Here is a 58,781-nt window from a genome sequence, read left to right on the forward strand (position 1 = left end):
ATAACGATTCAACAGTCGACTCTTTGCCGGTCGGATCTCGTTTCTCAGTCTAGGTTGATCGATTCGAGGGTAAAAGAGGATCCCCGAAAACGGACATGGTCGAAAAAAAATGTGTCAAAAAGCGGGAACCAGATGTGTCACCGACACATGTTCGGGAGCGAAGGCCCTGGGGCCATTTTTGCTACTCTCCCCGCGAGCATTGGTCTTCTTACCGTCGCACAGTGCAGCATCCTTCTGGACGATGCGGACGAAAATCGGTAAAAGACACTTAACTTTAAATACCTAATGAAGATAGTAGCACTGACAGGGCACTATCATAATAAGAAAATGTTATATCTCAGGATTTTTTTTTGCATATTTCACGAGAAAAGTTCATTTGAAGTTGGCAACCTCGAATTGGATTACATTTTTCAAAAAGGAGCCACAATCTTTGGCTCTCCCATAAAAGCACGTATCTGCATAGGGAAACCAATGGCAAATATGTTGTTTCTAAAATGGGCCAGAAATAGTGGTTCCTTAATGCAAAATGTAATTAAATTAGCCCTATGTTAAAAATGTAAAAGCAACGTGAAACACCGAAACTTTAACTTCAAATATCTCTGATACTCGCAAACATTCGCAAGATCTATTTGGTAGAATTGAAGTTGGATATCTGAGGGTTAAGAAAATGTCAACCATCCAGAGCATTTTGCATTTCAAGCGAGAAATCTTCATTCGAAGTTGACATATTTTCTCCGTGTATTTCCTATGGATCAGTGATTCTCGACCCATTTTCCGCCCACTTTCTACCCAAAGAAGTAGTTTTAAGCGCAAAATTTGAAAATGAACCATCACTGTGAGTCAAAAATATCTTTAAGATGACAAACTCAAAAAAAATTATTCAGATGTCGAGTTGTGAATTTTGTATTTTTGTCCACACAGGGCCGCACTCGCACTGTGCGTCGTCCTCGATGAAGGAATTGCGACCTGTGGCGAGGCATGAGAGATCGATTATCGTCATTTCCCCTTTTGAAGCTGTGGTAAAGAATCGATTATTAAAGTGTTCGTTGCGAACAGCCTGTCTATCGATCTTTTTCGATAGGTTTAATTGGCAGAAAATTCGATGTATCGCAAAGCACGTGCCACTGATCGCGAAGAGCTGGCATTCGAGATCGGAAGGGAGGAAGAGGAAAGGAAAACACATGGCCCATCTATCTGGACCACATAACATGCGATTTTTTACGCCGTCTTGGACTGTCTCGAAATGCATCTATGCTATTTGTAGAGTGACTTATTGCTGTGAAAATGTTCTCTCATTCCATATAAGATATCCGATTCCTCTCTTTCCCACCTTAAGTTATCGGTGAGATGTACTGCCGTGCTAAGGAAAAATGCCGTATGAGCCTCCAGGCGCTGCCAAATTTCCTTCGGTAAATCACGAATTTCTGGTAAAATGTACATATTTTTCTTCCAAGTTTTCGGATAGTTTTGTTCGCAATTTCACCTAAAAGTTCCTGAAAATTTTAAGGGAAAATATCCATAGCTTTCCCTAAAAATACGCATTTTATCAAAAGTTATTTGGCAACCCTCGAACGTTCATACGGCGTTCTTCCTTAGCATGGTAGCGTAAGGATTGAGTTTCGCTCCCTTGAGAAAATAGGGCAAACTAAAATTAATAATCAACATCCATCTCCGAATTAAGTTACCGTTACTGTGAATATTTTTGGGTTAGTGAGGAAAATTCACAGAATTTTTTTTTAAAGAAAATCAGTTTAATAGTTTTCTTTTTGAATAATAGAATCCGAGCGAAAATCTACAATTTTAATGAGCGGACACGATCCAAGTCATCTGTAATATTTTTTATTTTTAAAAACTGTGTCAGATAAAATATATATTCAAAATCGCTATGAACGAAGTTTGATTATTTTGAGCTTCTGATGATTTCCATCAATTCGATTCAGCACTTATTCTAATTCAAATAATTATCCATTTGTTTTTACGGTGACAAGAGTGAATTCCTACTATTGCTGTTGAAGATACTAGTGTGCAACTCCAAACTAGAAACTTCGGAGTGGGTAGTCTAACTACTCAATTTTTATTTCACAAAAATGATCCAATCCATATTTAAAAACGAATAGGTTACCAAATATGTCACAAAATTATTTCCAAATCGAAACCGGCATTCAGAGCGCGCAAATTTTATGCATCGTATCATAATACCAATATTTTGGATATTTTGACCACAAATTTCGTTAGCTTTATCGTACATTTTTTGTACCCGCTTTCAAAGGCTCCATTTTTTACTTTCGAAAGTCGAACCATGACCTTTATAGCACGCAGCACGGAGAAAAAAAATTCGATTTGTATGAAACATCCAAGTTCTCGATTCAAGTAACCAATCTTCGGTTTAGGAAACCGAAGTTTATGTTAACCACAGCTAAGATTTTAAACTTTAGTTTTTCACCGCAGGCTTCGGTAATTCAATCGGATTTTAGTTCTTGAGAATGAAAATTTCGGGTACACGCACCGACAACTTTGGTATACCGAGGTTCTGTCCTGGTGACTCAAGTTTTTTTCTGAAAACCTTGTAAAACCATACAAATGGTGATAACTTTGTACGGTTTTGATGGTTAACTACATTCTTCCCATGAAAGCCTTACCGCTTGAAATTAAGGGTTGTCTCCTCTCATTCAAACTTCATCTTGCTTGAAGGGCTCTCCGAGATTAAGGATATAAGCCCTTCAAAAAAGAGGAACGGATTATTATGTCAGTGTAGCCCACAGTCAAAGGGGTGAGCTCCGAGCACCAGACACGAATTTGTCGGCCCATTACGTGGAATTGACGGAAGGAATAAACTACGCCCTCAAATAAGATAATGAATTAATTATTCAGCTAAGTGAGAAGGGGCGGTTTTTTCTCCTTTTTTTCCCTTGAAAATATTGCACAAGATGCTCGACCTCCCGACCTACTGACGGATATACGAGGCCTCATAAATACCCGGCAGCCGACACGTAAAACCTCTAAGAGCTCAGCGTTCAACACGTGTGTGACTTGGTCTAGGGGTGACTTTTGAGGGGTTCTTAGTTCAAACAAAGCGATGCGTGTGAGAGAATAACACCCGCAGAGAAGGGGGAGGGGGCTGTAAGTTGCGGGTGATGAAGAGGGGGTGGGGTAGGGGGCTAGACAAGGAGAAGCGAAAGGAGTCCTACACACGACCACATTCCGGTGATAATGACCGTGTTGTCGGAGGAAGTGGCTGTTCAGCGATCCGGAGTTTTTTTGGTAATTTTTGTGCCCTCCAGACTGACGGGGGTTGTTGAGTTCCAGACGCGGGGTTGACCTTTGCTCTCGGTCCTGACTGCAGAGGGGTTTTCCCCTTTGCACTATTGCCTGTCAACCGTTTCCTTGAGGTATTTTGTAAAAGTTGGCCCGGAGTAGTGATCTGACCAAAAATCCCAAGATTTCGCTAAAAATTCCTTAATCCCCAGATTTGCTCAAATGTCCACAAAAATCCCTGAATTTTGAGAAACCAGCCATTCTTAAACGCAGAATTATGATGTTATTTGATGTATCGATTTGAACTTTTCAAATGCGAGTGGCTCGTTTGAATTTTGCCGCTCTTTGAAAGCAGTGCTAAAACAGACCAATAAAATGAAAGAATAATACAGGATCGTCGAGGATTTTTTTTTTTTTTTTTTTTTTTTTTTTTTTTTTAAATTGTTGAACTATCAAGTATATTGAGTGACGCATTGTTTATGTTCTGGCTTATTTACGGGAAAAATAGTGTTGCCAGTTATACCTATACAAAATGTAGATGAAAAAATTTGTCTACTGATTTGAAGCTAAAATTGAGGATAAAATAGTCGATTTTTATTTACACCTTTACCCCATCAAAAAAATTCCCTAGGTTGTCTGGAGAATCCCTAGATACCTAGGTCTATAGGAATAAAGCCGTAGACATCGAATCACTGGCCCAGAAAGTTAGTATAAGAGACGTATCTATACCAACAGGCTAAAAAGTATGACAGATGATGTGAATCGAAAGGAACGAACTGTGTTTATAGGTTTTGCATGCCTTATGACTCCTTATGCTTTAATTATTAATCTGAAGACGGATCTTTTTACCATAAATACTCCAAATTTTGTTCAGTGCGGGCCCCTGGTGACTCCCTCGTGGAGTTGGTCATACTATACCTGGAGACTTGAACGCAAGGTTAAGAGGAAAAACTCGCTTGCTATCCGAGAGATGGATGGTTCATTAATGCTATGATACGTAAAGAAACACTCTTATTTGGACCGCGTTTAGTATAGAAAGGAACCAAGCCACGTCAGCCGTTGCCAAATTTAATCGAGCAATTTGATTTTTAAAATGAAAACGATCGTGCGGTTTTTCTCGCAAACAGCGAATTTTCTCCATTGTCCTCAGGAAAGAGAAGCAAATTCCTCAAAATTGTCAAAGGAATCCGTCCAGACGTTCTCTTGTGAAAAATTAAATTGCCGGTTAAATTTGGCAATAGCCAATGTTGCTTGATTCCTTTCTGCCAAACGAGGTCCATTTTAAATGTGTAGAGTAGCGCATTTTGCTTGTTATTAATAGATAATTAAAATAAAAAGTCTTGCCTTACAAGCTTGTTGATTATTTTATATTATTGTAATCTAGTGGATATACATTTCGAACCAAACGAGTCCATCCACAGCATTTTCATCACAAAAACTCACAAAAAGTTCACTAAATGTCATAGTATGACAATGCGTTTGGGCTGTTACGCGCAAGAAAAAGGAAAGAGAACAATCATATGTATACAAATTTTAAGAGAAAGTTGAAAGTGCACTTGTTAAAAATCGTCAAAGTGCGTAATTAAAACGTTAGAAATCTTTGTTCACCTGAACGGATTACATCAAGTGCAACCCGATGGATGATGACACTCATACGAACTAGTGGTGAACTTTTTGTGAGTTTTTGTGATAAAAGTGCCGAGGATGGACTCGTGTGGTCCGAATTGTACACCCTGTATGACTGCAGTAATATAAAGAAATCGACAAGCGTGTAAAGCAAGACTTTTCATTTTAATTAGCTCTAATTTTCTTGTGAAAAAAGAAAATAGCGTTCGTAATGACACCGAAGTCATCAATAATTTTATCTTATGATATAAAAAGCGAACATTTAAGGATATATGGTCATGCGGGAAAATGGACAAAAGTCCACGGTGATAAACTTCACAGAGGAGCGATTTTTTTTTCCAGTTGAGATGGAAAGTGCCCATTTTTGCGCCAAGAAAGAGTGTGATGAGTATTTTTACTTAAAAATGTTACGTTCCATTTACACCTCAAATCGCTGCCTCTCGATACTAAGCACGTTTTTTGAACTGCGAATTTCGAAGTATCATGCAACTGCAAATGTACATTTTTTGTAAGCATGACGAAAATGTTCATAAAACTTAATATCTCAACGACTCTGAGTTCTTTTGGATAGGGTCACAAGGGACCTCTTCCTTTGAACAATCTGCATAAAGGGAAAAGGAATAGCTTTGATTCTAAGTACAAAATATACGTTTTACGAGTCTTGAAAAATTTTAATAAAGCCCATCGCGATAAAACAATTTATTCATAATACTCTGCCTTTATGAAGAGATTGTAGTTCTTGTTTAAAGAAATTATTTCACATTATTAGATGAAATTTTAAAGACGAAACAAGAACAAATGAATGAACAGAGAAAACGGAAGCAAATTTTAATTAAGAAACAAAGCTGTCCGTAGACTCTACGGCGTAGAGTCCGTGGACACTGTGTTTAGCCACAAAGCCACATAACTCGGTTAATGGACCCTCTAGGACTGTTGGCAGAAACTTGAAACCGCCGCCCTTTTCATAGATTCGACTGGATTGTCCAGTTAAATACGGGGAAAAGGTCCGGCCAGTTATGTCACCTCTCTGGTCATTTTTAAAAATGGAGAGAAAAGAAGATGTATAGCAGTAATTGAATGATACCTAATCAGTCACCTTTAAAGATCCAATGGAACCGATTAAGTCTCAATCCACGGGAGTACCAACATTTTGTGAGCCTCAAGTTCCTTACAAGCAGAGGGCTTAGCGGCTCAAGAGATTTTGGTACTTGCACGGAATGGGGGCTGAATTGTTCATTGGGTCCAACTCAAACCTGCAGGGGTCAATCTTGTATGAAAGAGGTGGGCATATTGAATGTGTGCGTGGACATGGCTATAAAAACACGGAACGCCACAACTAGTGGTGAGGCGTGAACGACGGACTATCGATATTTTCTCATTTGACTCTATGGCAAAGAATCGATTAATGACGTATACCTTGATAATCGATCCTTTTCTATGCGTTTAAATGTCATATCAATCGATTCATCGCTAAGCACGTCAAAACTCTCACCCCTTGGTGCGGTCAACAATATCTCAAATCGGTGGGAAACGTCTACTTACCCCTACAATGACCCCATCGAGGACAATCAGCCCTTTCTTTAAGTGGGGTTTGTGGAGGAATTTGACCAACAAAACAAGCAGATGTTCGCAGAAAGTCAAAACAAACTTGTGAAACTGTCTCACGGGGTGCGCTGGACCACGCGCACCGATGTCAAACCAGCCGTTCTGTCAATCCTCATCTGTAGGAACGATACTGGTTTCATCGTTAAACTCGGCAATCCTGAATGGCTGTGGTCTGAGGACCCAAAGAAATATATCAAAGTCGAATTATAGGTGAACCTAACTATTGTCCGTGGTTTCGGTTCACGGGTGGGTGATCTGATTGTCCAGGGGTTTTATGGGTTCTGGCTCCCCTCGACTGTTCCAGCCTTCCGCTTTCCAAGGTTTTGAGCGAGTCGAGGTTACTAAGTGATGACCTAATTGTAAGTGTCCGAACATCTCGGACCCTTGGCGTGTCCCTCAGGACTCATTGTATTGGAAGGAGCTTGCCATATCAGGGACAGCTTTGTGAAGCATTTCGTCGCTTGGCTAACATGAGGGCGTAACTCACGAAAAAATTAAATTGCTGATTTAACGATTAAATTGCTGAAAAAAGTGGCTGCAATATTTCAAAGTAGATTTCACAACACAAAAATGCTACTTTAACCACCCCCGTTGTTAAATTAGCTTACAATAGTGGTTAAAGTAGCCTTTTTGTGTTGTGAAATCTACGTTGAAATATTGCAGTCACTTTTTTTTAGCAATTTAATTGTTAAATCAGCAATTTAATTCTTTCCGTGTGCACATTAAATGTGCCCGGGAAAGCATTGAAATGTATGGAAGACTGGGCTCATTGAAGAGTGTGGCTACGCCCTTATGTCAAGTAGGCGACGATTTAATCGTGCTGGCACCCCATTTGTCAATCGGGAAGTTTTACATTGGTTAATGAAAAAGCTGATTGTCATGGCGGGAATGAAATAATTTTCGGTGAAAAACTGATTCTCAGGGACTTATTAGCGAATCTTTTTAAGATGTTCGAGTTCTGGGAGTGGAAACGAGCCTTTTCTCCGCTCCTACTTTCTTTTTCTCCGAAAGCTGAATGAAACCTAAAACTATGAGTTTTCTGAATTTTTGTGAACGCTGTTAGTGCAGATTTGTAAAAAAGTATAAAAGTAAACGTGGCGTTGCGTTGTGCGTGCAAATGCTAAATTGCTAACAGTATGAAACTGAAGGGGACCGACTTTAATTTCTGAAAACTGTGTTATTTGCCCATTGAATGGTCCAAACAGAAAATAAGTATTATTGAACTTATATCTTTCAGAGATAAACGCATTACGTATATTTTCAAACGGATTTCAATTATTTTGTTAAATTATAAGTATGGTTAGATTCTTGAAATTATCACGCTTTGATATTTCCATTAAAAAAGATAAAAGTGTCTTATTTACAACGGATAGAAATAAGAAACAGTAATGCAAGTCACCAAACTCGTATTGATGCAGCGCCTGGATATAACTACACGTGCCTAACAACCGACCGTATTGCATATAGGGATAAAATGAAGGTGCATCTAAGATTTGAGGGAATTTATTGTAAGTTTTTTGCCAAAAACCAGAGAACTTTAATGATAAAACTACGCTTCAAACAATGAATCAAACAAGTGATAAGATGATACGTGAAAACACCTAATCTTAAAATAATTTAAAATTATTACAAATTAATAAATAATAATCATGAATATAATGTACATTTACCCGTTATAAAAAATTTCCCCTCTCCTTAATATAAAACATTTACTGGAAGTTTCTCACAGGAACATCTTGATCGATAAAAACCATTTCATATTAAAATTTTTGAACGGAATGGCAAATCTTTCAAAATTACAACAAACTAAAATTTACAAAATATCACGTAATTTGCAACAACTGCAATGGAAAAATGGAAGGAAAACAAACTTGAAGCCCTCAACTCTTGATGAAAATCTCTTCAGGAAAATCTTGATCGATAAGAACCATTTCATATTCCAAAATTTTGAACGGTAAGGCAAATCCTTTAGATTACAATAAACTAATATTTACAGAAGATCACGTAATTCGCAGAAACCGCAATAGAAAAATTAAAGACTAACAAACTTGAAGCCAGTTTAAGATATTGGCAATGGTTCACCATTCCACTCTTTCAAGCACTCGAACAAAGGGTCTATCAGCGCCCCCGAGCACAACGAGCCGAAAACCTTATCAATATCCTCCCCCGGCGCCACATCCCTCTCAGCAGTTAGAAAACTCGTGCCTAGAACTTCCCGCACGAATTTATACAACGGGTAAGACCTACATTCCACTATCCTGTTAGGAATCTTCGGCTTCCCACTTTCGAATTCTATCCTAGTGTTCTCGACCTCTCTCGGCAAAACCGACTTCATCACCTCTTCAAAAGCCCCGATCTGTTGGAAAATAGAATTCGTCACGTCACTCTTCAAGGCGTGGTCCACCAACGTCTGCCGCAAGCGTTGCATCAGCGGGTAGTGCGGGTTGCAGGGTTCGTCTATGTAGGCGTAAACATACTCGCGATCGACCACCTTCAGTAGATCCTCGACGCAGGAATCAACCCAGCGCGCCTCACCATTCAACCCTACTTTTAATACTTTCGCCGCCACACGATCGATCGTCTTCTTCACGGTGTGTTTGAAATTGTCCTCCAAATGTCGCAAGTCTACAGCTTGGCACAAAGCGATCAGGAAGGTCGCGGACATGATTTTCAAGATCTCGAGGGCCTCGTCCGTTTTTCTGGCCGAAACCAGGCCGAGGGAGTTGACGTCTTGGTTATGTTGCTCGGCGCTCTGGACGTGAGTCGTGACGGGGTTCCCCATGAACTGGAGTTCGGAGCAGTAGGAGGCCATGGCCGTCTCGGCCCCTTTGAGGCCGAAGTCCAGGCAGGGGTTGCGCCCGCCGCAAAGGTTAGAGGGCAGACCGTTGTTGTAGTAGTTGTTGACGAGCTCGGAGAACTGGGCGAACATGAGTCTGCCGATGGCGGCGATGGCGAGACGAGCGTTGTCCATGGAGACCCCGATCGGTGTGCCTTGGAAGTTCCCGCCGTGCACTGCCTTGTCCCGCGTGACGTCGATCAACGGATTGTCGCTCACCGAGTTGATCTCTCGTTCGATCATCGTCGTCGCCGCCCTAATCACCTCCATCTGCGGTCCCAGCCACTGAGGGGATGTTCGCAGAGCGTACCTGTCTTGTTTTTGTTTTTGGTCGGGGTCCAAGGCGTGGAGCTCCTCAGCTACCTTCATGAAGGAGCTACCTACGAAGCGAAAAGAAAAACAATTACTAGGAGGCTGAAAGGGGGGGGGGGGAACTGGAAGACACCCCACCAGCTGATGAAAATGATAGACAAAGCTGTGGACAAAGAAAACAAAAGAGGGATCCTATTGGTGGAAACGGGTGGTTGCAATGGACAAAGAGGGTAGGTGATAGACTGACTAACGGAACGGCAACCTACGCGAGAGACCCTTTAGATAGTCCCCCTTAGTCTATGGGAACCATCCACTTCTATCATTAGGATCGCTCCATACGTCCTGTGTCTTCTTTGTCTATCGATTTGTCTATAAGTTTCAATGATCAGCCCGCTGGGAAGATCTGTGGGATTTCCCTAGCTCCAAAGGATGGTTCAGGGGAGTTGCTTTGACTCAAAGGAGAGGTGTGGGCTCCCTTATTGAATTTTGAAAATTTGAAATGTATAAGGAGCAAGTTTGAGCTGTTCTCGCCGAAAAATTGTTCGAAAAACAATTTTGAAGATGAAAGAAGTCGTCGGTTCCCTCGCGAAAGAGGGTAACTATATTTCAATATTGCCAAATTTCCCCATGCAAATTGCATTTTTACCAGGAACGTTTTGGGCATTTCTAACTTGGAATGTAACAATTTTTTTTCTTATCTCATGCGAAAATCAGAACAACCGTCCCTCCTTCCGCCCGTCCTTTTTCCGTTCCTTCGTCCGCAAAACGGCGCGATACGTCAGGCACTTACTTCGCAAAATTAGTTGCATTTCTTGAGAGGGGCCACGTAAATTTCTTGGGGACAGCCACCCCCCCCCCCCTCCGGCGCCCAGTGGATCGAGTTAGTAGGAGAGGTCAGACAACATTTCGAAACATTAAAAGCTTATAACTCCGTTCATACAATATTTTGATATTCTAAAAGTGGTTCCATTGATTTCCTTGTGAATTTTTTTCATAGCAGTACCAGTTCAAATTTAAAATGTGACGAAATAAACATAAAATTTTACAGTTCAGCGAAATTTTCATAACTGACTTCTCTATTTGACTCAATCCTCTGTGCGGCGGTCTAAGCTCTGTTCATTTTTCTCATTTTGGTGGAAAATTCAAAAAAAAAAAAAAAAAAAATGCAAAAATACCGTCCAAAATGTGTTCCATGATGGCTGCAGCCTCGATTTGCCCGGGATGGTGCTTGAGTTTGTGCGTCAAGTGATCGGTGAATTCCGACTTGCCGTGCATAACCTCGGCGAAGATGGCCGAAAGAACGACAGACAGAAGCGCGAGTAGGTTCGCCTCGTAGAGGACCGACGCGGCCAGGCCGGCCCCGACTGCTGTCCCGTTGACCAGGGCCAACCCTTCTTTCAGCTGCAACTGCACCGGCCTCTCAATCCCGGCTCGGTTTAGGGCTTCGCTGGGTCCCAACACCTCATTGTCAGGTCCGAGAGCTTTCGCATTGTACCTATAACAATATGTCGAATCAATCTATTAATTTATTCCCATAGTTCATTTTCTTAAAATTTCTTCACTCTGTTATTTTATTGCCTCCTTTATATTTGCGTTTCAATCATCTTCTTGATTTTACTTTTTTCAGTATTATTTAAAATTTATTTTTATGTTTTATAATTTTTTCTCTCCTCCTTTTTACTTTATCCTACTCACTTCTTCTCACTTAATGCAGAAACAAACACGCGGCTTGGCGACGCACCTTAGTTAAAAAATATTAATACGTAGTAATTTTAATTTAAAATTACTACTCCCCTGTTAACGTATTTCCTCCCTATCTTTGCACAGAGAGTTTGCCTTGATATACAGGTAGACTCTCAGAGTATAGCGCGGGATCTACCGTCCATTACGATCTCAACTTTGAGAGCTTTTTTTGAGCTTTGGGGTTGATTTCAGAGAAAACCAGTGGCATCATCGTATTACTCGCGAAATTTTATACAGGAATCTGTACTTACATCGCAACTTTCTGCATGCAAGAGCTCCATTCTGCCGTGGTAGGGAAAAACGCTGGATGACTACTCGAAAGTTGCCAAATTCCCCCGTATCAAAATTACACTTTAAAGGAAAATTTTTTCATATTTTTCCTTGAAATTTTCAGATATTTCAGATCTAATTTTTTAAGAAAATGTCTGAAAAATTTGAAGCAAAATATTCAAAAATTTTTCCAGCAAATTCGTTTTTTATTGAAGGCAATCTGGCAACGTCTAAAAGCTTGTGCGGCCTTCTTCCTTAGCACGGCAGAATTAGTTCTGGACCTCAGCAGGGAGGATCCCAGCAGGGTCGCAACCCTGCAGATCTAGTCGAAAAAGTTGTCCGAATAAACCAGAGAAAAGTAACCCTCCATTAGTATCTTGGCCATGGTGGAAGCTTTTACTTTCGGAAATTCACTACATGGTTAATGTTCAACAACGTGCTGGCAGTTTTGTTTTGCAAACAAGCCGAAGATGGCCGAAATTAGAGAAACTTGTTTGGCTCATCACGTCACCCGAAGCTCATCAGTCATCATCCAGCATGTAGGTGGGCCAACAGCCAAAATTAGGGTTATGACTGTTGCTCCCTTATAATTGTCCATAAGGAATTGTTGAATCCCCGAAAGTAAAAGCTCCAACGTGTCGCCAAGAGGCCAGTGGAGGGTCTCGTCTCTGGTTCTGGACCTCAGCAGGGAGGGTCCCAACCCTGCGGATCTAGTGGAAAAAATGTCCGAATAAACGTGCGGAAATTTGCCCATAAGTACTCTAAATTTCCAGTCTTACCTGCCAATGAGAAGGCCTGTGATGTAGGAAAGCGGCATGAGATCGCCGGACGCCGTCACGGAGCCCCTCAGCGGGACGCAGGGCGTGACGTTGGTGTTGAGGAGCTTGGCGAGGGCTTCGATGATCTCGAACCTGACGCCGGAGTAGCCTCGCAAGAGAGTGTTGGCCCTCACGAGCATGGCCGCCCTCGTCGCCTTCCGTGGTAGCGAGTGACAATACTCCGATCCCGGCCCGAAGACACCTGCGTTCAAGTGCCTGTTCAATTCGTTTCATTCACCAACAAATAAAGTTAGAGGCGTAATGGAGATGTTGCATGTGTGAGGAATTTGCGATTTGACCATTGATGGTCATGTAAAAGTTCGCGAGAAACACGATGGTGCCACTAGTTTTCTCTGAAATGAACTTCCAAGCGCAAAAAAAGCTCTCAAGTTGAGGCCAAAATGGAGGGGATATCCCACGCTATCCTGAGAGTCCACCTTTACATCAGGACAAACTCTCCATGCAAAGATAGGGAGCAAATATATTAGCAGGGCTGTCGTGTTTTCAGTTTCAGAGTCCCCAAATAAAGTGGCAGCCCTGTCAATGTATTTGCTCCCTATCGTTGCATGGAGAGTTTGTCTTGATGTAGACGTGTGCTCTCAGGATAGCGTGGGATATCCCCTCCGTTTTGGCCTCAACTTGAGAGTTTTTTTGAGCATGGGAGTTAATTTCAGAGAAAACCAGTGGCACCATCGTGTTTCTCACGAACTTTTACATAAGAATCAACAGTCAAATCGCAAATTCCTCACACATGCAACATCTCCATTGAATTGGTGTACTGTCGTGCTAAGGAAGAACGCCGTATGAACAATCGAGAGCTGCCAAATTGCCCCGTATAAAACATTTATTTTTAAGAACAGTTATGCGTATTTTTCCTTGGTATGTTCAGACATTTTAGACGAAATTGCGAACAAAATTGTCTGGAAATATTGAAGAAAAAATTTCAAGATTTTTCCAGTAAATTAAGGTTTTATTGAGGGAAATTTGGGCAGCGTCTGAAGTTTCATACGGCGTTCTTCCTTAGCACGACAGTGTAATTATGTGGGATGCTGAATCTAGGACTCGCTGAAATGACGAGGAGGGCTTGGATAGGATTTCTAGACCCGAGATACTCAGGAGAAGGCTTGAAAATCAAGTTTTTCCCTGTTAAAAATATAGCTTTAGGATCTGTGTTCGAAAATACCATAAGAATTCTAATATCCGCCTGTAGACTGTAGAAGGCGATAGAAAAGCATATACCTGACTATATTATAATCAATCATATAAATGGCGTTTCTCTTTAGCACGGCAGTACCATTAGATCTAAAATTTTTGAATCAAATTGAAACTAATGGATCTTTTTTGGCTTTGCTTCCCCTGCAGAATAGTGTAGCCCCCTTTTTATTCTACCACCTTGCCCTATCAATGAATCGGAACGCGTTAATACCTCGGAATAATTACCTTATCGCCTCCTTCTGGAGAGCGTCTCCTTTCTCCGTCCTCCTGTGCGAGGTCGCGCCGAACCCGGTGGTGACCCCATAGGTGTCCGTGCCCTTGTTCGTCGCCTGCACGACCCACTCTCTGCTGGCTTCGACCGCGGGTCGAGCGGCGTCAGAGAGCTCCACCGTGACGTCATTGGAACACGCGACGGCGGCCACCTGCGCCACGGTCAAGTTTTCCCCGCGGAGATGGACGATCGGCCTTCGGTACTCTCGCACCATCCGCCTGACGTCATCCAGGTGACTGCCTCTCAAGGAGTCCACCGACGACCCCCAGTTCAAGGGGTCTCTCGGCTGGGATGTTGGCGAGCGGTTGATGCGCTGCGTCTCCGTTGGTGAGTGGCATGGGTCGAAGCAGATAGACATGTTCTCCCGTTCTGATCCTATGGGTGGTGGCATGCTGTTGCTGCTGCCATTAATAGTTGGACGGCATCTAAAACAAAAATAACGTTGTCGCTTGTTCAACATGCCGATGTTTAGTATTCAGGTGCTAAAGCTCCCCCCCCCCCCATAGACGTTCGTAGGGCGTTTTGCTAGGGGGGCCTGCCCCGGAAAATTTTTAAATTTTAAATCTATGTATTTGGACGCATTTTGAGGCATCCATGACGCCAGGGTCGGACTGGCTTGCATCTGAAAACGTAATCCCATAGCTGGATAAGGGGGCGTAATGTGATATTTCCTGTTAGGGCATCCCCTACGTAGAGAGGGGTTCTGAAAATCTTCGTAAAGCAGCACAAGTTTACGCTATTTTCAGGCTCAAAGTTTATTATTCGTACAGAGTACAAATTGCAAAATAACGTACTGAAGTAACCGACCGACTTTTGAAATTAAAGGAAACATAAACAATTAAAGCTGCTAGAAACTAGACGCGCATCCAAGCACCATTATCTTCAAAATAACCGAGCCAGTGCTGCGGTTTACACGAGCTTTCAACACAGCCGGAGACAGAAAAAACGTATTATTCGGACCTCTTTTTTAACTTTTCTCCCGAATCTGAGCGACACCTCATTGGTAGCATATAGCAGAGCATTGAGAGCTCACGATTCGCGTCAGCGCGCCTCCAATTTTTCAGATGCAGCACGGACGTCCATCAAGTACGAATAGTTGTATCTCTGCGCCGTCGTAAACGCGCATCCTTTCCCTCCCTCTATTTCCATACTGTGTTTGTTTCCGTTTGTCTAATTCGTAATGGTGCTTCAAGCACTACGTGAGTAATACAGCCGAGGGCAAGAGAGATGTGTTCGGGCCTCTTTTTTAACTTTCCTCCCGAATCTGAGTGACACCTCATTGACAGCATATGGCAGAGCATTGCGAGCTCACGCTTTGTGTCATCGCGCCTTCAATTTTTCAGATGCAGCACGGACGACCATCAAGTACGAATAGTTGTATCTCTGCCCCGTCGTAAACGAGCATCCTTTCCTTCTCTCTATTTCCATATTGAGTTTGTTTGCTTTTGTCTTATTTGTAATGGTGCTTCAAACTAGTATCATAGAGTATAACATTGCGAGTTCACGACTCACATCATCGCGTCTTACATTTTTCATATGCAATGTGTACATCCATCTTGCGCCAATAGTTGTATCGTGTTTACACTTTAGATGCTCTTATTTTTGAATTTCGAGATAAATTTAAGTTAAATTTGCCCGAGATATGCTATGGTATGTCCAAATCAATAGTCATTTTGAAAAGGAAGAATTATGTTTAAAGGTCTCTCAAGAGGTCTACAAAGGGTGCGTCGTCTAAAAATCGAACCGACCATCGCTTCTAAGGGAGTTACACATAGCGAATGAAGGAGGGGGATGATGAAGCGCCTGTATGTATGTCAAAATAAAGGTGATAATTTCACAGAAAAGTGTATACGCTTCAGAAAGTAGTTCTTGGACCTCGGTTCACCACTATCATGCGTAAAAGTACCTTTCTTTACTCCTAACTCCTTCTTCTTCAGTTCATTTAAGGCATTTTCCGCATATATTCTCGGTCGTAATTTTTTTTTCTCTTCTTATTTTGCTATCAGTCAGAGGGGCGCGTTTTCGGCGCGCCAAGGGGGCGTATCTGCCAATGGCAGATTTGACCGTATGGCCAGTCCGAGTCTGCGTGACGCAGATTTTCCATTCATTTCTGCAGAAAAATTATGCTTTCTTTACTCTCAGCTAAGAAAACGTTCGAATTGTCGCAATCAACACATCTAGAAAATGTTTGAAATTTTTAATTCTAGTCTAACGCATTTTGAGGCTTCTATGATGAAAATTTTAGAAGATGCTAATTGAAGAAATACAGCGTGTTTTCGATTTAAGACGCTACATTAAAAGAGATAATCATCCTCGACTAAAGTTTCTTCGCACTATCCAGAATTTCTGGGGGGGGGGGGGCAGCTGATACTATTCCCAATTCTGGGGGGCGAGGCCCCCCTGGACCGCCCCCCTCGTACTCGTTAAAAATGAGTCAATCCGACGTCAAACTGACTCGACCAGTCTTAGTGCTTTGACCTCATACCGAGAGCAAATACTGCAATGGAATTGGTTTGATATCAGATTCATGCTGACGTTAAATACAGTTCATAAATGCAATCAATCAATCGAAAAAATAGAAATTATCCATGACACTAATCATGAAATCATACCCATTCGACTCGCGCAAACGGCCTCAGGTTATAAACCTATCATTCAAAATTAAGGAGGAGTTTTACATAATGAGTAAAAGTAAAATTCCATCAGATGAAATTCATAGACGGGTTCTGTCTAAAAAAAATAAATACCGATCTTTCCAAACTCCAATTCTGCCAGACAGCCGCGAATTTTTACCAGCCTAAATGAATTATCTGGCATTAGTATGGAAAGTCACGCGCTGTGAGGCTGTGACAAATATACGGCGAGAGAAGATGACGCCTTGCCAATTTTGGTATGACATTTTCGAAGCTTATAAGTTTTATCTAGAATTTTGCCATTTCAGGCAGGAAAAAAATGAACTAGCTTTTCATTCATTTAAGGACCCAAGAGTTTGCGTGGAAAATTCTTTTTTTTCCCATACGTTTTTTAGGGGGAAAAAAGAAGGAGGAAAAAATTTGATTTTTAATTCAGAAACTAAAACAAGAAGAAACATCCAACATGAATATGTTGGAAAAGCGTGCCGAAGAACTGAAATCTAGTGTGTGCACTATTTCCATTTCAACGAGATGTGTATAAATTAGTACTCTCTGCAAATTGGGGAGGAATTATTGATTTGATACCGTTGAATGTAAATACATTTTATTGAATAAAGAAAGTAACATAATTATATTGGATGAACAAAGAAAATAACATCATAAATCATTTAACTGAATTGGTTCATTCAGAATTTCAAATTAAAGTTTGGAAATTGTTCAGTTTGTTGCGTCATGTTGGAGATTGCTCAGTTTGCAGCAGCAGAGTATGGAGTTTACTCTGTTTAATGAGTCAAACTTTGTCTTTTCTCTTTTCTTCGATTGATTTGTATTAAAATGAGACTTTAAGGTATCTTTTCTGGAAATAAAAAAAAAAAACGTGACACCAAAAAAAAAAAAAAAAAAAAAAAAAAAAAAAAAAAAAAAAAAAAAAAAAAAAAAAATGCAACTTACACTCAGAGAATCAACAAGGGAACCTAACCTCCAAAACTCTGCCTTCCAATTGGTCGAATTGGAGATTGCTCACTTCGCTGCAGTTGTAACTATGGAGATGCAGCCAACTTGGGTTTAACCGCTTTTGAAAAGACGCTGATTCGCTAAATAGTTATGGCGGCATTTAAACTTCTAATTTAAATCCTCCGAGCGTAGAAAAGCTTATTTGACGTACCTATGAAAGAAAATAATACGGTTTCCACGGGAAAATGTTCTCAAGGGTTTCCAGTAACAGGATAATTCGGTTTCTCGATGAATGACCTTCAGGGCTTGACACTATAACGGTTCAAAAACGGAAGAACGGATCCGACGGAAAAAAAATTCGGACCGCCCCTTGAAAAGCATTGGTCGATCGGTGTGCTGTACTACAGTACATCCGAGTGATTTCAAAAAGCGAGCCCTATAGGCACGCTTAAAAATGCGAATTCTTCATTTAGAAACTTCGGGTATGCAGGCAAGGAGTGAAACATTAAAGTTACACATAGAAAAAAATTGATTGTGGTGCGTTCTTGCTGAAATTGAACAGGTGCACTCTCTCATTTGGATTTGAGCGGGTGTTGACGACGGTCTCTCATTTGCGCTTAATCGTTCAAACCGTCATAGTAGGTATATTGAGAGGATATTTTGCGATAAATTAATGACTAAAGTGGCAACAATTTAAGGATGGAAAATTTCCGCCTAACCCCGTCACCCATGTGCCGAGTTCTGATGCCCAACGGGAAATTTCACCATTCTTATGTTATCATCGTTCAACGGAAAGATATTACGAATCGATCACAAATGGAGTCATTAGTTTTTTTTGACTGCCGCGAAGTTTTAAAATTCTTTGGACGTATACGCGTTTAAAAATCCCTCTCCTTAGAAATAATTAAATTACTTTAAAAAGGTTAACTTTGGCAAATAAAAGGATAAGAATTACTCATTAATTTTGGAGATCAATCGATATTTAACATTCTGTAGAAACCGCAGATGCTATAACATTGAAGCCATTGGCTTTTGAATTCTTTGAAAACATTTAATTTCAGGACGAAAAAACACCACGCTGACTTTCTGCCGCGCTAAGGGAGAACGCCGTATGAGCATTCGAGAGTTGCCAAATTTCCTCTGATTAAATGTTTATTTTTGAGGAAAATTATCAATATTTTTCCTTGGAATTTGCAGACTTAAGATCAAACTGCAAGCAAAATTACCTGAGAAATTGGGAGAGAGATATCCACAAATTTTCTTGAAAATTAGTGATTTTTCAAAGGAAATCTTGCAACTCCTGAAGGCTCATACGACGTTCCTCCTTAGCATGGAAGCTTTGCGGAAGGGTGGATAATTCTATAAAAATCAGCACCAAGTGGCAATGAAACGTATCGGTGAGCTATGCAATAAAGTCACAAGAATCGCGTTGATTATAATGCCCGGCGGATGAACTCATTAAAACGAGTGAGCAAATGTAACTCGTATAAGCGCAATATAAACAAGAGTTTTCCATCCAATTAATGCCTCAATAAAAATAAAACAAGTGCAGTTGCTGGTCTCCGGATTCCTCTCTAATCTTTTCATCAAACTCCAAGCCTGACTCGACGGCGGATATGCTCTTCTTTGTACTATCCACACGGTGTTTCATCCGATGGGGTTAAAAAGAAACTAGACTTTCAAAGTATCTCATCGTGATGTCTCGTAATAATCGCAAAATCCACGGAAATAGCCACATCGTCATTTCGAATGCACTTTTGTAAGATGGCTTCAAATCATCCAATGAAAAATTACCTATGAATTGTAAAAGTAAACACCTCTGGCTAGCCATTTTCACAGATATTTTCAAGGATTTGTGTTCGTTTCCATTCAAAGAAATAAAATATAAAAATATAACCAACAGTGCTTTTATGTGGTTCTAATTGGACTACGTTAAGCAAAAAGGAACCAAGCCATATCAGATATTGCCAAATTTAACTAGGCAATTCAATTTTTTATATGAAAACGGTTGTGCGGATTTTTTTTGCGAATTTCAATGAATTTTCTGCATAGTGCAAAGCAAATTCCTGAACATTTTCAAGAAAAACCATAAGAACGTTTTCTTGTAATTAAACAAATTGCCCCGTTAAATTTGGCAATGGCTGATGTGGCTTGGTTCCTTTCTGCTGAATGCGGTCCAATTCAATCGCGGTTGTTCATCTTTGAATTTTTTGTTCGTTTTATTCGAGCCTTTGTCTTATCCTCTTTGTTAGATAACTATTGATTCTCGCGAATTTTAGACTATTTATGTTGTATACGATTATGTTATTATTACAATTTTTAAACGTTGGAGATGCGCATGTTTACTTCGACCGCCAATTTAAGGAGCGCGTGACCACGGCTTAAGATGCTTATAATTCTGATCGTGCTTTAGCTCGCGTGGCAGCGGCAGCATTGGAGTGCGAGTCTCGTGTAGATACGATTCGCACGTGTTTTTCTCGCCGGTCTCTATGCGAGTTTTCCCGCTTTTCCGGAGTGAATCACTCGCGTGCACGACGACACGAAAAGCGACTACGTCGATCGGCAAAAGCGTGATTCCGGCCGCGCGATACGTCGCAACGCGTCGCGTCGCGTCGTCGGTAGACGTCTGCCCGCCGCGCCAGACGCTAACGCAATTTCCCTGTTCTGCGGTGCCGGGGAGAAACGCCGTATGAGCATTCGAATGTTGCCAAATTTCCTCTCAATAAGTTTTTTTTTGGAAGAAAGTTATGCATATTTGTCTTAGGATTTTAAGATATTTGGACTGCATTTTGCAATATGTGACTATAAATTCTGGCTCACCTGAAAGAAAAACACTTATGTACATAGGGAAACTAATAGCATATACGTTGTTTTTCAATCGGGCCGGAATTTATAGTTCCTAATTGCAAAATGCAGTCCATTTTAGAAGATCAAATTACGAAAAAAATTCTATAAAAAATCGTATAATAAGTATGAATGGGTCAGTTGCGCTGTTCACAAAATCTTGCTTTGATGCTTAATTCTTGTACATTAGCTGAAAATAATAAGATCTGTCCAAACCGCATGTTTCGACGTTTAATATTAATCGAGATATCGCCCATTGAAAAGTCGGGTTTTTCACGTCATCCACCACGGTAGTGACATCCTTGGCTCCTTCTACCTTGTTTTATCCAAGTTTCACGTTAAGCAATCAGTAGGTCACTGACTGATGAAAGCAAGGTGGAAGAAACCACGGGTGTTACTACCGCGGTGAATGACATCAAAAACCCGACTTTTCAATGAGCGATATCTCGGTCAATATTGAACGTAGAGAGTAGCAGTTTAGCCAGATCTCATAATTTTTGGCTAATATGCAAGAATCAAGCATTAAAACAAGATTCTGTGACCAGCGCAACTGACCCATTTCCCTTAAAATTCATGATTTTTCAGTGAATATTTGGCAACATCTAAAGTTCATTCGGCGTTCTTCCTCAGCACGGCAGTGTTGCTCCCCGGATCCGAAGAGAACCTGGATTGCCGGGGATTCCTCCTGTCGACGGTGAAACTACCAAACCACGTATCTCGGTTTGCAACGTCGCAGACTTCCTGTCATACTTTATTTTTTAAATGAAAAACTACTTAACGTCCAGTCTTGAAAATTTCTGTGATTTTTCCTCTTTGTGCGGAGAAAATTTCGTGAAAATTTCAAGGAATGATATTGATTTGGTCTACTTCAAAAAAATAAAATGTGAACGTAGATTTTTAAACACCGCAAACGAGATACGTGGTTTGGTAGTTTCACCGTCGCTGTGCGCTTCCTGGATCTGAGAACAACGACCTGTTCATGATCATTTAATTTGTCTCCTGTCTGCCGCCAATATTAGGCACGCTTGACGCAGAGGCAGGGAGAGACGAGAGACTAACCCCTCGACGACAGGTGAAAACTTTTACTTTCGAGGGATTCAATAAGACTAATTTTCCGTTCCGACGAGAATTCCGCTTTTTATGGCCGGAGTAGCGAAGAAACACGTTATAATTGGTGGTATTTGGACTTTTCTGGCAAATGCACAGGGTGGATTTGGTGGGAAACATCAAACTCGGAGTCAGCGCTAAATTATATTGAAATCACTGACTGATTGTGAATGGCTTCTTTTGGCTCCCTCCTTGAATCCTGAGTTTTCGGCGAACAAGGTGCACTGTGCAGTCATATTTTAATGGTATTTTCATTAACCCTTAGATGCCGAAGCCCGTCAAATTGCAGGAGACTTGTTTAAAAAATGTGCCACGCAAGCTGTAAGAGACCGGCACATACGAACCGTAGATGTAGGTCTGTAAATACATTAAAAAAATAATCAAACTTCATTGAAAAAAGAAGAAGAAATTGAGGAACAACAGAGTCGAGACGTAATCGGGCGTGGTTTTTTAAATTTTTCTCCCGAATCTGAGCAACACCTCACTGGCAGCATGGAACGAAGCATTGCGAGTTCACGCCTAGCGCTATCGCGCCTTCAATTTTGCAGATGCAACGCAGACATCCATCATGTACAAATAATTGTATCTCTGCGCCGTCATCAACGCGCCTCTTTTTGCTTTGCTCTGTTTCCATACTGTGTTTGTTTCAGTTTGTCTTATTTGTTTTTGTAGCGGTGCTTTAAAGGCCGTATGAGCAACACAGCCGTAAATAGGAGAGCCGTAAAAATCGAACCTCGTTTCTTAACTTTTCTCACGACACCTCATTGGAATCATAAAGCGGAGCTGCGGAACATCGAGAATTCACACCTCACGCCTTCAATTTCGCAGATGCAACACAGACACCCCTCAAGGACGAATAGTTGTATCGCTGCGCCGTCGTCAAAGCTCGTCCCTTCATTTGCTCTATTTCCATATTGTGTTAGTTTCGTTTGTCTCATTTGTAATGATGCTTCAAGGGCTCTGTGAGCAGCACAGCTGAAGATAGGATGTGCCCTAATCGATTATCATTTTGAAAAGAGAAAAAATGTTTGAGGTCTCTGAAGCGATCAAAAGGGCGAACCCCTAAAAATTGACTGTACTACTTCCTCCGAGAGAATGACACATGACAGATGAGGATGGGGGGGGGGGAGGATAAAGTGTTTCTTTGTTACCAGAAAGGTGAAAATTTCAAAGAAAAGATTTTTCACCGTTATGATTTTCCCCAATTAAGATAAAAAAAAAAAAAAAATAAAAAAAAAAAAATAAAAAAAAAAATAAAAATAAAAATAAAAATACTGCGCAATTAGCTCTTTGACCACATTCAGATGAAGCAATAAACAATTTGCGTTTTCAATACAACAATACAAATTCTCAATGCGTCGGTGGACAAATTGGACGCATTTCTGCCAAACAGAATGTGAGCCCTGTTATGCATAAATTCTTATGGGTCTCGGAGCTCATGTCTTAATCTACATAGTTTCGTTTGGCAGAAATACGTCCAATAATTGTAGAAAACATTAAGGAAATACGAAAGTATCCCCTTTTTTTGAAGAGAACGTGCGTAAAAAGAAAAAGAAAGAAGTATCCACGACCAAACGGTAGACGAGGCTTCCGAGAAGAACAGAAAATATGCGTTAGACAGAAGTCCACGCGCCAGTGGTGAGGCGTAAATGATCGATTATCGGTATTTCCTCACTTGAAGTTATGGTGAAGAATCGATTACTTGCGAACACCTTATTTATCGATCCTTTGCCATACGTTTCAACGGCAGATTAATCGATTCATCGTACAACACACGACGTCACTGCCACGCGCGTGAACGAGGGTGGTCCATCGTTGGCGGTGGTAATCGAAACCCCAAAATGATCCCGTTCACCCGAAAATCCGTGACCCAGATTTCAGGAGGAAGCCCGCACGGTGGCCGGTCCAGAACCCGGACATGTTGTTATTGTTTCTGTAATTGAGACCCCTAGAGCTTGACACATGTTCTGCGTTCTGTCCATTGAACGGGTGCATCTTCCTTGCTGGTAGCTCCTCGGATCTCAGTGGGTCAAAATTGGACCGACTTCGGTAAAAAAGAAACCACCCTTACAGCGAAAGATGGGGTCAATTCGTAGGCAAAGTGTCGCCATAGTTTTCACACGTTAAAAGCACTAAGAAATGGCTCGAGCTGGCTGTAAAAAGGTGACAAAATGGTGCCGGGTCCAAAAATTAGAGCTCAAAATTGTTTTATTCTAATTGCAATTTTGGGTTTTTTTCCTCCCACGAAATGGTGCGGACCCAGTGCCATTTTGCCACCTTGTTTATCACACGTGTTGATGTTGTTTTCAAAAACATCCACAATCCTTTCCCTTTCCTTCTTGTTCTACTTGATCCCCCGCAAAAATATTTTGATTTTGAGATTTTGCAAAATAACTGCAGAACATTTTTATCATTGTGTAATTGAAATTGTATTTCAGTATATTTTTCATCTAAAACAACCGAAAGTTGCTCTTGAGATATCTTAAAATCAGTTTTCAAAATGTGCCACTTGGATTGGTGAATTCTAAAGGTGATTCTAATTCGGATACTTGATCCAATATTCGAAATATTCCTGGTTCCATATTGATACAGGAAATTCAGAAGGTATTGGTCATGCCGGAAAAGCCCGCTACCGCACGGATTAAATCCCAGCGGACCGATTATTGAAATTGATAGACAAAGCTATAGGCAAAGAGAACAAAACGGATATGGAGAGATCCTATTGGTGGAAGTGGGTGGTTGCGATGGACTATGAGGTAGGTAATAGACTAACTAACGGCAACCAAAGTGTTAGTCCATCATTTTCTTCCTCAGCCTATAGAATCCACCCATTTAAACCAATCGGATCGTTCCATGCTCCCTATGTCCTCTTTGTCTATAACTTTGTCTATGAATTTCAATAATCAACCCGTGGGAGGCAGATCAACTTCCACTCCTCCACATATCAGCGCTTCTGGATGAAAGTTCAATTTCCATCACTTGACATTCAGTCGCGAAGATAAAGATGAAGCTAAAAATGATGAGAAAAAAAAATCTAAAAATTGACAAAACAAAGTACTCTTGAGATGAGTTCGCTAATCTTCAATTTCAAGTATTATAATTCATGAACGTCACAGGTAAGAGCCATCGGTAAACAGAATGGCTGTTATCATTGTCGCGAAATGTGATTCAATGAAAGCCACGCACTCATAGACAGACTCGAGGCGTTAGTATCATCAAGGCACACCCTCCAAGAACCCCTCAGAAAAGGGGCAAAACCCCTAAGAAAAGTGTAAACGAGGGGCTTGGAGGACAAGGCACATAGGTGCAGTTATTGCCATTTCAAGAGATACGTGTTCGAAGTTTCGAAATTACTTGGATTATTATGGCGGAACGAACGTTTAAACTGACTTTTTGAAAATTAAAAATTGGAATTGGGGAGCGATTTTTTTACGGAATATGCATTAAGACTACATATTTTTATTTGAAACAATTAATATAGCAATTTTTCCAAAAAACTAATGCGCCATATACTCTAAACCCCTTAAATTAGAATTTTTCCTCTCATCATCGGCAATTGCAAAGGCCGAAGGTCCACAGGATTTAGTTCAAAGCCTCGCAACAATTTCTGGAACTACATAACATATTATGTCAAGTTGTAAAACGACCCATTCCACTCCCGATACCAAAAATGCGAAAAAGGATAGGACAAAATCGAATTGGAGCTGATTGTTTTCAATCATCTGGAAATATTTTCGGTGAATGTTGTTTCGTCGCAAACAGACAGAGATCAATGTAGTTTATCAAGCCCATCGCGAGAGATACGCTGTCATGCTACGGAAAAACGCCTTATGAGCCTTCAAACGTTGCCAAATTGTGCCCAATAAAATGTAAATATTCAGGGAAATTTGGGGATACTTTTTTTCAAAATTTTCAGAGGATTTTATTCGCGATCGCATATTAATCCTCTGAGATTTTCAAAAAAGAACATTCATGACACACCTCAAAATGAATATTCTACCTGAGGAACTCCGGCAACGCTCGAATGTTCATAAGGTGTTTCTCCTTAGCATGGCAATCGAGCGGGGCGCCAACCAGTGGTGGCGAGGCGTGAATGATCGATTATCGATATTTCCCCCATTTGAAACTATAGTAAAGAATCGATCACTAGGGTGTTCGTTGCGAATAGGTACCCTGTTTATTGATCTTTTTACATCGATTTAAATGACAGATCAATCGATGTAGGTATCGCAAAGCGCGCCACACCACTGGTGCCAACCGAAAAGACTCCAAAACTCTCCCGCCTCTTTTATTTCTTTAAATTTTTCTTCTTTCTTCGTCTAAAAACAACTTTTCCGTAGTAGGACAATTTTGTACATTATCCGAATTTTGATTGTTTTCGAACAAGTTTCATAGCATCTTCTCTGCATCTCATATTCTGGAATCGGCCACCAAGCGTAGATCGTTGAACATTAGGTAGATTTGATTCGAGTAAAAAGGGGGCGGGGGAGGTTGCAACCCCCCCCCCCCCCTAAACGGCGAGAGGTTGAAAGCATAATTGCACGTGCAAAGTGTTTACAACAAACATCAGAGATTAGTTTATTTTAGTTGGCACTTGTGTAATTAAGATCTCATGAGAGCACTCAAGTGATTTGTACATGCTTGACTGCTCGAGATTTTAAGTCCACGCACACTTCAAGCTCGTGCAAAAGTAGGCCCGCCTCTTTTATCTCTCCGGGCGAATGATTGACCCTCCTGAGGTTTTTTTAACTTTCGCACTATCGATGTTCATACTTAGCAGCAGAACCATAGATTGATGTGCCAGATGATGAATGAGTTCTGAAACTAACTCTGACATCCCTAACGGGCACTTGCAGGAGCGTAAATTTCAAATAAATTTCAAGGAAGGGGGGCGAAAATCATTGAGAGGAAGTATTTGCTTCGTGAAGAACATGTCCAAAAAGACCCTACTATTCATCAAAATTAATCAAAATGACCCTAAAAAGATCAATCCTAAAATGCAGGAAAAAAAGGGACGATTATATTAAATACATTAATGCTAAAAAGTATAGCCAATTTTATAAACATCTTTTTCTTTCAAAATTTGTTCAGTTCGATTGAATAAAATTGTTAAAGCAACGATGTGAATCAAACGAAACATGTGGCTTCAGATATCACCTGTTTTCATCCTAAGCTTTAAATTAAGATACTACTTTTGACTTCCATCCTACGATAAGAATCGAGACAATCTAGTGTAAAAAAAAGAGAAAAAAAAGTCTGATAAAGTACTTCGTTGGAGCTCCTGCTACAAACTGAGCGCTAAAAATGAAAAAAGAAGAAGAAGAAAAAACAGATTTATGATATTTGCGTCTGGAGTGGTTGCCAGGGGCCGACTCACACTCCAAACGCGTGGTAAGGATTAGCCACTCTTTGCTGCTGCCGTCATAAATGATAGTAGTTAAGAACTTAGAAATTAATTTAAATATCCCATTGAAGAATCCAGGCTGAGTCTGGAATAATAAGTGCTTTGATGTTTTGCCTGAGTGGTCGGGTGACGGTAGGATCCACGTGAGCCATGATGCGTACTTGAATACTGCCGTGCTAAAAAAAATGCCTTATGAGTCTTCAGGCGTTGCCAAATTTCCTTCGACAAATCACGAATTTCCGGGAAAATTAGTAAATATTTTTCGTCTCACTTTTTTTGAGAGTTTTGTCCGTAATTTGATCTAACGCGTCTTAGAATTTTAAGGGCAAATATTCATAAAGTTGTTCAAAAATAAATATTTTCCGTAAGGCAACTTGGCAACATCCGCCTGCTCTTGCGGCGTTTTCCCCCAGCACGGTAGAATAGCATAACGCCTTTTTCCCCTAACATGAATGCCGCAAAAACTCTTCGAAAGGAAATTCGCACTTAAATTATAGATATAACAGCAACTTTTCCCATCTCATTTCTCCTACATGTTCGAGTATCTGTGCGGATTTTGGTGGAATATTGGTGAATTTGAACGAAAAAATTTTCCTTGCTGCATCCGTGCATGAGTGCTCGACGAACTGCATCCGCAGTATTTTAAGCGCGCCATGCATATGGAAACGCAAACCTCTGGTTCAAAAATGAACAGTTCGATGAATTAAGAAATATATCTGCGGAGTAATCCTTCGGGGCAAACTCGATTTTCCCCGGACCATTCGCCATTTCATAAATCAAAAACGAAAACAATGCTTCGTACATTTAGAAAAACAAGGTTTCCCTTTTCACGCACGCGCGGAGCCGCACGTAGAAAACTTATTATCAAAAATCGCAGCCTCGTCCCAACCTTTGTCTCGGAGGGACAAGCCGTTGCCCGTTCCGTTGAAACGCTCAAAGGGCCTTTCAGCCGCGCCGCTCGGTGTGCTGTCGTGCTAAGTGAAAACCCCGTATGAGCATTCTAATATTGCCAAATTTCCTCTGAGAAAATATGTATTTTTGAAGAAAGTTATGAATATTTATCCCCGCAATTTTTGGACTGGTTTGATCAAATTACGAACGATATCCTCTGAAAAATCGGGAGCGAAATATTCACAAATTTTCCTGAGAATTTGTGATTTGACGAATGAAATTTGACAACGCCTGGTGACCCATTCGGCATTTTGACTTAGCATTGCAGTACGGTTCAGTCACCTCCGCCCGCGAATATGAATTCGAGGAATGAACCAGAACCGTCGCACAAAGGTGCTGATTGTAACAGTGTCCTCCATCTCACACATCCGACCCTATGTGCCTTTAAAAGATTCGGAGTATGGACATTAGAATTGTTAAGGCTGACGGATCTAAATGTGTGATACAACTATATCAACCTCCAAGTAGCCGAGATTGCATAACCACTGGACTGAAGGCGAACTCACTTAATCGCTCGTATTCTCACTTGAATGGGCTCTATGTTAAGGCTGACGGATCTAAATGTGTGATACAACTACATCAACCTCCGAGTAGCCGAGATTGCATAACCTCTGGGCTGAAGGCGAACTCACTTCATCGCTCGTATTCTCACTTGAATGGACTCCATGTTAAGGCTGACGGATCAGATCTCATTGTCAGATACATCTGCATGGATACACTGGAAAAAAAAAACACATTGGATCTAGAGTCCAGACTCTTGAAAACATCGACAAGAAAAAATACTCTTGATTCAATCAGATTTAAGCTTGAATCAAGAACCAAGCCTCTTAATTTGAGCGGATTTCCTCTTGATTCAAGCTTAAATCTGATCGAATCAAGAGTACTTTTTCTTGTCAATGTTTTCAAGAGTCTGGACTCAAGATCCAATGTGCTTTTTTTCCAGTGTACCCGGAGGGTTTGGAAAAAAACGGAATTTTTCCGGAACATTGCGAAAGTGGATTTAACTCCGGGAACCTCGAAATCTTCAGTTAAGCAAAATGGCAACACTGCTCGCTCCGTTTTACACTATGAGTGACGCCAGAACTGCCGTGCTAAGGAAAAACGCCGTATGAACCTTCAGGCGTTGCCAAATTTCCTCTAATATATCACTAATTTTCGGGAAAATTTTTGAATATTTTTCCGCCAATTTTGTAATTTGATCTAAAGTGTCTGAAAATTTCAAGAAAACAGATGAAAAAGTTTCCTCAAATATAAACATTTTATGCAAGGAAATTTGGCAACTCTCGAATGTTCATACGGTGTTCTCCCTTAGCGCCTTAGCACGGCAGAGAAGCGGCACGACTTACCCCGTGTAAAATGGTGCGCGCGCGTGCGGACGCGCGCTGCCTGGCGCGGGCGTCCGCACGAAAAGGCCGGGCCGAAAGGCGAATCGGTGAAAGCGGAGGATACCCGGACGCTTTGTTTCCCTTTTGGAAAGCGACGGACGGGTCGCGATCAGTAGTCAACGATCAACGATCAGCGTTGTGAGGAAAATGCGCGAGTGCACGCTACCCCATTAGGGAAATTTCGGCGCCTACCTGCCGCGGATCGGCCTTTGCGACCGCCGCGCACCTTGAATACCTTGATTTGCAGGTAGCGTGAAACCGTTCCTCTGTCTTCCCCGGCTACCTTTAATTTAGTTTTGTTCAGCTTTCATCGCGTTTTATTCTTTTACGACCCGGTATTGTCCCGCGTACCTGGGCAGTTATCGACTTTTCCAGTATCCTCCGAGCTCACAATGAGACCGGAATAATACGGGAAGCGTGCCCGGGTTTCCCTTCCACCGTTTATTGTCTCACTTTTCCGAATGCCTCGTCGGGATCCTTTGAGCTCGACCAGATCGGGCTCCGATAGGACCGTAGCCTTTGCACCTGTAACAGGAACTAATCATGATTCAACCGGGAGGGTTAATAGACGGGATTTCTCCAGGGTCGTCTGTTTTGTAACAGGAGGGTTTGAAGAAGTTTTTGAAATTCATCCCGAGCAGCCCTGCTAAGAATTGGCTTTAGGATCTGTGTTTCAAAATGCCATAGATAGGCTATAAGTTTTCTTATAGCTCCTCTGGCCGTCTATATAATTTCTTATAGCCTTTTATAGCCGATGGTGATAAAGCTATACCCAGACGCTGTACCTGTACTCCTTTAGCATTAATCAAATGTTTCGTAGGTAGTAGTAGAATAGAAAAGCGGTAGTCTATTCACATATGCACTGGAATTTCATGTCAATGTTTTCCGTAACTTTGGGGTCTCCAACACCCCCTTCCAGCTTCTTGGACTTTCCGGACTTTGCCGCTCCTGCAATTTGCCGTTGGGGACAGCTGCCCATTATGCCCCATATATAAATTCGGGTCCGTTTCCATTCGTTTTCTTTGCTTACAGCTTTGTCCATCAATTTCAAAAATCAACCCGTTGGTTTTCAATCTGCATTCACGCCAATGACCCATGAGCCATGATGATACTACTAGGCTGCGGAATCGCTGTTCGACTGGGAGTCCAGGCGGTTTAACTCGGCGTTTAGACGCGACAACTCGAGCTCGAGGCAAGGCGCGAAGGCGGCGGTGACATTAGACGCGTCTCGAATTTTGGTCGAGGGCAGCCTTAATTCAATTACCCATCGCATGAGCGTAAAAAACAAGGTAATTGTATCGGGCTCTTACGATGTTGCCTATATCACAGCCTCGCAAATTCTCAATGTTAAAAATGATGTTCTCAATGTTAGCGACGAGGATCGGAGTTTACTCCACGCGGCGCGTATCTAACTGGATCACATTTTGCAATATCTACGGAACTCCTATTTTCGAAACACCCTAAGTGCCAATAGATTCCCAACGCAGATAGATGCTTTTTTGAATGAGCCAGAAACAGTAGCAGTTCTTGATTGCAAATAGGAGTCGGACCGTGAAACAAGCCAAGTGAACTACATTTTGCAATAATTTCTGACTCATTGTAGAAACCACATATCGACGGTGAAACTACCAAACCACGTATCTCGTTTGCGGTGTTTAAAAATCTACGCTCACATTTTATTTATTTAAAGCAGACCAAATCAATATCATTCCTTGAAATTTTCACGGAATTTTCACCGCACAAAGAGGAAAAATCACAGAAATTTTCAAGACTGGATGTTAAGTAGTTTTTCATTTAAAAAATAAAGTATGACAGGAAGTCTGCGACGTCGCAAACCGAGATACGTGGTTTGGTAGTTTCACCGTCGATATGTGCTTTTAATTCTCCTATAAGGGTAGGTTATTTTATGGATGAGGCAGAAATAGTGGTTCCTTATTGCAAAATGCGGTCCGAAAGATAGAAACGCAAAGTGGAGACTACTCTTTCTGTGAAGTGATGCCATCGCTATCATTTGGTCTACATTTTGCAGTAGAGAACTACAATTTCTGGCTCGTCCGTAGAAGCACTTAAATGCAAAGGGAGACTGATGGTACATACGTTGTTTCTAAAGTGAGCTATAAATTGTAGTTCTAACTGCAAAATGCAGTCCCTTAGACAGGCACTTCAATGCTCGTTAAAAATATTCCCTCCGGATTTCAGTCTCACATTTCCGATAACGTTGGATCCTGCCATATTATGAGATAATATTATATGTGTGACCGAATCTCTGTTAAGTTCCAATCACCCTATATGTTCCAAAAATTCAAATTTGAGTTATTAATACTACTGCGTGGGGTAAGATAACTTGGAAATTTTGGCCTAAGTTTGACTCTGATAGCCGAAAAATTGAGGGAATTATGACGTCCATAGGTTCCCAGATAAAAATTCTCAAGTTTCAGGTTGAACTTTGGTTGAGAATTCTGACACGAACGTAGACAGACAATAGCAGCTAGCGCCCACTGTGGTGTGAACTAAAACCGCGCGTTGCACGTGTATAGGGCCAACGGCTTCTGAAGAGCGTTTCCCGTTTAGAATTCAAAATCGCCCATTATTTCGAAATATTCCACAAAATTTGGCTCTCTTGAAACTTATTTCCTTGGAAGTTAAGGTCTTTTTACACAGATCCTGTCACATATTTTGATTTCCGTAAATTTTCAATCGTAAGTTTGGGAGAAATTTCGAAAAAAAATTTAGCCATATGTTCTGATTTTCACGAGAAGCAGTTTCTAACCAAAACGCGTTTCCTCAAAGAAACTAGTTTTTTTGGAAAAATAAGCGCGATTAGAATGAACTAATCGTGAATTCATTATTAGATTCAGCAGTAAAACAGTCACTCATCATCATCCCAGTTTGCCAACTATTTTTCCTAATAAATAATCGATTATATTGCCTCCAAACTGTTTAAAATGCATTAAAAGAACGAAACCTAGTGCCTAATGTCAACTTTTGCGAACCGTCAATGCTCTGACATTCGGTAACACTGTATTGGACCTACCGTGACCGTCAGTCAGGCGCGCGAGCTATATCAGAGGTCACGGGGAGGCTGTCAGATCGTGCGTTTGGTCACACCATTTTGCGATCTCCATATCAAGTTGGACACACGACACATGTATGTAGATATGTTAAAACAAAAGTGGTCTATTGGACACTAAAGATACTGGTCAGTGCGTAGACTGTACAATTGGACAGCATTTTTCAATCAGGAACTACAATTTCTGGCTCATTTAGAGACGACAGTATGTGACATTCGTTACCCTAAGCGGATAAGTGATTTTATGGATGAGCATTGAACACAAATAGTATAGCTCCTCATTGCAGAATCTAATCTAATCACAGCAAGAAATTTCGCACAAAAAGCAAGTCGAGCACATTAGGAATGCCCCCCCCCCCCTCTTGGAGCAAGATTCGCGTGGTTCGCATCACCCATTTCCAAATGAGGCGCGTTTGCAGGCACTTCTCTACTGATAGCCGGCAATCAGGTTTTTCCAGAGGGGGGGGGGGGGAGGTGGAAGAAAACCTTACCTCAACGACAAAAAATCTCGCAAACTGTCATCAATCTTTCTTGCGTATGATGTTAAACGTTTCAAAGCATTTGTTTTTGCCTCACCTGTAAACAAAGAGAAAAAATGTCTTTCAAAAATTTAAATCTTACGTTAAAATGATCGATAACAGCTTACGAGTTTGTTCGTTTAAAAAGTAAATGTTGAACGTATGATAACAGTCCATGAGTTTGTTCGTTTGAAAAGAAAATTTTGAACGTACGTACGTACGTGACACAGATAATATGTGTTTTGGAGTGTACGTTACACATTTTTTATGTGCCCCACGTGTTTCTCGTACCGTTTCACCTGGGGCAAGTCACTTTGTTGGCTGTATCTTTTAGGTGCAGGCAACCCATTGATTGATGGTGTCAGATAATGTGGAGTTTTTTTTATTTTTAATGTTGGCAACATCGCGAATAGCGCGGGTTTACTGCGCGGGAGCGATCTAGCGGGGGTGCATGTGGAAGAGGAGAGAGAGGCAGGAGGGACTATGATGAGAGGCAGGAAGCGTTAAGAGGTGAATCATTCACAAATTGAGAGACTGATGCCTCGCAAAGGAACCAATTTAGGCAAAAGGCACCATCCGGTAGTCAACGTAGTATGCATTTTTTCTCCAAGCCCCCTGTATCTCCTCTTACGGAGATTAAAACACGAATGGAATCGCTACATTATCTTTTCGGACCGATACTACTGTACTTCCAAACGAGGCTATCTTTTAAGATCGTCTCTTTTCGGGGGTTTTGGGGTGCGGGATATTATTTGTATTCAACGATTATTTATTTATTTGACGATTGTTACTTGTATTGATTGTTATTTTGTATTTAACGATTGTATCATTTGTATTTTTGAGCTTCACGTTGAGTTTATAAAATGAAATTCTCGTTTCAAAATATGTAGGGCCTGAGAAAAAAATAATTGAGGATGTAATATGTCATCTTCAAGGCTTACCTTTTATAAAATAAAAAGCACTCTCACACCTTTTACGGGCAAAAACAAATAAAATGTTGTAGGTCGGAAACAGCAAGTCGGATTTTTTGAACTTACTTGCAAAAAATCGCTCGCTTGAAAATTTGCCTCTATAGACTAAGGCTCTCTCCTACTAATAATATATTTTTTTTAATGGATATAAATAAAACTGTAAGGGTCGAAACCACGTGATCCTTAATTCTGAGGAACCGCCGCCGGACCTATTTTCTTGATTTTTGTTGCAAACAAAAGCTGTTAATGCGTCCAGATGACATCAAAAATCCGAAACTTTCAATATCCGCTCTTAAGGTGATTCGATGGAGGCCATTTTTTGTGTCAGAGCGACGTGAGATATATCGCATCGATTTGTTCCATAATTTCAACTACTTGTCATTTTTTTCGAATTTTGAGATCGCACTTCTGTTGTCATAAGACTTAAGATTTCATGTACCAAATTTGACAAAGAAATTCAACGTAATAAAGGCGTGGTTTTTTTAGAGGAAAAATATCGCATTCGATACTGATATCGAAACTGCACTCGAATGCGATATTTTTCCTCTAAAAAAACACGCTTTTATTACGTTGAATTTCTTTGTCAACTTTGGTACATGTGTTCTTCAGTCTCATGATAATAGAAGTGCGATCTTAAAATTTGAAGCAAATGATAAGTAGCTGAAATTATGGAGCTAATCGATGCAATATATCGCACGTCGCTTTGACACAAAAAAATGGCCTCCATCAAATCACCTTCACAATTCTGTAGCATTTGTAAGTGACCCTCACAACTTTCTTCGATGAATTGACGGATAATTAAAAAACAGACGGTGCACTAACCTATGAAGGGTCCGACAAGAGAACTTAGCACAGGTGAAGTGACAGAGAAAATAATGGAACCAGCACGAACTACACTGAATGGGTGAACACAATTAGGGACAGTTTCTGATCAAGCAAGAAACAACAATGAGGATACAAAGCATTAACCATCGGACTTTTTATAGCGGCCCACTGGGAGGGGATGCATAACAAGGACTCCGCCAGGCTTTGGATTAAGTTATTTCCTGACCAGCAGCTTGGTGACTCCTTATCACTTGGATCATGGCAATGACCATGCCGCGATAACAATTTTTGTTTGGAATTCTTTAGATTTTTCATTATTATGGAAGGACAAAGTGCAAAATCACCTGTTTCCATGAGGATATTTCATTCCGATCCTATTTTATAATTTTGAAGAGGAACGGGCCAATTTTTTAGCCTGAAATTTTTATGGAAAACTCCGCTGATAGAAAAGATAAATCAGGGAAGTTTTTAAGAAATTACGTTGACTATTATCAAAATGAGAGATATAGTGTCGTAAACCGAGGTAAGCGGTTTCGCACTTTGGCCATCGATATCCGGCTAAAAATTAGGAAAATTTTCACACGCTACCGGAAAAGGATGTCACGCAGCTAATCAGCGAATTCACAGACTTGCAAATGTGTAGGTACCCGGTGGAGTCACTCTCAATTACTACCGTGTTAAGGAAAACGCCGTGTGAGTATTTGACTGTTGCCAAGTTTCCTTCGATAAAATATTTATTTTCCAGAAAATTTATGAATATTCATAAGCATACTGAATTCCTTTTGAGTGTTATAGAAGTAATGTACTTTAAAGGAGCAAACGTCTATTGTAAGACTAAACTCAATTTATTTGTCGTTTTTGCGATCGATTGAGCTAAAAATAAGTTAATTTTGATTTTTCCAAGAGCGGAAAATTTGAATTCAATTATTGTTAGTATTTTAATGTTCACTAAAACACCTACATTTTCATTTTGTAAGCGACTTTAAGACTTGTTATGTGTAGCTAACGAGTTCTACGTTTTAAATGTTGATGGCATGAAATATCATGCGGTTTTTTATTTTTAACTCTGTTTTTTAGTACGGTTCCAAACTCGACCTTTGCCAACGGTTTTGTAGAGTACTGGCGCGAAGGGATACAACAAGTTGCGCCGATTTGGTTTTTAGCGAGAGCGGTGTTGACTTTCGGTCTAATGTTATCTTATTACTTCTGCGTCACTCTCCGAAAATATCCTTAATTTTTTCAACATCATGGCAACCATGTCCGCAAAAACGTGGTCCGCGTGTTCGCGCTGCCATGAAAATGTGATTTTTTTTCGAATCTCATGTCGCATCGCGTGAGTAAATCAATTGAAACTTTATGACGCGTAGGGGAAATTATTACCTAACACCGTCAAGATTAATTATACTTTTTCTTTCTCTTTTTTCTCTAGTGCGAATTTTAAGCCAGCGTTCCACTTCTCTTTCACTCCGCAGCTTTTCAGAATTATCTCGACAACCTCTTATTGTTAGTGCGTTTTGTCGATGCCTCTTGTATTTGACTTTGGTCGCATAAGATGCTCAATAAAGCTTACAAGCTGCTCACGCCGTGCACGCAGCTTCGTTCAATTTAAATCATTAAAATATTTTGAAACATTTATTTTTAACTACTTTAAAAATATCAGTCGAAAATATAGATTTGCATGATTGTTGCAGTGGCGTATATTTTCCCCCAATTGTGTTTGTTTCCGTGTATCTTATTTGATTAGTGGCGCCTCAAGGATACTTACATGATAAACTCAGCAGAAGATCGGAGAGACGTAATCGGGCCTATAGTTTTTTTTCAAAATTTTCTCCTGAAGCAGATTGATACTTCATAGACAGCATTGACCCGAGTTTATGCCTCACGCTATCGCGCCTTCAATTTTGCAGACGCAACACGGACATCCATCAAGCACGAATAGTTGTATCTCTGCGCCTTCGTCAACGCGCATCCTATTTCTTGCTCCTCTTTCATGTTGTGTTGGTTCCGTTTGTTTTGATGGTAGTGGTGCTTCAAGGGCTGCGTGAGCAACACAACCGAAGATAGAAGAGACGTAATCGGGCCTCGTTTCTTAACTTTTTTCCCGATTTTGAGTGAAACCTTATTGGCAGCATAGAGCGGAGCATTGTGAGTTCACGTCTCACTCCATTGCGCCTTCAATTTTGGCGACGCAACACGGACACCCATCGAGTACGAATAGTTGTATCTCTGCGCCTTCGTCAACGCGCACCCTTTTTCTTGCTCCTCTTTCATGTTGTGTTGGTTTATGGCTCCTCTTTTATGTTGGTTCCGTTTGTTTTAATGGTTGTGGTGCTTCAAGGGCTGCGTGAGCAACGCAACCGAAGATGGGAGAGACGTAATATTAACTTTTTCCCGATTCTGAGTGAAACCTCATTAGCAGCATCGAGCGGATCATTGTGAGTTCACGTCTCACTCCATCGCGCCTTCAATTTTGGCGACGCAACACGAACATCCATCGAGTACGAATAGTTGTATCTCTGCGCCGTCATCAACGCGCTTCCTTTCCCTCGCTCTATTTCTATGTTGCGTCGGTTTAATATGGTTCCGTTTTGACAAATATGATCAATAACGCGAACGCTCGACCTGGAAATGATTACTGATGGTTATCTTTTGCATGAAGTCGATTTTTGATTAGCGACTTCCAATGTTTCCTCAGAAAGCGATTTCAATGTTAGATCGATCTAAAAACATCGATTTTTGGGATTAACAATGAAATCGTCTACTTTCCTGTGAATTATTTCAAAACTTGGACCATCATTTGACGAAAATAGTCCGACTTCAATGGTGTATCGAGTTAAATCGTTTGGCTTTAGAAAATCGATCTCGATATTTTCGATCGATTAAAAAATCGATTCGATTCCTCAGCTTCTCTGGGTAAAAAAATCGATTTGAAATCACTATCACTATCAAGGATTTATACCGGAAGTGGGGCGTGACCCGCCACCTCTATCGGAGCAAGCGACCGGCATTTGGACATATTCATGCTAAAAGGAACTATGTTGCACGCAAACTCTATGCACATAGTGCCTTTTAGCATAAATACGTCCATTTATTAGTGGCTAGATTGGCTGTGACGACCCGGCTTCACGCGGCGGACGCTGGGACGCACTGTTGCCAGATTGTGCTGAAAATCCAGCACATTTTGCCATGCGGCTCGATGTTAAATATCCACGTTTTTCACATGATCTGCACTGAGAAAAAATTCTCGGCGTTTTTACCAAGGTCCGTTAGTACCTTTACCATCTCAATTTTTTTTTACCAATTTTTGGTAATTTTACCAAGACAGACTGGTAAGCTTACCTAAAAACCGGTATTTTTACTGTTTTTTCAGGTCAGAATACCACTTTTAATGGTAATCAATTCCCGGTAACTTTGCCATTTTATCTCGGTAATTCTACCACAGTCGAAGAAAATATTGGCGTTTTTACCGGGGTCCTGTAAAACTACCGAGAAAGTCAATAATTTTACCGAGATGTCTCGGTAAAATTACCAATTCCATAAATGATAATTTAACCAAGAAAAAACTGGGATCAAATAGAACCCTGAATTCCTGGTAATTTTACCCTTTTCTTAGTAAATACACCGAGATTTTTTTTTCAGTGTGGCAACCCAGTTGAGATGATGAGTGACACCAACCACGGACTGCGGGCGTTGCAGCGGAGGCTGGCAAGTGTCGCGGGCGTTTTAAAATACCCCCGCGAGATTCCGAGTATCGTCCGAGAGGAGTCCCCACAACAAACACACATCCTTAAGAAGGAAGTAAGCATTTTAGGGCCGAATAAAGGAGCCCCCCCCCCCCCCCCCCCCTATGACCCACGCCCGCGAAGGTCCCCCGAGATGAGGCGTGTGGCCACCGCGCCGGACAAAAGGAGGCCCGGGATGACTTTCGACCAAAAATTGACTGATTGTTACCCGGACGAGACTCTAATCTAGGCGCACAGTGGGATTGTCAGCTCGTGAGCTAGTCGAACCAGTCATATTTTAGGGGAGAAAACGAGAAAACTTGTAGGAACATGGTATTAGATGGATTGCATTTCGCAAAAAGGAACCAGGAGCATAGCAATGTTGCTAAGATTGTGCAACTTCTTTTGTCTTGGAAAAAACCTGATTATCCATATTGGCAGTTTTTATTTTACTCGCTGTAAACTGTGAATCTAAGACAAAAATTACCATGTAAATTCCATATTTTTTCATGATTTCAGCTATTTTACTGCAAAGGATGAATTTGCACAGTCTTAGCACAATTGCAATGCTTCTGGTTCCTTTTTGCAAAATGTAATCCAGATAAACGACGGCGCGGGAGTTTTGGCAAATTGTAATTATTAGGTTCTTGCATGAAATGAGAGGAGGGTCATTCTTGTTTTTTTATTAATTTTTTTTCGTGACAAGGTGGTGAAATAGTGCTAAGTTCACACTAGTTCGCGGGGAAAACAAGCTCAAAAAGTTCAAAAATTTCAATTATAGTCAACAATTTTGAGTTCCAATGAGTATCAGTTCAAGACTGAGGGAGAAAAGCAATGCATCTGCTTGGGCTGAGCCCCCTTAGTCTTGTACTATTGTACTTATTGGACTAATCGGCAAGAAAATGTAAAAAAAAATTATAATGGTTTATCATTGATATTTTTATAAAAGGTTTCAAAGAGTGCATAATGTTAGTTACGGTTAAACATGACGACTCACCTTGGCTTTCATTGAATTTTTTGGCAAATTCAGGTCTAGGACGTGATATGAAGTTTTTCACGCAATGAACCTCAAAAGCGACATTGTCTATTTCTGATGTGCGAACTCATTTTCAAAGTAACTCCATACAGGCGACTACCTCTACAGTGATATGCGATATATCGATTGCTATGCCATTTAAACCTATGAAAAAAGATCGATTATCAGGGCGTTCGTTAATAATCGATTCTTTACCATAGCTTCGGATAGGATAATATCGATAGTCGATTATCACATCCCGCCACTGGTCTCTAAAAAAGCGGCCGCACTGAAAAAAAAAACCCGGTGCATTTACTAAGAGAAGGGTAAAATTACCAAGAATTCAGGGTTCTATTTGATCCCAGTTTTTTCTTGGTAAAATTACCATTTATGGAATTGGTAATTTTACGGAGAAATCTCGGTAAAATTATTGACTTTCTCGGTAGTTTTACCGGACCCCGGTAAAAACGCCAATACTTTTTATCGACTGTGGTAGAATTACCGAGATAAAATGGCAAAGTTACCGGGAATTGATTACCAATAAAAGTGGTATTCTTACCTGAGAAAAACAGTAAAAATACCGGTTTTTAGGTGAGCTTACCAGTCTGTCTTGGTAAAATTACCAATAATTGGTAAAAAAAAGTGAGATGGTAAAGGTACCGACGGACCTTGGTAAAAACGCCGAGAAATTTTTTTCAGTGCGTTTGTGCGACGCGGGACACTCCCGAGGCACGGACAAGGGCTCGTCCCTCGTGGCAGCCAGGTGCGAGGGGTCTCCGAGGGCGTTTTGGCTTTCACAATCAACTTCGGCCAAGTGTCACTTGAACAATTATGAGAAATATTAAGCGACAGAAGAGGAGCACAAATTCCCTTAAAATAACATTCGGAGACACGTACGGAGACACAGGAAAAGTTCCCGCTTTGACAGTCTCGAAAGGCTTGAATCCTGCCACGGAGACACACCCCCCCCCTCTCCTCCCTGGCACCGGCTCGATTCTGTCGTTACCTTAACTGATAGTGGGTTAAACTAGAGTCCCTTTATACTGAGAGTCAAGACAATTTGAATCCATTTCTGATTGGTTCCCGTATTTTAGGCCTCCACAGTGTCACAAACGGGAATAAAGATTACATTTTCACCAATTGCAAAGATTATAATCTGGAATGGACCAGGGAATTACGGGTTCGGCAAGGAACAAACAGAATGAGAGGAGGAACGGAGAAAGGCATTTGAGAATGGGCCGATCAAAGATTACGAAAAACGTTCAATTTCTGTAATCTTTATTCCCGTTTGTGACATCCATGAGCCGAATTGTCTTGACTCTCAGTATAAAGGGACTCTAGGTTAAACTCCGTAGGGACATTTGACGGCGTTAACCGTTGCCGTAAGACGTTCAACTCGTTCACTCTGATTTTTTTAATACAGACAATCGGTAAAATCACATCTATTTAATTGGGTTCGTTATTCGGATTGAAATTTTTGAACCGTCGAGCAATTAAATCGGTGAGCTTTTAAAATCAAATAATTTTAGTCTTTTAGTCTAAATTTTAAAAGCGACGTCAAATTCGCTCTTTTGATGTAAGAACATATGCCACACACATCGACTTCCGCACGAAGCCCAGAAAGCGTGGATTTATACGCAAAAGAGGGCCTACACAGGTATCGAGATACGACCTTACGTCTGACTGGTGATGAATAATGACTTTCTCTCATAAGTATTCTCCATTCACTCGGCAAAAATTGCCTCTCAGCTGCCAATCTTATACCCATGGGTATGTCAATGGTATGAGCAGAACAAGTATAGAATCGAATTTTCCGGTGTCGGAAACTTCTTTTAAATTTCCCGCCTAGACTCAAACGGCACCAGCATTTTGCACGTTTTGCGGATTTTGAATGTCTGAAACGGAAAAAAATACATCCGTTTCACTTACCTTACTGTTCCTCAGCATAGACGCCATTGAAGTTAAGTCACAGGAACACGATATATCGATGGTGAAATACCACGTGCCTCGGTTTGCGGCGTAGCAAACTTCCTATCATTCTTAATTTTTACATGAAGAATTATTCAGCGTCACTTCTTGAAAAATTCTGTGATTTTTCTCCTCTGCGAGAGGAAAATTCTGTGAAAAGTTCAAGGCGCGTTGATGTGTTCTCCTAAAAAAAAAAAAAATAAATAAATAAAATGGGAGAAGAGATTTTTACACACCGGAAACGAGATACGTGGTTTAAAAGTTTCACCGTCGATATATCGATTTATTTTCACTGGTAGCAGGGACGTAGAACATGACATTGTTATTATTTGGATCTATCTGTGGATCCAGCAAATTGGCAACATTGTTTTTCTCCATTGAAAGCTATGGAAATATATCGATTCTTGGAGGGGCCAGCGGGTCGATTGTTGAATCGTTATCGAATGATCTCGATCGATAAATCCCTATCTTCACAATGCTATATATCGATCAAGGTCATTCGATAACGATTCAACAATCGACCCGCAGGTGCTCCGACAAGAATCGATTATTTAACGTGGGTTTAAACGGAGGAAAAACGGTGTTGCCAAATTGCTGGATCCAACGGAGCATCCTTATGGTGACGTCACTACTAACAGCGCGCGATGTAGCGCGAAGATGCGTGACCCACGCTCGATCAGCGTCGCGGCGGCGCGGCGCGCGTTGGGCGGGTAGCCGCGGGCGCGAGCTGTTATCAGCAACGTGCGCGGCGTCGCGGCGTCGGCGGCGGGTGTTGAGTACCCCTGGGAAGCACGTGCCAGACGAAATGTGAAGGTCACGGAGCGTCGCGGCGCGGCGCGGCGCGTCGGTCGCGTTGCGGTGCGCTGCGGCACGTTAGAAGTTACGGGGTCAGACCCGGAGCGCGACCCCCTGTTGCCGGATCTCTCTCCCGTTGGTAACGCCGGTTTCATTCATTTGAATAGAGGCAAAACAATCGATACGTATCAAGGAACGCTGCCGCAATCGATTATTTAGATAGCTTTAAATGGGGGAAAAACAATGTTGCCAACTCATTGAGAGTTGTTACTGATCAGCGGGCTAGTTATTGAAATTGATAGACAAAGCGATAGACAAAGAAGACAATCTGAAAAGTAAAGCGATTCTATCGATGGAAGCGGGTGGTTGTAATGGACAAAGGAGGTGAGTCTGGTGAGTGCTAGACTAACTAACGGCAACCGAAGAGAGACCGGTAGTTAGTCCATCATTAACCCCCTTGGTCTAGAATAACCACCCGTTTTCACCAATAAGATCGCTCCATGTCCCCTATGTCCTCTTTGTCTATCGCCTTGTCTATCAATTTTAATGATCAGCTCGCTGGTCCAATAATCTTTGAATCAATTTATTATTGCCCAGAGTTCCTCCACAAAGTTTCTTTTTCCTAGGGAGGCCCTGTGTGAACGGATTGTCTCTGAATTGAACCAGGTCTATTTTTCAGTTAGTCCCTGGGCTACGTATGAATACTAGCATTGTGAAGCTCATCTTGATAATGGACCTGTTCTTTTTTTAAAATATCTTGTGATAATACATAGTATTATATCGACATTAATGAGGGCTTCAGGAAGCCTTCAACATTAAATCTCATATAGGAAAATTTTAAAGGTATTTGAATAAGGTTGGACCAATCTGCGACCTCGTGGGTGGAGTCTCCTATGGATTATGGAATATCAACGAATTTCCTTTGGGTGATTTTAAAGAAACCGAAGTAAAATTCTGTGACTCTTAAAATTTATATAAAATTTACAACAAAATTGCGAGTCCGTGTCACTCTCAGCACAAATAAAGTACATGGGTCATTACACCCCACAAACTGTACCTATAATTTTGCCCTCAACACAACATTTTGTCCTCATCGTAAAATTTTGCCCCCCGACCTCCCCCAACTACCATTCCTGCCCTTGTCCTGAGCTAATTTTCAAGAAGTAAGACAAATTCTAGTTATCTGGCCTATCTCAAAAATTGAAGGCGATATAGCAATGTGCGTATAACTCCCTTACGTCAATTATTTCAGCTCCTTCTCTCTCAGTCAGAAAACGCCACTCTCCAATTTAACTTTAAATTACATCAAGTCACACTACACTTCTGCTCTCAATGCACTCGAGATCGAAACAGCTCAATTAATCGGGTATTTTCTATTTCAAAATGGCAGCGTTGTGGGTTGCATCTCGCGCCTCGGGCCCGCCCGTGCCCTAGCAAGGAGCAAGCTAGCGCCGCGCCACGGAGCAGAAGCGATAATTATCACGTGTTGTTGACGTCACCTCGGCGACGGAGAAAAACAATCGGCTGCAGATAAGATGATTTATTCCGCCCGAGTGGAATTAATCATTCCGGGGAACAGGTCCGACTCGCTCGACGCAACCGTATATGTGTGTGGGAAAGAAAGCTTGATTCCTAGACTAGAGGGCATAGAGGAAATAAGTACTTACGGAGGCTGTCTTTAGTCATGTCTCTACAGGTTTTCGGGGATCAAGAGGCTAAATTTTGGACGCATTAGTTGCTTCAATAACAGCATCATATTCCAATCGTCCATAAAGATTTTCGAAAATACTAGTGGGTCCGCCCCCTAGCCCCTACACTGGAAAAAAAAAACACATTGGATCTAGAGTCCAGAGTCCAGACTCTGAAAAACATCGACAGGAGAAAATACTCTTGATTCAATCAGATTTAAGCTTAAATCAAGGACCAAGCCTCTTAATTTGAGCGGTTTCCGTTTTGATTCCAGCAAAAATCGGATTGAATCAAGAGTATTTTTTCTTGTCAATGTTTTCAAGAGTCTGGACTCTAGATCCAATGTGTTTTTTTTTCCCAGTGTGAGCAATATTTGTTGAAAGGAGATAAAATACGCAGGCCGACTAAATGGCGCATAGATTTCACAACCAGTGAGCTGAAACTCATTTACTCGTTTGTTTTTTTATTCGATGCAACTATAATATTCGTGGTTGATGGACCAAAATATGTGATACAATTATTTCAACCTCCAAGTAGCCGAGATTGCATAACCCTTTGGACTGAAGGCGAACTCACTTAATCGCTCGTATTCTCACTTGAATGGACTCTATGTTAAGTGCTGACGGATCTAAATGTGTGATACAACTATATCAACCTCCGAGTAGCCGAGATTGCATAACCACTGGACTGAAGGCGTTTAGCGTTTTCTTAGCGTGCGCGCAGACGTTTTTCAGTCTTTTGCCTTAGCGCCACTTCTGAATCATGAGGTTTAAATTAAATTGGAAGGCCGACGCGCGGTTTTTCCTGATATTTCGAAATAACTTCTCTTTCTCATGTAACGGTCATGAAATCAGGTACAGTTGGCTCAGGGGAATGATATGTGTTCGAAAATGCACCTTTTACGCTGGCTCTTCACTTGCACGCATGAATGAAGGGACTAATGGAGCGATCTCGGAAAACATACGGACTCCACACTCCGTAACGTTTTTTTAATGTCAGTGCACTCTCGCTCAGGAAACGAGCAGTTAGAATTAAATCTGGGCCATTGAATGAAAGGGAAGTCGCAGGCGATCTCTAAGCCCGAAGAGGATACAGGTGGTGCACGTAACGGACCCTGGGATCCGGCCGGGTCGAGGCCTCGAAGCGCGGGAAAGGCAAATCACAACCTCCGCCTCGAACCTCAACCCCTGGAAGGATGCGAAGAAAGTAAGTTCAAGGCCTCCCGACCCCAACAAAGGGTACCTGCCGCTCCAGGCTCCCGGCTTTGTCTTGTGGGAACGCACCGAGATGAAGAGTGAAAAAAAAAAAATGAGAGTGGGTAAAAGTGCGTCGATAGTATCATTTGAATACGCACCTCCCGATAAATTAAATAACAGGTCCCGAAGAAAGTAAATTTCCCTTTTTTTGTGCTCGACCCGCTAACCCGACAGGATACGGTACCGAATCCAGATGCTGATCGAAATCTCGGCTTTGTTTCAAAAGGGAAAGGGGCGAGGGAGTTTTTTTCTGACTCCCCCGACCTGACCCGCGACCCGGGCGACGCAATCGTTGACAGGAATATGACCTGGAAGAATGCCTTTTTCCCTTTCGCCGGGGTATTTCGAAAAGGGAAGGTGGTACTTTCTGGGAACTGCTTTCTCGATCGATTTTACAGGTTTCACTGACGTCGCAATTCGAGGCGATGTATAGAGGGGGGGGGGGGCGCTAACGGAACCCAGGAAAGGCCTAATTGAGGCCTCTCTGGTGCAACTGCACGTTTCCGGAAAGTAACCTTTCTTCGTCCCTCCTCGCGTCCTCACAAAGGCTGTTGAAACAGTGCACAATATCCGCCCCTTAGAGAAAAAGGATAAAAAAATCTATCCGAAATGCCGCTTCAGCAAGCATATCTTGACAAGTGTTTCCGACTACCTGATTGATTTAAACGGTATCGAGAGCGGAATGACACTAGAGTCTCGGAAAAGAAAGAACAGAGGTCCGCTCATCGGAGAAGTGCGCAAGGCACGGCGTACGATTTTACGATTTTGATTCTCTCGGATAGTTCTGCCAACTGCTTAGGAACTGCCGCGCCAAAGACAAAAGACTTAAAAACATTAACACGTTGCCAATTTTGCCGCCATGAAAAATCTCTATTTACGAGAGGAGGAGGGTCCTCAGTCCACAAAAACTGATAATCGGAGCAACTCATACTTAAAATCATAGAGGATTTGTCTTAAGAACATTTTGGGGCAATAAACGTCAGAAAATTTCAAACCTATCTGGCGTTATGATGATTTCAACTTACCAGTTTAAAAAAAGTCACGTCGAGAAAAAGCCATTTAAAATTCTAATCCATCATCGGTAAGTACAATACGACCTATAAGACATTTTACACCCTCGGTTAGCAAAAGAAATGAATTAAACCACCCTCATTACAGTTGTTCGGACGCTGCAGGGATTTTTCCGTTGAAATCTCGAAATCCGATCGAATTTTAACCCCATCTCGGCCAAATCCCTTCACTGAAATTTCGCCCTCCTATAGACAGAGGCCCCGGAGAAGGTCAAATTCAAGGGAATCTGTAATTATTTTCCCTGACATTTTAAGTAATCCAAAATTAAATCCCGCACGATATCTTTGTAAAATTGGAAGACAATTTTAATGAGTTTCCCTGACAGTTCGTACTAACATAAATGAGAGGAAATTTGGCAATGTCCGAATGTTCATACGGCGGTTTTCCTCTGCATACGGCAGTATAACGAGCGTATTCTCCGTTTCCTTGGAAAATCAGTTCCTTTTTTTCTCGAATGTGCCTGAGTTTTGTCCGATCCGGAGACCAATCCCGACTGTCGCTGATGTCATGTCAGGAACGGTCTTTGACGAAATGCCGGCGATTCGTCGCAATCCAAATTAAAAGGCTGACGATAGCCGTGATTGAAAAATGTCGCTTTTTTTCGCTACTCGATTTTCATTGTCTCCCCGAAGGACAATGCGAGGCCGTTGGACCTTTCTCCGTTGTTTCGTCAAGGTTAGGCGTGGCCGGGCTGTTACTTTCTTCTCTTCATTCGAAGACGTTATTGACAGACTGTCGACCCTTTCGAACGTCTATAAATTTGGCGCATTGTCTGTCTTGACGTCTTTGCAAATAATTTTCGAGTCTTTGGAACGAGGGGGCGATTTTCCTCGCTTTTTAAGTAATTTACAGCCTCTATAATTTACAACATGGGGAGAAATGATACACGATTTTCAAGCCTGAAAATTGCCAAAACCATTTGTCCATATTTTGATTCCACGAGGTAGTGATCATATGATCCTAGCCATTACACCGCATTACGCAGTGCATTCTCACCATTTAGGAAAAAAACTCGTATGAGTATAATTTCAACTCTTGGAGTTATGCCGTTTGGCGCAACACCAGCTGCATCCAATCAGAAAGCAACTGTAGACTGTCTTGATATCCGTTAGGACACCCTCTCCCCCTCAACCTCAAGAGCTTTCCTTGAGCTTTGGAGTTGATCTCACAGAAAACCGGTGGCACACAATTATGTTTCTCGCGAAATTGTACAAGGAATCAGTACGTGAATCGCAAACTCCTGACACATGCAATAGCTTCATTTTGCTATGCTAAGGAAAAACGCCGTATGAGCCTTCAAGCGGTGCCAAATTTCCTATGAAAATCACTAATTCTCAAGAAAATGTTTAAATATTTGTCTACCAAATCTCGGATAATTTTGTAATTTGATCTAAAACGTCTGAAAATTTCAGGGAAAGATATTCACAAATTTCCTCAAAAATCAACATTTTATCGAAGGAAATTTGGCAACTCTCGAATGTTCATACGGCGTTCTTCCTTAGCACGGCAGCATAGGCTGGACCCCTTTCCAATCGTCAATGGAAGTACAGTTACTTATTCAACTTCATTTCAACTTCATTTCAACTTCAACTGGGCGGAAAAATTATCTCGAACGGTCGGCTCTGTCGTTAAACTTTATGAGAGTAGCGGCGACTCCCAACGTGGAACCCAATCGCGGCTCCCTGCTGCGTCAAGTTAATCACAATGATCTCATCGTCGATCACCTGGCAAAAGAGCGTAACTACACACGAGACGAGCCCGGAAAAGCATTGGGTTATATGGGCGACAGGGCTCACCGCGAAGTGTAGTTGCGCCTTAATGTCGGAGAGCGACGTCGTGCACGGTCCGGACCAGACGCGCATGCGCCTTGTCCTGTCTGGTGTTTGGATATTGGACCATTGTAATTATCAGACACATATTTCAGAGCATCGCCCGTGAACTTGAGACGTCACGAACTCAACTGCAGCGGGAGCCCGTTCCCCATTTGAATATTGAATAAATACGGCTTGCCCTAGGAGGGGAGGGGGGGGGGGAGGCGCCGGTCGCGGCAAATTCGATAACGCTTCAGACGATGTTGGCAGATCGTGAGTGACTTACTTTCGAAGTACAAAGTCTCGAGATCACTCACAAAGTCTCGAGATTTGAAGAAAAACATGCAGTTTTAACACGACAGTATTGAAAAGCGCGCCAAAGGATACACTGTAATAAAAAATGTTTTATTACAGTAGGAATAAAACCGAAACGCTTTGGCTGAAATCTCAGCCTTCCTCAGTTGGATAAAATGGTAAAAAGAAAAATGGTAAAAATCTAAAATAGTACCTGGTTGTACCTTTCAAAGCGAGAATGTTGTTTTCGTGAAATTTTAGCCTTGTTTCCCGCTTTTTAAAGGATACACTGTGACCTGATTATTGAAATTGATAGACACAACGATAGGCGGAAAAGACTACAAAATGGGTGGTTGCAATTGACTAAGTTAGGGGAAATGATGGCCTAGCTTTAGGGTTTTATTTGGGCTGCCATTAGTTTAGTCTGTTAGTACTTTCCTCCTTTTTTTCATTGCAAAACTCACTTCCACTAAGAGGACCGCTCCATTCTCTTTTTTTCCTCTTTGACTATAGCTTTGTGTAACAATTTCAAAAATCAGCCCATGAAGCATGTCCTGGACGAATTTTTAGCCTAACAGCGTCCATGAAATCAATGGCTGAAATGCATAATGCTGCATTTCAGCAGCAGCAGCATTTCATATTGCTGCAGAATTTCCTTTTATGTTTTCTTTTTTTTCATATGAAAATCAAACAACATTTACACATTGAAACTGTCTGCAAATTTACCCTTAAGTGTGAGGAATATTCTCACAGAATTTCCAAGCAGGACGTTGTTTGATAAGCCTGCAAAATAGTTAAACGTGAGAGGAAAGTAGGCAACTTTTGATTGGTGTACTAAAAAGAGAGATTAACATGAAATAGTAAAAAAAAAAAAAAAAAAAAAAAAAAAAAAAAAAAAAAAAAAAAAAATAAAGTGTTTCAAAATATTCAATTAATGGGAACTTGGAAAGAGTCGAGATAAAATACAGCAAAAATGATTCTGGAAATCATTATCAAACTGCTTATTCGGAACACTCGCTGTGTGTCATATATGTAGCTTCACAAATATCCTCCATCTTTGAATCTCGTTGTTTGCAGGTAAATGATTTTTGTACCAAACATCCAGATCCTTGAATTTCTTGCGCATCCAGGGCGGGGTGCCTAAGACATTTCGGTTTTCACTTGGATCATATCTCTTCTTAAACTCTACGTCCACCCACCGACTGATTTGAGGCGAGTAAGGGTAGCAGATCAGTACCGTTAGAACCATTATCCATCACTCCCCTTGCAATAATTTCACTAGACTAGCCACTGCAGTCCATAGAGTCGCCGCTTTGGTTATTAATAAATGATATTGATTGCCGGGCAGTTATCGGGTTTCAAGGGTTTTTAAGTGGATGGGGCCATTCAGAAACCAATTCACCGTTACCCTGCAGGGTACCGAAAGCGGCGGTGATGATGCGGCAAAAAATAATTACAGCGAATCGAGGGTTCAAAGGCACCCCAAAGGCCTTCGAGAACCGCTACTTGGAGCCCTGAGATGCTTCGGCCGGCGAAATGATGCGTCCCTTCCCACGACGCTCGCTCGCCACCTGTTCCACAAATAGCAGTAAGTTGGAGTTGCAGCACCTTTGACTGATAAAATCTGACCTAGGTCCTGATTTCATCTATGGGAGACGAGACGAAACGACTTCATGAGAGGACTTGTCGGGCGGTGCAACGCCCACCGCTCGTACGGTGCTTCGGAAAAACTGCAGACGAATCGATGCATTTTAGCCCTAATTTTCAGTAATCCATATTATGAATGGACGTTTTAGAGCCATAATCTTGCAGATGTATCTGCCAATACTGGGTCAGTTACGCTGGTCCTACACGGAGAAAAAAACCTCGTGCGTGGGACCCGAAGTTTAGGTCATATGAATCTCTGAAGTTTTCAGATTGAGCATCTGAACACTTAAGGTCTAGCTGTCGAGGTTCGGATCACACATCTGAAGTACTTCAGATGTAAGAACTGAAGTTTTTCAGATGTGAGAACCGAAGTTTTTCGGATGTGAAAACCGAAGTACTTCATATGTAAGAACTGAAGTTTCAGATGTGTGATCCAAACCTCAGCAGCTGGACCTTAAGTGTTCAGATGCTCAATCTGAAAACTTCAGAGATCCATATGACCTAAACTTCGGGTTCCACGCACGAAGTTTTTTTCTCCGTGCAGAATCGTGTTTTGATGCTTGATTCTTGTAGATTAGCTATTAATAATAAAATCTCTTCAAACAGCAATTCTCTGAGTAAAGTGCGAACATCGCGCCTTGAAAAATGCGTTAAACGATGCCATCCACCGCGGCAGTGACCCCTTGGTTTATTCCTTCTCGCTTTCATTTGGCAAGGAGACCCGCATTTTCACTGGTTACTCAACGTGTACTTCGGATGAAAGCAAGGTAGGAGAAACCAAAGATGTCACTACCACGGTGGATGACGTCTTAAACCGAATTTTCCAAAGTGCGATATCTCGGTCAATATTGAACGTAGAAAGTTGCTGTTCGGACGGATCTTATTATTTTTCGCTCATCCACAAGAAATAAGAATTAAAATACGATTCTATGACCAGCGCAATTGACCCATTGCTGGTTTTCTCACCTTTAATACATTATTGTTTAAAAAGAGCTTGGAAAGAGGTTTGTTTTTTAAACAATAAAGTGTTAAAGGTGAGAAAACCACCCTGGTAAAAATTGGCATTAGAATCTGTGTTTCAAAATACCATAGACCTACAGCCGGCTTTAAGATTTCCAATAGCTTCTATAGCCGGCTACACAATTTCTTATAGCCTTTTATAGCCGATGGCGATTAAGCAACAGCCAGGCGATAAAGTGCATGCTAAACGTTACTAATTACGGATGCTAGGACTTAGTGAGTTTTTGGAATACTGCTCTCTTTTTGGAACGTAGTATCTTGATTCATTTTGCGAGGAAAGCTCCGTACTTTTGATGGATGCCTGCCATTACTAATATATTATAGCGCCTTCAGTTTCGTATGATACTGTGCAATACCTCTGGTGTGAAATAGTTGCTTCAAGCGCCGTGGCAGGCGGACAGCCAGCGCGAAACACGCACTGGCGCCTACAAACCTAACAGGGATACTTCACGCGTTGCGCAATGCGTGAAGTATCCCTGTTAGGTTTGTAGGCGCCAGTGCGTCGCCGCTCCGCTTTGTGTGCTCTGATCTTTAGTCTGGCAGAGTCAGCGTTATTCAACTCATGATTTTGAAATGTTTGCACATCCTGTACGGATTATTCTCATTTTAATTGATGAAAAAAAATATTTATTAAAGGAAAATATAATGTGTGTTTTGTAAATATTAAGATGGTTCCGTATCAAACTTAATGATTTCCAAAGCACACGAATTTTTACACAATTTCTTATAGCCTTTTATAATCGATGGCGAAAAAGCAACAGCCAGGCGATAAAGTGTAAAGCCCGGCGATAGAAACTATAGCCCGGCTGCATAATTTTTTATCGCTTCGTATAGCCCGGCTGTATGATTTTCTCCGCATTCTACAGTCAGCTATATTATTTTCTGTAGCCTTCTTTAGCCGGCTATAAGAATTCCTATGGTATTTTGAATCGCAGCTCTTATCGCCAATTTTTACCAGGGCAGTATTGGGTCAGTTGCGCTGGTCATAGAGACTAGTCTTACTTGAAATTATTAATATGGCAATTGTTTTCAAAAACCGCACTTATGCGCCTTGCCCTTCAATAAGCCTCTCACATAAAGTAGATTTGATGAATCTCACTCCGTAGTTGGCTGCAACTACAGAATGCCTGCAAAGACCCTTGGAGAGGATGAATCTATTCGCCGGAATAGTGTTTATCTACCGCGACCGGAAGCACTTATCATCCGATGATACCGTTATCAATGCGTGGCTTGAGCGGCATTGCTCTTCATAGAAAAAAAATCAAAGAAGTGAACAGATCACGGATATTATATTTTTCACTGAACTAACGATCCAGTTGCGTTGTTTGGAATAGTCTGGACGGAAAGTCCTTCAGTTCATGACAAAACACAGTCGTAGAATGTGTGAAAACTATTCTCAATTCTGAATGTTCAAAGCACATTTAATCCCGCTTAATTGATGATTCACCATTGTAAATGTCGCAGGCAATTAGTTAATTCTGACGCATATAACATATAGTCAAATTTTGACGGTTTATTATATTTAATATAAATTTACATAAAAGATTTTTACGAGTTTTCAGTATAATGGGAAAAATAATCATCAAGTCTACAAGCTCATCTTTTTTCTCCTTTTACAAATTCTTTTTCATATATTTAAGTGTTATAATTTTAAAAATTCTGTATTTTATGACATGCTGAAAATTTCAAGATAGATGTTTGTTAAGGAGCTAAAAATCGTTTAAAATACTATTGTTTGATACAATACTTTTACGGAGAATGCTTTCTTACAGGAGCAATGAAGTTTTCCGTCTAAAATTAGAAAAAGAATCAGAATTTCAATATAAATTAGAATACTTGCGACTATTTGCCCAGGCATTTGAAAAAATGCCTGACTTTCCTTTTTGCCACGCGACGTAAATACAACAATCTACTTTACCTGACTGATTTTTAGGCAATATCTCTGCCAAGGTGTAGACACTTAACGTGTGTGTATGTTTCATGTTTTTTTTTTTTATGAATCCTCCTTGTGAATAAGAGCCTAAAATAGAAGAATGCGGATCACAGCATTCACATCATTCTTTATATTCACTATTATTTTATATTGTGAATGTTGAATATGCATATGATCCTTTAATTCTGAAATGCAACTCAGTGGAGGAGGATACATACGCATTTTCTCCACAACTGATGAAAGTGAAACCGATAGCTCTTTTTTTTACGATTCTATTTCGTACACTTGTACTTCCTTCTCCTATTATACATGGTGAACACTTCTCGTATCTCCGGTTTTTTTCTCGAGAAACCAAACACAATACGAATATTTTTATTCCAAGTCGATCCCTCTCAAGTTATTCAAAGACTTTCACCGGTCTAACGGCGAACTTCCGGAGTAGTGCAGGTAAAAGACCACCCTAATTTTTCGGACCCGAAAAGTGGCTGTTAAATATTTGATCGGTACGATCCAGCAGATTTTACACGATTCTTTGACTGTTTTGTTTGCTTGTTTGGTTTCATTTTTACTTCATTTTTTGCCACTTCTCTCGCCGATCGATGTGAACCAAATCACTTTGTGCACAGTGAAACTTACGTTGAATTATTTAGGTCTGAAAATCTCACAGGTAACTCGAGGTGCACCTCCAACAAGCTAAGATTTTTCTCATCATGATTTCTTCGGAATCTAAAATGAAATTAAAATTTTCTAATCGTTACAGTTTGGCTTTTATTCAAATCGATACACACAAATTAAAAACAAAGTTTAGAGAATGACCCGTCAATATAAGCACTACTTACTATTGCTGTTATAAGTAGTATGTGTGAGCAATTAAAAATGTCAGTGTTTGACGTCACTCTGTGTTACCTTGTGTTACTTTTTTGTGTCAAGTTTACATAAAAGACTTGGTTGCTCTACACAATTTTGTGTAAAATCGACCCAAACCGTGGGCTACTCTGAGACATAAGATCATGAAGAAAGTGTCTTGCCGAACTTATGTACTGAACTTGTGTACTTATGTAGAGATTCCTCACTACTCCAAGAGATTATACTCTTGGAATAAATGGATTTTCTATTACAGGATTTAAATGAAAAAACTGAAGTTGTGTAGAGGGTTTTGAAGTTTCTTCTTGAAAGTCACGTGTGTAAAACGTACGTCATTGATGAAGAAACATAGTAAAAACGTCGTCTTTACGGCGTCCGGTTCCAAGGAAAGAATAAAATAGTTCATATTTATGGAAATGTCTTTGCAGTTCACGGAAGACTCGACGAGTCCACAAGCGCGATATTGCAACTATCAATACTCGACTGTTGTCTTCGTTGCATACATGAAAAATTGAAGGCGTTTTGGGTAACGTTTGAAGTGACTATGTCGTTTTACAAGCGCTCCTATTGCATGTTTTGATACATAAGGAAAGGGTCATCATAGAGGAATCTTATGCGAGGCCCCCCTGTGCGCAAGTAATGCTTTTTCATGACAATTGTTTTTTTGTCGTTTTTTTGTTTGTTTGTTTGTTTTTTTTTTTTCAAAGAGACGAGTTTTACCGTTGTTGTGCCAGAGAGCACTCCATTGCTCTCTGTCTCTCCCTCATCGAAACAAAAAATCTTATTAGCGACTCATAAAAACCCGCTATATAAAGTGCTCCTTGGGCCATCATATCCGAAACGCCTTCAAGTTTTGAGTATGCTTCACGCACTGCCGTGAAGGTCGAATAGTTGCATCAAGGAGTTGGGATAAATATTTTGCGTACGCTGTCAGTTTCTCACCTCGACTTTCCGACAATGTTAAATTTTAAGCCACGATTCTCTGTCAGTATAACTATAATTTCTTCATTTTTGTGTACTTTCTCGCTCCCTCACCCGAGGGAAGATTATATGGTCGGAATTTTTCCCACTTCCGATCGTTTAGTGAATAAACAAATCTGAGCCTTACTTAAATAGTTGAAAACTCTCATCAATGTTATTTTGTATCAAACATTTTGAGAGAAAGATTGTCCGAATATCTCAAGAAGTGGATCCTCCAAATACCGTGCTCTTTCTTGACACGGTGATATTGAAGTTCGACTTTTCTAAATCTCTTGTCAAAAGAGAGAGCGTGATAGGAAATGAGTGCTTTGCCGTGCCACAGATGAGGATCCAGTGGTATGGCAACATATTCGATGGCTAAAATGCGAAGCCACGTGTATGCTCTATTCCGATGTTTCAAAATTTCCGTTCATACTTTAATTTTCTCGAGGACGAACAACTTAACTCCATGACTCGAATATACAGAAAATTCGGCTAACAGGTAGGAAATTTGAAAGAAATCACGTCGACTAGTACTCCAAAGAAAAATAAAGTATAATATAAAACCTGCAACGTCGCATTCAACGCAAACGGGGATACGTACGTGGTTTTGAACATTGGCCATTGATTCCTTTTCGTGCATTTAAACTTGTGTTGAATGACCGATTTTTGTCGGTGCATCTACGGGCTAATCGTTAAAATTGATCGACAAAGCTATAGATAAAGAAGACATAGGGAAATTGAAGCGATCCTATTGGTTGAAACGGGTGGTTCTGATACATTAACTTTAGAGTCTCTCGCGCGGGTCTTGCCGTTAGTTAGTCTGTATTAAATACCTCCCTTGATTATTGCAACAAGCAACCAACCGCTTCCACCGATAGGATCCCTCTATACCCCTTCTGTCTTCTGTGTCTATAGCTTTGTCCATCAGTTTCAACAATCAGCCCGCTGGCCTCTCCGAAAATCGATTAAAGGTTTACACGAAGAGAAAGCATAGTTGCCAGATTGATGCATCTGCGAATGTCGCGCCAGGCGGGACTGCATTAAGCGTGAACATGACACATCACTGAGCACAATCAGTCGGGCCGTCGGGCGACGAGGCGACGCGAGTGGCCGCGGATCAGCTGATTGGAAACTGATTACCGTCGCGACGACGACGACGTCTGTCTGCTCGGCGACTCGTCCGTCGCGACGAGCAACGCTACGGCTGGCGATAATGACTCGGATTGTTTGTTCCCGCGTCTAATTAAAGCGATCGCCGATTAGCGGCTGCGACCGCGACTCACAACACAATCAGTTCGCGCGTCCAGATCGGAAGAGCCACGTTTAACAGCTTTTTATTCGACTTCGACTAATTAATTGGGTCTACTCCTCGATGTTAGGCCGATCGATGATGTAACTCTCTGTCTGTTTAGTCTAGTCGATAGTGATGAACAGGATTCGGAAAAATAATTTCTTCTATTGTACAGTTTCTTGACTAAAAATTTCATATTATTCATATAAAATGAATGAAGAACAAATGTATGAAATCAGAGTTTAGAGGCTGGTTTGGGCCGATTTGATGCTTAACTGCTGTCATATTTGGAAGAGAGAACAACAGAAACAATAAGGATGATGAAAAATTTAGACAGTGTAAGTCGACAATCACATAACTCGGTCTGCGACGTCGCAGACTTCCCGTCATACTTCATTTTTGAAACGGAAAACTACTCCACGGCAATTCTTGAAAACTGCCGTGATTTTTCTTCTCTGCGCGAAGAAGATTCTGCAAAAACTTCAAGGAACGATGTCAATTTGTTCTCCTTTAAAAAAATAACATAGAGGCGGATATTCTCAGACACCGCAAACGAGATATGTGATTATGCGGACTTGCGCCGTCGATGTGCTTATTCGATGCTTACCGTGTCTAGTGATCCTTTGTAAACCCTGTCTCTGGGCTGAGATATTGTCTCTCGGAGTGACTTCGAGTCCCTCTCAGTATCAGTACGTGGAGTTTCCCGGGCCGACGGATTGGATGGAGCTCCCGTCCTCTCGCGAAAAGCCAGGCCGGACCAGACGACGAAGCGAGGAAGGGCAATCTCACGGACGCGGACGCGAGGGTGCGTGAAACGTGGAAACGGGGAAAGAGAGGGTGGTGGCGGGTGGCGGGGCGGCCGTCGAAAACGACTCGAATCGGCGGGAAAGGCACGACTGGATGGGAATGCCCGAGCCGCGGCCGATGCCCAGGGGGGAGGGGCGGCGTTCTCACGCCGCGCCGCACAGTGGATCCAGTCAATCAAAGACGTCGGACATGACGTTTTTGACTATAAACAGCAAAGTTTGATGTTTATGCAGAGACAAGAAACCCTCCACTGGCCTCTTGGCGACAGGTGGAAATTTTTACTTTCGGGGACTCAACAATTCCTTATGGACAATTATAAGGGAGCATCACCCTAATTTCGGCTGTGGACCTACCTACTTGGTGAATGACGGAGGGTGACGTCATGAGCCAAACAAGTTTCCCAAACTTCGGCTTGTTTGCAAAACGAAACTGTCAACACGTTGTTAAACATCAACCACGTAGGTAAGTCAACAGTAGAATGCTGAAGTTTCGAAAGTAAAAGCCTCCACTATCGCCAGGTACTAGCGGTGGGTCTCTTCTCGTCAAGTGGTCTCTGTGTTTATGCCATCACATTTTAAATTCCAAGGGGTGCCTCTGAAAGAAAGTTACCCAAAGAAACCAATGGAACCACCTTTAAAACCTTAAATTTTTGTATGAATAGAATTACGAGCTTTTAAAGTATTCACATTTTGTCCGAGCTCTCACATTGACTCGATCCACTGTGCGGCGGGCGCGGCGGTGAACCGACACAGGTAGAGGTACCTGCGGACAGATTTGTATCTCGGCGGAGCTCCGCGTCGGGGAGGCTGCAGCCGGGCGGGGGCTCATCAGATACTACCTGTTGCGCGGACGCGCGGAGGGCCGCGGAAGGCGGCGTCGCCAGTTCTCACCAGGAGGATACACTCGATAAATTCGGTGCAATCGATCGACATGAATCCATCGAAAAATAAAAACGCGAATCGATCTATGTGAACCGATCGAAAGATAAAATCGCGACGATGTGAACTAATTGGCAGGTAAAATCGATTCGATCCACATGAATCGATCGAGGAATAAAAATGTGGACAAACAGACGGGATTCGATCGACAACCGTGACTTGATCGACAAACCCTTGAATCGATCGCCGAAACTCGTGACTCGATCGACAAGCTGATCGCCAAACCCGTGATTTGAGCGACAGATCCGGGAGTCGATCGCCAAAACCCGCGAGTTGATCTAAAAACTGTTGAATCGATGGACATACCCGTGAATCGATCGACAAACCCGTGAATCCGTAGAAGTTGACGTCGTTTCCAGTAAATCAGTACCAAAGCCCTTATCACCTTGCAAGAGAGCTGTATGCATACTGCTGCCTTGTGCGAATGCAGAAGATGACTGTCCTGCAGCCTAACATGAGGCGCATGCGATTCTCCCTTTTTTAGAGTTAATCGTGAAATTCATCGATTCATTACCTCGTGTAACATTATTAATAGTTTTTCATATTATTACTATGGCCAATTTTATGAAAAGCGACAGACCCTCCAAGTCTTTGGCCCACGCAGTTTCCAGCAACCAGAATTTCAGCCCACACACTATGCCGTTGCGCGTTCGCAGTAATTTTCATTAAAAAAATAGGGCGCTCGTAGTAATTTTCTAAAAATTCAACGCGACCGCATTAATTTTCTGAAAATTCAACATTTAAACAAAAATTTTATAAAAATTTCAACACTTACGCAGCATTTTTCTCAAGAAATTTAACGATCTCGCAAAAGCTTTACAAATCGATAATATTCGTATCATTTAACCGAAGTTTCTTTCATCAGTTCTTTTCATCTCATTAAATTGGTTATACGAACCGGACGTTCAGTTAGACGAGCTGAAAGCTGAGTTAGACGAATCGAATAGTCGCAATGATATATAGACACCATATTCTCCTTCATTTTTTGGATATGCAATTTTGTCTTCTTGGAAGTCAAAACATTTGTATCAAGTGTACTCCATCCAACTTTCCTACCCATGCGTTAAAGTCTCTGCGTCAGCCA

At 41.4% G+C, this 58,781-nt stretch overlaps 1 protein-coding gene across 6 annotated transcripts; it reads right to left on the reverse strand.

The window, feature by feature from the left end:
- Positions 1–7,973: 7,973 nt before the first annotated feature.
- On the reverse strand, positions 7,974–56,851 carry LOC109040176 (uncharacterized). Of its 6 annotated transcripts, none has more exons than XM_072296657.1 (6): positions 56,560–56,851; positions 32,791–32,875; positions 13,906–14,376; positions 12,427–12,681; positions 10,810–11,129; positions 7,974–9,702 (listed from the first exon to the last, which is right to left on the reverse strand). In XM_072296657.1, exons 3-6 carry the CDS (start codon positions 14,340–14,342, stop codon positions 8,546–8,548), a joined length of 2,169 nt encoding a protein of 722 aa, XP_072152758.1. In that variant the 5' UTR covers positions 14,343–14,376; positions 32,791–32,875; positions 56,560–56,851; the 3' UTR covers positions 7,974–8,545. The 6 variants fall into 6 exon arrangements, with proteins under 6 accessions (XP_072152758.1, XP_072152761.1, XP_072152759.1 ...); XM_072296660.1 differs by lacking the exon at positions 32,791–32,875 and adding an exon at positions 41,280–41,502; XM_072296658.1 differs by lacking the exon at positions 56,560–56,851 and adding an exon at positions 43,352–43,370.
- Between the last annotated feature and the right edge of the window lie 1,930 nt (positions 56,852–58,781).

The sequence above is a fragment of the Bemisia tabaci genome, chromosome 2 (assembly GCF_918797505.1).
Source record: "Bemisia tabaci chromosome 2, PGI_BMITA_v3".
NCBI lineage: Eukaryota > Metazoa > Arthropoda > Insecta > Hemiptera > Aleyrodidae > Bemisia > Bemisia tabaci.

Excerpts from the sequence above, each read along its gene's own strand:
- LOC109040176 (XM_072296656.1), bottom strand. The coding sequence starts at position 14,342 with ATGCCACCACCCATAGGATCAGAACGGGAGAACATGTCTATCTGCTTC. Across the intron at positions 12,682-13,905 it reads CTCCAGAAGGAGGCGATAAG|GCACTTGAACGCAGGTGTCT; the intron begins GTAATTATTCCG and ends CGAATTGAACAG. Across the intron at positions 9,703-10,809 it reads CATGGAACACATTTTGGACG|GTAGCTCCTTCATGAAGGTA; the intron begins GTATTTTTGCAT and ends TTCGCTTCGTAG.